Below are 72,089 nucleotides of genomic sequence, written 5' to 3'. Positions count from 1 at the left end.
GTAAAACTAGGTAAATATCTAGATAAAGTTGATATACCTCTGGAAGACCTCTGCATACCCTAGTGGTACACATAATCCCTGGCTGAGAGCCACTGATCTAAACCAATTGTGGATGGGTGGCAAGGACCAGATGGTATCAGTAAAGTACTGAGAAACAGGTATGTTAGCCCAGGCTAAACAAATCCCCTAGGACCCTGGTAACCAAAGGAGTTGCTCCAGTTAAATCAGGCACCTGGAGCCAAATTAAGACTTCTAAGAAGGCAAGTGGAGATAGCTATTTAATTGACATCTGCCAATCAGGGCAGGCTAAATCAGGGCACCTGGGTTTAAAGGAGCTCAACCCACCTCAGGCAGGGTGAAGCCAGAGGAGAAGAATGTGAGTGAGGAGCTGGGAGCAAGAAGGCAAGGAGCTGAGAGTGTGAGTGTGAGTGTGTAAATGCTGAGGATTTAGGAGACAGCATTATCAGACATCAGGAAGGAAGATCCTGTGGGTAGGAATAAAGAAGGTGTTTTGGAGGAGGCCATGGGGAAGTAGCCAGGGAAGTTGTAGCTGTCATGCAGCTGTTAACGGAGGTACTTACAGCTGCAATCCACAGGGCCCTGGGCTGGAACCTGGAGTAGAGGGTGGGCCCGGGTTCCCCCCAAACCTCCCAACTCCTGATCAGACACAGAAGGAGTTGACCCAGACTGTGGGGAAGATCACTGAGGTGAGCAAAATCTGCCAAGAAGCGCAGGACCCACCAAGGTAGAGGAGGAACTTTGTCACACAATCAAATTAAAATCAACCCCATCATTACTATTTTTCTTGATATGCTGATTTTAAAAAGTTATGGCATCTTCATACTAAAATATATATGTATTTGTTCTCAACAATAACACAAAGTTTAACAGACTTAAAAGTGGCAATTCTTGAACAAAAGAAGTTCAAAAACAGATTTCAACGAGAAACTGCAGAACTGGAATTAATCTGCAAACTTGACACCATCAAATTAGGCCTAAATAAAGACTGGGAGTGGCTGGGATACACAGAACTGATAGAGCTGCAAATATTTGAACAAAAGAGAACATATTAGCGATATACGTTACAGATATTGCTATCAGATTTCTGAGACTATCAGTAAGATTTAAGAACAACCCAATGAGTTTTCAATCACGTACATTGTTTTTAAATCGAAACCTTTTCTGGAAGGTTTCTTTATCCATGTTAGCCACTTTCAACGCCCATGTAAGATACCTCAGCCCAGCACCCCTACCATTCTCTGCCCTTTCACTCCATGCCAATTCTTGGCTAGTTTGTTTTTCAGTATTTTGAGGGGTGTTGGTTTTTAGTGTATAATTTTTTTAATTGTGTCTTTTAACTATTGCATAGATGCGTGAGAAGGGGAGTTTGGTGCTTTTTAAAGGTAATGATCCTGAAAGTTGTTCAGTTTATCCATAGAACTAGCATGGCGCAGGCAGTGGCAATGCAGGCTTCCTTCACGCCTCTATTCATGTGCCAAACCTCATCCTGGAGGGAACACTTTCAACTATTCATTATGGCTAAGTGGTGCCGGGCAAACATTAACAAATACATTCACAGGGCATGAATCTGAAAGATCATCCTTGTGGTGCTTACTAATGTAAGTAGCCCCATCAACTTCGAGGGGACTGCTTATGTGCATGAGGCCCTGTGATTGTTTTCTTAATTGTTTGCCTAGAAGCAGAGGGGAGGAGAAATACCTTAACATTTGGAAGCATAACCTCCAGTTGAGGTTTCAGGCAAACAGAGGAAGAAGTGAGGGAACCTGCATTGCCATTGCCTCTTCTGTGGGTAGGTAGGACAATTTCCAAGACCACTATGGCACCTTTCAAGAGCAAGACATATGCACTCTTATCAATTAGATTATTTATTTATCAACAGTTTAGGAATTCTCAATCAATATATGGTACTCACGCTGAATGTTAAATACTATATGTATCTTCTTGCTTAATTTTATACAGAATTATAAATACTTTAAAAATAGTGAATGTAACAATTTTTAAAAATACTTGAACAGCTGCAGATATTCTGCGCTGTGTCAGGACCACATGCTGCATGCTTTGTTCATTCTCACAAACCCATTGATCTGTGGAGTATGACTTATGGGAGCAAAGCAGTGCTTAATTTGTAATGGAAGAGCTGCTGGGGCTCAGACAATTAGATGCTAGGGCTCAAGCAGTTTTTTTACTTTCATAACTGACATGGCAATCCCAGAGCTGCCGGGGCCATGAACAGCCAAGACTAGAAGTGCTTCAGCTCAGCCCCCAAAAGCCCTGACACAAATAAAACACTGGAGCAAGGCAAGCTGAATTTCGGTCCTGTCCTGCTCTCACTGAAGCAAGTTTTCACTGACTTAGGCAGGAGCAAGATCAGACCTGTGTCAACTTATTTCGTTCCCTGACAGAAGGGTTCTATATGCTAGAGTTAGTTACCCTCCCTTCCAAAAGTTGTCTACTATAGCAGTTTCTTAGGGGACAAAATAATGTGGATGCATATGAAATAAAAAGAATCCAGATACCCTTACCTCACATTCTCCACAGCACCCTCTGCAGTGGGCTAAAATCTCTATCACAAGAAGCAGATTAGGTCTTTTACGTCTTCACTGGTGAGTGATCCTGATGCAAATGAGCCCAAACAAGATGAGAAATTATAATCTCCTTTAGAAGTGGGAGTGGGAGAAAATATAAATGCAGCAATGGAACCCTGATCTCTGTGCAGGGGAGTGTTTCTCTCCCTTCTGCTGCCTCATTCCCTCTCTCTGGTAGGTAACAGATTAACAATACCACTGCAATATGATTGGCAGGAAAAGGAAAGCAAATGTTCTTATTTCCTACTTGGAGGAGGGTGAAAAAATACTCGTACATACACCTTAAATCACAATCATGAAGATAAATCCTAGCAGATCTAAGAAAATTGTGTTCTAACAGAATTAGCCCTTTGTTGAGGAGCACGGAGAAAGCCCTGGCTCTACTCTCATAATGGAAAGTGACATTGCCTTGAGTCTCACAGCAGGAAAGAAATCATCCTCTGCCAAAGAGGCAATCTTGAAGCATTCCCCAAATTACTGACAAATCACAACACAGTGAAAGGGGGTAATGGGGCACATATGCTCCCATAAGATTATCACTGACATAACTTGGCCCACACCCTTTCCTAATCTCTGTTTCCCCTTCTTTTCCTCCTATACATTCCTTGCTTGATGATTGTTTTTATTTCTTTGACAATTTATTATTTCCATTCTATTATTTCAGGCCCTGATTCAGGAAAGCAGTCCTACTCAGGAGAGCTCTGAAACACATGCTCAGTTAAGCATGTGCGTAAATTCTGTCCTGAACAGAAATGGATTTAAGCTTATGCTGACATGCTGTCCTGAGTTGGGGCCTTACATGCTAGAGCTATGTACAAAGATATGAATTTTTTTCCGTGGTAGGCTTTTTTCCTACTGTTGACAATCTGAGATGTTTAGGGCCCTTCAGTTATTGTTTATGGGGTATTTTATTCTGTTTTTTACTTTGCATATGCTTCTACCTTGTCAATGATGTATCCACAAATAATTACTGATTTAGTATTGTCTAGATTTCTGCAGAACATGTTTTAGGAAAGAAAATGTAGTATAGGCAGCAATCCTCTCAAAGAGAGCCTTAAATCCTTGAAGTTATGCACATATTTAACGGCTTTCCTGAATGAGGGCACAGGCCTCATTCCTGTAAGGTACAGCACACAAGTGAATGAGTGGACCTGAGTGGAACTGTACTGGGGCTCTATGTGGGTGCAGCAGTCCCCCTACATGCTACACATTGCAGGATCAAGGCCATGCCTGGGGTACTTGATTCATTCACACAGAAGAGTTCATTTCCTTTCTAATTCAATTCTTTGGGGATAGATTCTACATTCCTTCCACAGAATAAGGGTGAGAGTTGCAGTATCTGGCCTTCCTCTATATGTATTTCTTCCATAAATGTCTTCCCCTCACCACCACCACCACCACCACCACCCCGGTATCTGTTCCAAAAAAGTTCACACAAAACCCCCACCAATCCACAGTTTCTCCTAAACAGGAGAAATTTGCTCAACTTCCCTTGAATCATTTCCCAGAGTGCCTTGCATACAAAATAAAAAGTTAAAGTGAGTTTCTAGATCCCAACCCCACACTTCTTTTTTTGGCAAAGTTAACCCTCAAAGTGTAGTTGACAGAACAAGGTTTAAGTGCTGATTCCCTAAAGAAAATCAAATGTTTTTGTTGACAGTCCCCACTACAGCAATTTGCAAGCCCGGCCTTTGGGTTGCTGTAGCCCATGGCAATGGGGCCCACCATGTTCAGATGGTCATCTGGACCAATTCATTATTGTAAGCGGAGCATTTGGTGTTCTAGGACTGATGTGAACTGCCTCCAGACTTCTGGCTGCCTGCCTGCAGCTTGTACAGTTCATGAGCTGCCTATGTGGCCCTTAGGCCCTGCAAAACTGCATGTATGTGGTTAACTTTAAGCATGTAATTGAACTCAATGAGGGCATTAAGTTCAATAGGACTACTCCCACACCCAGAATGAGGCATATGCATAAGTCTCAGCAGGGTCAAGGCCTTAGTCATAGTTAGTTTTGAATTATATTCAGAACTTATTGATTTAAACACAACCCTTTCATTAACTTAGGTAGCTGTAGGAGAGAATGCAGGCAGAAGCCCAGCAGCAGAGTGGGGGCTATCCAGCTTATTGCACCGAGTGCAGCATGTATGATTACCTGCTCTGTGGGTGAGTGGCGTATGTGTGCATTTGGTGCAAGGAGTTCCTGGCCCTCAGAGACCGCGTACGGGCTTTGGAGGCCAGGGTGGCGGAACTGGAGGCGCTAAGGGAGGCAGAGAGGTATGTTGATGAGGCTTTTCGGGACACGAGGCAGACAGCCCCTGTGCTGTTGAGGAGGATGAAAGGCCCAGGGAAGCAGAGCAGTCAACGGGAGCAGAGAGAAACCTTCCCATAGTTGGGACCCTCCTTCCAGATGGTGCTGGGGTTGCCTCTCGCACTGAGGTTACCTCTCCGGGGGAAGGAACTCCAGCCACTAGGAAAAGTCAGGTGTTAATAATGGGAGATTTGATCATTAGAAAAATAGATAGCTGGGTTTGTGATGACCAGGAAAACCATATGGTGACTTGCCTGCCTGGTGTGAAGGTTGCAGATCTCTTGAGGCATCTAGAGAGACTTATGTGTAGTGCTGGGGAGAAGCCAGTGGTCATGGTCCATGTTAGGTACCAATGACATAGGGAAGGGTAGGAGAGACGTCCTGGAGGCCAAATTTAGGCTGCTAGGGAAGAAACTGAAATTCAGGACCTCTATGGTGGCATTCTCAGAAATGCTCCCAATTCCACGCACAGGGCCAGGTAGGCAGGCAGAGCTTCAGAGTCTCTATGCATGGATGAGATAATAGTATAGAGAGGAGGGGTTTAGATTCATTAGGAACTGGGGAAACTTTTCGGATAGGGGGAGCCTATACAGGAGAGATGGGCTCCACCTAAACCAAAGTGGAACCAGACTGCTGGCACTTAACTTTAAAAAGGTTGCATAACTGGAGTTGGGGAATTTGCATTAACATCTCCCAAGGGATTCCGCAGGAAATCCACTTAATGCTCATTGTCACCAAAGTCCATACTTCTCTGGCACATTTTCAGTATAGGCTTTTTAACTCCCAGGTCTTACATCTGTCACCATAGAGAGGTTACATATGATCCTAGCCCACAATAATACATACACTTGATGCAATAAGTTCTTTCAAGTATATTGCTGGAAATTGCCAAACCTGTCACAGCAGGACATAGGCTCATGTGGAAGCCACAGAAGAGTATTTGCCAGCAGCTGGCAGTGGGCAGTAGGGGATGGATCACTTGATGATTACCTGTTCTGTTCATTTCCTCTGGGCATCTGGCACTGGCCACTGTCAGAAGACAGGATACTGGGCTAGATAGACCTTTGGTCTGACCCAGTATGGCTTTTCTTATTTATAAGTGCTAAGTTTACAAAAAGTATCATCATCATTAAGGGAGAGATGATCAGAGAGAGAGAGCGAGAGAGAGAGAGAGGAAATCACAAAATAGCACTTCTGGTGTGAATAATAATATGCAATTTGTAATTGCCTGCCCTACCTTAATTGACTGGAACTCTATCTACAACCTGGGAAAATTCTATCTATAGAATGTTCACAGACAAATTAAGGTTCATTGACCAGGCAGGTGTAGTAATATACAGTAGTTATAAGCCACAAAATGTACATTAGCATTGTTACAGGCCTCAGGTACGTTGGGAGACTCAAGGCTGAAGCCAGAGTGCCTTCAGCCACTCAAGAGAGCAACCAATAGCACACTAATGCATATCTTAGTATGTGTTTCTAAATTTATGAGAGATGGCCTTATCTCACCAGTATAAATTAAAATAGCACCTTAATACTAATTAAGTCACACAGACATAATTGAAATCAAAATCAGGCATAGACAGCTTAGAGAATTAATCAGATTCATAAATAGGTTGCGATTCTCTTTTCCTGCCAAAAAAGTTCAACAAAAATGAAATCTTTTTCATTTAAAAATAAAAATAAAATTCAATTCAATTAAAATAAAATAAAAAAGGGGTTTAGTTTAAAAAGCTAAAACCCCAAAAGTTATATGTTCTCTTTTAGGTAACAACTGATAAAGATACATATATTTAATATGGCTATTTATTTGGGAAGCTTTAACAGGTTTCCAATCCATTGCCAAGTAAACATCAGAACTAAAACATTGAACATTACAACACTGAGTTGGTCTTTTTGTTTAGAGAAACATTATGCAGTAATATAATTCTGAAATCTCTCTATTTAGCAGGGTGTTACTGTATTACAGAGTAAGCCTCTGTAACCACCCAGGACATGTTGGCTCTGGTGACTTCATTAAACTGAGAGAAGCTAATAACTTTATTCATATTTATCAAATGACTTAGGTATGCCATTTTCATAGGTGACTGTACTTTGCGTATTGAATAAATGGTAAGCAAATATCTAAGTATCTCTTTGTCTCTTGTCTATTTTTGGGTGTCCATAATTGATATGTTAATTTTCTTATAACAGCCCCCTCCTTTCAAAAAAACATTTATCTAATATTGGGCTATTACTAGCAAAGAGAATATGTCTTCATTACTTTGAGTGTGACCATTTACAGTAGGGGTATATTTACACAACAAAGAAAAATCCATGGCTTGCCCATGCCAGCCAATTTAGGCTTGCGGGGCTCCATCTGTGGGGCTGTTTCATTTCTGTGTAGACTTCCAGGCTCAGGCTGGAGCCCAGATTTAGGACTCTGCAGAATCTAACCCAAGCCTGGAAGTCTACACAGCAGTGGAACAGCTCCCCAGCTCCCAAGTCAGCTAGCATTGTCCAGTTGTGGGTTTTTCTTTGCTGTGTAGACATACCCTAGAGAAACCCCAGGAGGATTAACAAAGGATCAATTGATAATAGCTAGCTAATAGTGTGCAGCATTTGGTTATGAGTCACATCCCAATATTCTTTAACAATTGGACCTGTCTACCATATATGCATTAAATCTTCTCTTCCGTCACAATTTGGCCAACATTATCCCCATTCAATCTATATGTTGTATATATTTTAACCTGACTGCTGTGAAATACCATTGAAACAACATCTTAAAGACATTTTCTTTTATCATACCACTGAGTCCTCTTTTCCAGATCAAAGCCAATTCCTCTGGGGTAATCCATGTATTCAAATCCTTTTCCCACCATGTCATATATGGACATTTCTTTTTTAGGAAAGTTGTCTGCAAAGATTAAGATATTAGATATAATTTTTTGTTTCCTAGTTGACCAGAAGCCATCATTTCTATTAAATTAGTTTCTGTATAAAAATTTTCTAGGAGGCTAAGTAATATAATGCCTAAGATACTGGTACCATGAGAGAGTGGGTCAACTGATTATTATTATTATCATTATTATTTTATTTCTGGTTGTTCATTTACTGAAAACTCGGTTTTTGGACAAAAAAATGGACATTTAATGAAAAAAATCTAATATAAAAAATGCAGTTTCTGTCCAAACACATTTTGACTGACAATTTTTTACCGGCTCTATTTATAAGTTATTGACAACTTTTTACCAGCCTTAACTTAACTTTAATTTATACTGTTTTCAGTGATCAGCTATGGAGTGTGGAGTTCTTAAGGGAAGCCCTTGGGGTTCTGTGCCTCTCCATATAGAGGAAGCAGCCCCTTTGCTCCCCCAAACTCCAGTTGTGACAGGCCTTTGTACAGGTCAAGCAAAGGCCGGAAGGCTCCCTATGCATTCCCACCCTTCCTCCCACACCACACTGGAGCTCTGAGGTAGGTAAGTATGTTGCTGTTAGCACAATAGAACAAAATACTGTATTAAAAAGAATCCCTCCCCCTTGTAATTCTCTTGCCTTTGAGCATGTAAGCACCTGCTTTTAGCTTTCAAATGGAGTTCCAGTTTAGAAAAATAAGGCAATTTTATTTTTGTTTTGGAAACATACTGCTCAGCTAAGAAATGTTAAGAAAATACTGCATAATATATGCACAACAAATTATTGTTGCTTCATTTATATAGCAGCCGCCTCAGAGCCAATTCAGCAAAATAAGTAGACAAACATTTTGATTCATAACTACATCTAACAGGAACCTTCAGATATAGTCAGATATTAAAATAAACTCTTTTGTTATATGAACTACTTTTTGCTAATGTAAATCCCCAGAGTTTGAGAGTAATTAAGTATGTCAAGACTCACATTTTCCCTTCAGGTCTTCAGGCTCAAGATGTGCCCGTGCTAATATTGCAATCAGATTCTTTTCTGTACCCACTTGAATATAGAAAAGCCTTTGGTGCACTGATTAAAATCCCAGGACTGAGGCCTCTTGGACTGTGAGAACCATTTCAAGTATGTCAATGCAGTAACCATGGTAACCAAGCTACTCATGCATACTTGGTATATATGAAGTCATGGCATAATGGTACGGGAAAATTTAAAATAATAAAATGGTTACAATCAAAATTATATTGCGGTTTAAAACTGTACTGTTAGAGAATTAAAGGTAATACTAATTGTATGTGTTTACTTATATCTGGTTAGATGTTTATCATGTAAACAGATGGTCCCTGTCTATCACTATATTCTGTTAATTCAGAGATTAAAAGGAAATATTAACATTTAGATAAACCTTGAGTGTAATAATGTCATTGTCTATATTTCTCTGAAGTTTATAGCAAACTGTCTATGAACTGGGTAATGGATAATTACCTTATGCAGAGGAATGCAGATAGTTACTTATGCGTACATGGGAAATAGTTAATTCTACTTCAAAGACACTACTCTTCACTCAAGAAACATCCGCTATGAAGAAGCTAGCATAGCCTGCAAAAAATCTCTATAAAAACTCTTGGGACCTGATCCTTTCATCTCAAATCTGCTTAAGCTTCATCAGGGGAAGTGTAAGCCAAAAGACTGAGGTATCCAGTTTCATTCTGGATCAGCCTCGTGTTGGACATTGGACTGCAATCCATGGACTAATTCTAAAAGAACTGTTTGCAGTGCTAAAGCTCACCATCTCTACTATAAAAGCAGCAGAGAATTCTGTGGCACCTTATAGACTAACAGACGTTTTGGATCATGAGCTTTCGTGGGTGAATACCCACTTTGTCAGATGAATGTCAAGTGGGTATTCACCCACGAAAGCTCATGATCCAAAACGTCTGTTAGTCTATACGGTGCCACAGGATTCTCTGCTGCTTTTACAGATTCAGACTAACACGGCTACCCCTCTGATACTTGACATCTCTACTATGAATCTGACCTAAGAACCCTGTTTTTACCTGTATGTATAATGATCCTTTAATACTCTCCCTCTCTTTTCTTTTTTTTAATAAATCTTATTTATTTAATAAGAATTGGCTGTAAGTGTGTATTTGGGTAAGATCCGAAATATTCATTGATCTGGGAGGTAATGTGTCCAATCCCTTGGGATTGGTAGAACTTTTTATATGCTGAATAAGATATTCAGTAATCCTCATCACATTTGACTTGTCTATCTGGAAGGAAGCCCAAGGCTGGGTTGCTTTAACGGAACTGTGTTTTTGGTTTCTAGGTGGAAGCTATTTTATTGCTGGCTTGCTGAATCCAAGTATTAGAATAAAAAGCAGTTTGGGGAATTTTCTCCCCTATTCTTTGCAGTTTGCCCTACTTAAGCAATCTCATTGTGCCCCCTCCCCCCAGGATCTGGGTAGCATACTCCTTTGCTCCACAGAATGTGCCAAAAGTTCTATTTGAGAGGCAGTCTAAGCCATCAGTCTCTGAAAGATGCCTTCCTCAGTCCCATCTACACCTGTCCTCCAGTGCTGCTGCTACTCAGGGTCCTAAACAAAATCAAGCCGGACACCAACTTGACCAACCTGACCAAGACAAATTTGGTACCCCTACCTGATATGCCTCACATCTAGTCTATCCCTACAGCTACCGACTTTTCCCAGCCTGCTAATTCAGGACTCGGGACACATTCTTCAACATGAACAAACTACAGGTGGCTATCATCTCCACTCAGTGAATCAATGAGCTGGGCCTTTAATGACTGATACTCCCTACACAGTTTTCTATAAGAAGAATGACCTGATTGAGATGAAAGTCTGAGGACATCTTAGGTAAAAACTGGGGATGTGGACAGAAGGATACATTCTCTTTATCCACCATAGTCTTTCATCCTAAACCTCATCTGACCAGGGAGGAAGCCTCTCAGGAGAGATCTCAGAAATGAACTCCCTACTTTGGGGTAAGTAAGATGGCAAACGGTTGGATGCAGTGGGTTGTTGGCAACCCAGCATAGACACTGAAACCCTTAATTTGGTATGAGATTTTATTGTGGCAGAGACTCTGATCAAGGGACATGAATTGGGACTGATATCCTGCTGAAGTATGGAATTTACCCTGAGGGATAAAATATGCACTGAAATTGGAACTCACATTGTTGTAATTTGCCAGAATGATGCCACTGATGTATGAAGGGTAACCACTGATTGCAGTCATTTATGCCTGTACAAAACTGAATGCAATGTGAATGGAGCCAGTCAGAAAATAGGAAGGAGGGGGCTATCCACAATGGAAAATGTTGATGAAATCAGAGAGTCATTTTCATTGAAATTTTACATGGAATATTTTGCATTTTTGATAAAACAAAAATTTAAGAATGAAAATATGTCAGTTCCGAAATGCCACCATGGTAATGCATGCTACCACTCTTCCCTATGGCCTGGTGTTCTCACTCAGATTAAATCTCTCATGAGACATCTCAGTCTTTCCTCTTGATGCAGGGAGGTGGCATACCATGGCACTTCCATGGCTACAGTGCATCATGAGATATGAATTCCAGCTGGGTCCATAGAGGAGAATGGGAGCATGTGGCCCTGGAACTACAACTCCTGTGAAGCAGCAGCAGCATTTCGAATGAGATTTGGACTTTTGGTTTTTGACAAAAAAAATCAAAATTTTCTGCAAAAATGTTTCCAAAAATCAGTTTTAATGGAAATTTTTCAGCCAGTCCTAAGTGCAGCGTATAAAACACTACTGGCCCAGAATCCTCCACTCACTGACAATGAATGAACTCTAACAGAACTCTGTGAAAGGTCTGAATTCTTCAAGGCTGATAGGTAATCAACTTGAAGGGAAGAATTCACATAGCACTGGACCTTGAATAGTTTTTACACTCCTATGAAATGGATGTAAATCATTACTATTCTGATTTGTTACCATTTTACACCTATTTAGCGCTGACTTTGCATTGGTGTAAATGACCACATAAGGTGCAAGGCAGTAAAGTATCAGGCCACAGGAGCCAAAGAAATGGGCCTGTTTTTCTTTTCTTCCTTCCTTTATAGTCAGTTGAGGGCATTGTTGTGGGGGAGGTTTTCCACTGAGATATAAATGCACTGTCAATATTTGCCTGTCAGGTTTTCTGGCTCTTCGGATAAAAAGTAGCTTTGCCATGTCTTATACAGACTTTTATAATATGGCTGTCATAGGGTGGCTGGCCCTTTAAGAGGAAATGGGTCTCAGTCCCTCTTGTGACACCCATACCTTGCCTTCCCTGGTGGGGAAAATGGGTTAATGACCCAATCAGGCCTCTGGGATAGATAAGGAGAGGTGTGGATAATGGGAAAGAGAAAGAATGACTCTAGAGAAGGAACCAAGACCTACGAGCTGCTTCTTACTGAAAAGTAGTGGTGGGGGGAGGCTACTGCTCCCTGCACTGGAAATATTATGGGGGCTGACCTATGTTTCTGCCCCTGAATATTTCCTCTATACCTGGGAAGGGTATGATATGGGGCATATGGAGGTGGGGGCTGGATCCAGGCTGGATGGGAAAGGGTTGGCTGGGTGGAGTCACATCATTCAGGTCAGGGTGAGGGCTGTTTCCCCTCCAGGTCAAGAGCCACTTCCAGTTATATAAAAGCAGCAGCTGAGACAGGGAGCTGGGTTATGGCTGCTCTGGGCACCAGGGATGGGAGGGCAGGGACACCATGCTGCTGCAGCCACCCTGACCACACTGCTTCCTCAACCTGCCATGCATCTTCAAGGCCAAGGTGAGTGCCTGCCCGCCCTGCCACTGCCTGAGTCCCTGGCACTGCCTGAGTGCCCTCTGCACCCCAGACTTCTCGGTGCACACCCCCAGCCCCAAACTTCAGCCAAATTGAGCTTCTGTCAGGGAGCACCCCAAATACCACTGGAGGAGCTGCAGGGGAGAGACTGAAAAGGTCCCAGAAAAGGATGAAAGCCATACAGACCCAGGACATCTGTCACATTCTTTTCCACTTCTAGTTTTAATTCTTTTGGCTTGTATTCTCCTACAGCCTGAGTAGTCAACTACTTTTTGTCAAGATCCAAATTTCTTGGTCAAGGTATAGTCAAGGTCCAGACTCCAAAGGAAACTTCCAAAGGGAATGCTAAGCCAATTGAGAATGCTGGGGGCTAGAAAAGGCTGGGGATTGAGTGCCAGGGGGTGCCCCAGGATAGCAGCAAAAACTGACAGTCTGGCAAGGCAACATACAGAGAGGAAAAGGCTGATGTGATCAGGACAGTCTTTTTCTCCCAGCCAGAGATGGGGGGTTAGCTGGTCTGAGGGGCACTAACAAAAGCTGGCAAGGAAAGATGCAGATGTACCAGGCCCAGGCATACAGTGCTTTTATTACTTCTACCCTTTGCTCTATGTGTTTTGTACCTTTGGCGGAAGGAATAAATAGTGCTTTGTTCTGAGGCACTGTCTGAGTCATTTTAATCAACAATCTGGTCACAGGTGCCCATAGCGAAAGAGCTGACAGGTGCTAAATGCAGTTGGCCTGTTGCATTAGCACAGTTGGGGAAACAGTGGGGCAGGGTGAAGTGTACGAAGCCACACCTGTCACGCAAGAGGGACTAAAAGGGAACTAAAATGCAGTTTGCCCTGTAACTGTGACATGTACTATGGTTAAATTAACACCTCTGTGGACAAACAGAAGACCTGACCTAAAATGTGTTTATTTAAACTACCGTACAGTGGAAATCACATTCATTTTAAAGGCCAGTTCAGAAAAAAGCAACACAAAGCTTGTACACAGGGATCTTCTTTGGAGTTTTCAGTGCTGAAGTTCTTTACCTCCTAATACAGTTTTGTTGCACAACTGTGGTTATTTACTGAGTGCCGATAGTGTACTTGGCAGAGTACAAACATGGAGGAAGACACGGTCCCTGCCCCAAGGAGCTTACAATCTAAAATTAGACATAGACAGTACTGTTAGAACATATAAAGCTAAGTCTGAGATCTTGTCAGCCAGAATTAAGATGACCCACTTTAACAAAAGACCAGAATACCAAATATATATATAATATAGGGCAGAGTGGTGTCTTGTGTTTTCGGGATATATTGAGGTCTATACATGTGTTGGTGTGAAAGGCAATGGTGGGTTGTTTGTGGGGAAGAGGTGGTTTTATTTTCTCTGGTGCTGCACGGACTTGTGCTTCCTGAGGAAGAAAAAGCAAATATATAAATAAAATTAGCACTATCATAGAACTTCACATACAAAGCACTGTACAACATTAGGGGACATTAATTCCCAAGCAGTGGAGGAACCCAGTGCTGGGATGGGGTTAGAGTGAAAGGTGGGAAGTCTGGCCCCTCATCCCTCACAAAGCCGCACTGAGACACTAAGTCTCCACCCTGGCATCCATGGATCTCCTGAGTTCTGTGAGTGGAAGCCCAGATACTGAAGTCACTGGGAATTCCATTAACTTCAAGGGGCTTTGGATCAGCTTCTGCCTATACTGCAAAGGAGAGAACCTGTCCCACCAGGGGACAATCTGCAAGAAACGCTGAATTTCCCATTCCCTAAACAAGTGTTTTCCCAGTTGGGAGCTGATCTGGCTCTTAACCACCCTTTCTTCTTTAAGAAGGAAAAACAAAGAAAACCTGGGGAATTAAATACAAAAACATACTTTGATGTAACACTAAATTAACAATCTTAAACACTCAGCCATCCAGTCATGGAAGGTCCTATCTCCTCTCACCTGGCAAGTGTAAGTCAGGAGTAACCCTTCGAAGTCAATGGAGTTGCAGTGATGAAGAATGGAGTGAACTCACCCACATCAGACATATTGAGTATGATGATTTATTAGTTTATACTGCTGTGTCTATATCTTAATACAGAATGGGCTCAGTCCTGGAGTTGCATATGCATTCAGAAACGCACGTACAACTCCAGTAGGAGATGTGTGGCTATTTCTAAGGGAAGAATTGAGCTCCATGTCCGCTAGGTGGGTTATCACAGAGAATCTTAACTTTTACATTTCCAGATGTCAATGTTCAAAATGGGAACTTATTAATTATTAATTTATTTATTAATTATTATTATCATTGTTATTATTATCATGGACAATTTTACTTTTTATATTAAAAAGAGCTTTGTATAGTACTGATTAGCATTTTTACAAACCATGTAAATATTCCAGTTGGGCAGGAAAGAAGGAAAGTTCAATGTACTGTGAATAGCACCTTAGTATGCAGCCACTGTAAAACAACTCTTTAGTTATAGTAGGTGACGCAAGTCTATCAGATCACTATGATTTTGATCCATTGGCAAAATATCAATGTGGGCAAAAAAAATCTGGGAAGAATCAAATCAATTGAAAAAAATTATCCAGAGCACAGTATATGGCTTTAGGTATTAAAAAAAAAAACAGATGCATGACTCTAGGGACTAGTGATAAAAGTACACTTTAAATACATCCACTTGGCCAAAAAAGAGGGTGCAATTCTCTCTGTCTTCTGCTTGTTACCAGCCAAATCAGAGCACTGATAATGGCAGTCCTGGTGGAACTGAACATCTCAGCTTTCTAGTTAGGAGACTGGTCCCCTCTGACGACATCTATACAGGGTTGAGGCCATAACAAGGGGTGAAAAGGATAAGTATTGGTCCTAGGGTGACCAGACATCCTGATAAAATTAGGACTGTCACGATATTTAGGTGTTTGTCCCGTATCCCGACCAATCTTTGGTTGGGACATAATTTGTCCCAATATTTCATTCTGCTGGCAGCACGCGCCTTTTTTATTTTATTTATTGCTGCTCTGTCAGCAGCACTCACCTTTTTTTTTTGCTCGTTCCCCTCTTTCTGCTCCGCTGGCAGGACTCAGCTTTTTTTAAATTTTTTTGCTCTGCCAGCGGACCCTTCCCCCCATGTGTCCCGATATTTTCTCCCTCTCATCTGGTCACCCTAATTGGTCCCTGAAATACTGAGTATGGACACCCCCACACCTTTTCTGTATTGTCTGTAGGGATAAGGAGAGGGTTTATGTATAAGGGCTGATGCCTGGATTCCCACCTTTCTCCTATTGCAAAAATAAATATAAAAACCAGCCATCCGCTGAAGTTAAAGGGGCACTGTCCCCTTAAAATCTAATCAAAAAGTAGTTAAAAAGTAGTTTCACACACTACACCTGTCTTTGAGGCTTCCTGATGCTCTTTTGATTTTACAAATCACTTTTCATATTTAAATATATATATTTCTCTGACCTTCAGTTGTCTAAAAGACTCACAAACAACAGGGAAAATTGACTAACTATATAGGGGTGGGAATAATAAATTGACTATATGCAAAACGCTGTCAAATATACAAAGTAAACAAACAGGAAAATATTATTTTGTCTGTAATCTCAATTCTAATCACCTGAGGTGATACTTGTAATAATATTAGGTGAAATTTCAGGCAGAATCAGGATTTTCAAGTCTATGATGTTTCCTTACACTTGTTTAAAAACTAAAGCAAGCTGACTTCATAATTACCTGAAAAACCCTTTGGAGAAAAAAAAAGCCATAAAAAAGTACTAAGATTCTTCCTCTTCCTCCTGTTCTTCTTCTTCTTTCTCCTTGTTTGTAGAACGAGGGTACAAAAGTGATCACAGGAGAGTTGAAAGAAAAATTAGCAGTCTTGAAATACAGATCCCTCAATTTGCAACTGTATCTAGATAATGTATCTAGCAGATGTCACATTCATTAGTGTAAAAAACAAAAATAGCACAGATACATTTCATGCAGGTTTTCTTTAAAAAAAGACAAACCCATACACGCAATGCTCTAGCCTTACGGTATTAGGAGGCAAGCTTTGGGGTATAAAAATGTCTTTCACAGAACAGTTGTGGGAAAGGATACATCTAAACTGTAAATAGATGCTGAAGATTAGATTTTGAATATACATGTATGCAAATATGATAAGCATCTGACGTTTTAGATGAGACTTTATTCTACAGCAATGAGAAAATCAACATGCATGCCCCATGATCTAAGCTACTGCAAAGCCTGAAGTCATTCAGAGCCAAATAATAAGCCCGTATTTCCATTCCCAACATGTTCTTTGCTTTTTGAGATATGGAATGAATTTCAGAAGTGGAGAAAAAAACAAACAAAAAAAAAAACCTTTCTGACTAAGGAACATCAGCCAGCCAAAGAAGCCATTATCTGAAAGTTGCCATTTCCATACTACAGAGGAAACAGCCTATGAGTACGTCTACAATGTAATAAAAGACCCATGGCATGGGCATCACTGGCATGGCTTAGCTGACTTGAGCTCACAGGACTCACGCTGGAGGGCTATAAAATTGCAGTGTAGACATTCAGTCTCAGGCTGGAGCCTGGACTCCAAGACCACATAAGGAAGGAAGTCCTCTAAGCATGGGTTCCAGCCCAACCCCAAGTGCCTACACTGCAATTGTATAGTCCTGTGAGCCCAAGTCAGCCAGTCTGAAACTCAGTTCCGTGGATTTTTTAATGACAGTGTAAAGTAGACAAACCCCCTGTTTGCTCTGTCTTCCTCTGCATAGCAAGTGAAGCTTTTAAAAGGCAGCTCTACTCTGAAAGTGACTAAAATGGGATTGTAATATTTTGCATTTATTGTCCTTCAGTGATTTCTGGATCAAATCTGCTCCCTTTGCAAGTAAAAAGTATTACTAACTGCCACAAAGTCCACCTACATTGTGAAAAATTAAGGTGGGTTCTGTCAGGGTTGTGAATAACTAATAATTAAAGACTGAGCAACTAGACTTCAGTTAGAAGTTCTGATGATAGTATGTGAGGCAGAATATAACCCAGAACTATGTTGACTCTGCAATTCTATAAAAAAATTGCTTGAGCCAGCAAAGTTAAGGGTTGTAACTAAATACACACGTGGGCGTGAATACGAAGGTGCCAGTTTAACATAATTGCATTAAAGAACCATTCCTGCAAAACCAAACTTTATAAAGCAAACTTTATAAAGCACTAAAATGATCTTCCCCTTAGATTAACTGAAATGGAAAATGCCCATCCAAATGGAATTTCATACTGCATCTTTGGAAGTATTTCCAGTCTATCCTTAAGAAGGATTTCTTTGGCCAGTGTTGTTGAGAACAATCCAAGAAGTCTTACAAACAACTCACACCTTTCCAGGTTTTGCATATTGGATTTGAAATTCAAATCCATTAAATTTACAACATCAAGTGTAGAGATACATTTAAAAAAAAAAAAAAAGCTCTTCATGACATCGCTGTGATGTATGAATGTTCAGTGAGATGCTGGAGCAGAACTTAGGCAGATAGCTAAAGAGCATCAATACAGCAATAAATGGATGCAGATTCCTTCCACCTTTTGCAAGGGAGTCTCACTTCTCTCGGGTTTCAGAGTAGCTGCCGTGTTAGTCTGTATCCTCAAAAAGAACAGGAGTACTTGTGGCACCTTAGAGACTAACAAATCTCTCAAGTTTAGAGTTGGAAACCATAGCAAAAGGGTTTTTACTCTTCTGAGGCACTGGCTGATAGAAGGAGTGAACAGAGAAAAGCTGGGGCATCCCTAGCTATGGGTACTTTGTAGGTCTACATGACACAACACTGACTATAGCTATGCGTATATAATAAATCTATGAGAGAACATAATGTTGTGGAGATATTTAGGACGTATTGGCTATTTTCCAGTATGAATCAGCAATTAACTCCCAAGAGTAATTAACCTTACTGAGGATATTAGCGAAACATTTAGAACATAAACCTGCAACCCTGGATAGGCTCTAAGAATCTTGGGCAGGGAAAAGTTGCCCTGTAAAGACAACACCAACTTAAGGATGGAAGGATGGTTTTTCAGGATTCAAGATATTTGTAAAGCATAATCAAGATCATTTTAAATTAATGAGTTTCAAAGGAAATGAATGTCTTGGGAACCCACAGGAAAATTTATTAAAGAGCCTTTGAAGGAAAGGTTCTTTTCATTTAGTTTCTAATTATCAAGGTCAAAGGTCTGCTGTTCAACCAGTTAGATAAGGGCACTGAACAATAATTGTCCCTCACCAGACTTTAATATCAGTATTTTGACTTTGGAAGTGGGTAGATGTCACAGAGATTTGTGAATTTGCTAACTTCTGTTGGAGTAGAGGGGGATGAGTGGGCACTGCAGGCATGCACACACCATAATTGAAAACATAGTGTCTGAACATTCTACTGCACCTTTGTCACTGGTTGTTCTTCCTCCTTTTCCTACACGAAAAGATACAGAAAAGATTTTTAAAAGGGCAGATCTAAGAAAAACTGTCAAAGGTCATAGAGGGAAAACATAGGTGAGACTAAAACCAATTTAAATTAAAGCAATTATGTGGAATTATGAGCTATATTTTGAGGTGTTGTTCCCTTGGGGCTCACTCTCCAAGAACACTTATACTGTGGTTCTACTCTGAAAAGCGACAACAAAATTATGATAATAGAGTCCTGTATCTTTTGTCACTTAATGATTTCCAGTCGATTCTTCTCAGTTTACAATCAAAGCACTGCTGTTTTTTCTCCTAATTGTCCACCCTGCAAAATCAAAGTAATACTTCCTATGGGTATGTGTATAGTGAGTTCTGAGGGAAAAGTGAGGCAGTTTGCTTATGGCCTAAGGAATCACTGAGACGTGGCAGGCACCTATGGTATAATACAATTTTGAAAACATGGTTCTAAAATAGTTTGGCCCCTACCCCACTGGCTGGCCAAACAGGATTAGAAAGTGGTTCAATTGGGATATGGTTCAAATAGGATTCCATATTGCAGCCTGAGCCTCAGACTGAGGTCTGATGTTAAAGTTCTGCAAGACAAACAGTATATTACAGTAGTAGCTAGTGACTCTAATCAGGATCAGGACCCTGTTGTGCTAGATGTTGCATAAAACACATACAAAATCACAGTACTTCCCCCAAATACCTTATGATGCGAAAGGACAACAAACAGCTAAAAGGTAGGGAAAAATTACAACATCCAAGTGAAATGGGCAGGGTAATGGTAGGCCTTCTTCATTTCATGCAAGGTGGGAAATGGGGATTAAAAAAGAGGTACCAGAAAACAGAGGGAAAGGATGACGTTGACGGAGTGAGAGGAGAAAGAAGGAAAGAAAGGGAAGGTAGGAGACTAGAGAGAAGGGAGGCAACACTTGGATCAGGCCACTGATTAGAGCAGCATTCATAGTCTACAGAAGTCAAAGTGTAACTGTTCCTTGTGACACGCAGAAGATCAAGTATATGAAGGTTGTTTCTACTGCAGCAGCTACCTAGGTGACTTTCATAGACAACCACAGGAGTTTTCCTTCCCCTGCTGTTCCTGACCACATGAGTGAATTAGGGGTGGAGCTGCTGAGGCCAAGTGGCCCAGAGCATATGTTGACAGATCTAGTGGGGAGTGTGTGGTGAGGAAGGCTGTCGGACACGGCAGGTATTGCTCCTAGTTCCTGAGGCTGCCGCTGATGTGCATGAGAGGTTTTTCCAGGACTTTGGGGTCTTTCATTGGCCTCATCAGCAGCTTAACCTCATTGGCCTTGGCCAATGTTTCTCAGATGCGGCCACCATGTGGCCACCGGGGCTTTTTGTGAGGCCATGACAGCCTCTTGGACGGTGATGGGAGGAGCTAAGCATCGGGCCCTCCCTCCTTGTGGCCCAGGCTGCACAGCAGCGAGTGCTGACTAAAGCCACACAATGGCAGGTGCTGGCTCCTAGCTCCAGCCACACAGCCCTGGGCTCCTGCACCCAGGTCCAGGCTCTGGCCGTGCAGTGGCAGGCACTGGCCCTCCATGCTGACCCACAGCTCCATCTGTGCAGCAGTGGGCTCCAATCCCTGGCTCCAGCCATGCAGTTCCTTTCCCCAGCTCTGGGTTCTGGCTGCGGGCACTGAGCCCCAGACCTGGCCGCATGGCAGCAGGCGGCAGGCCCTGGCTCTGGCCACGTGACAGTGGGGCTCATCACCCACCCTCATCTCCCCTGGCCCCCGCTGCCTCTCACAGTCTTATATCCATCCCCTCCCCCCACCCCTGGACCCCTGCTGCCTTCCTGGCCTCACATCCATTCCCCACAATGCCCCCACCCCTGCTGCCTCCCCTGGCCCCGCACCCATCCCATCACTTCTGGCCCTTGCTGCCTGCCCCTCCATCACACCCTCAACCTCCAATCTGGGGCTTAATGGGTCCTGGGGCTTGCTGAGAAAAGTGATATTAACAAACATGTTAAGTGTCACTTGTCACAGCAGACTTACCAGCTGTCTGTGAAAAGTGATACCTGTATGTTTGTTAATATCACTTATCACTTTTCATAGCCTCTCAGGTACCTACTAAGTGTGCTCTGATGTTAACAAATATACAAATATTCACAGCAAGCCCCAGCACCCATTAAGCCCTGGATGGGAGGGGGGCAAGAGGGAGGCAGCATTATTTTTGTTATTAAGTCCAAAAAACCTAAAAATATACATTACAATTCTTTGGAGATGAATGTGTGCATATTTAATTGTTTTTCCTAAAGTTAATTAAGCATTTTAGGAAAAAAGTATCGGTGCGGCCACCGGCCACACTTTGAGGCCACCAAAAATTTGTTGTGAGAACCCCTGGCCTTGGCTCCTTAGGAGTGGAGCTTTTGAGGCCCAGTATCCTGGAGCCAGCTCCCAGCAGGGTTTGGGTGGAAAGAGCTGTCAGGCCCTACATTTACCACCATTTGCGGCTAGTTCCTGATTGTGCTGTTGTAGCTTTTATTGTGGAAAGGCCTTCCAGAATCTGGGCTCTGTCATACAACTCCTCAATTGAGACAGAGCCACAGCTTATTGTATCAGCTGTCATATGTTTCTTGGCACAGATCAAGATATCTGTAACTAGCCAGGATTCCATTCGAATTTTTCTATGACATAATCACCAGCACAATTAAACAGGCTGGATTATACTCTGCACTGAGCTTTCCTTTTTAAATTGTATGAAACAAAATAGTGAATAGAGCCAAAATGTCAATACAAGGTTCAAAACTTTGTGTTGATTTAGGCATGAAAAATAAAACTACAGCACTGTAACTGTCTTATTTTGGTTTGAATGAGCAGGAGTTGGTCAACATGGTAAATTGAAACTCCAGTGGGGACCTGACTGTCGTTCAGAAGATGCTACCACATGGTTGCAAATTACAGTGGGCACTGATGGAAAGGTCACCCTTTCAGAACACGAGACACACTGATGGCTTCTAAATTAACTGTAACCAATTAGGAAAAAATCTGGGCATGGACAGCTCAGTGAAAACCTTGATGCAACGACCAGATATGGTCAAATAAGCAAACAAAATGGGTTAGGCTGTAGAATAGAGAATAAAACTGAAACTCACCTTAAAGACTGACATCTGCCTATCTTATGTACTTATATAGCCTTCATTATCATAGTACCTGAGTATCTCGCAATCTTTAACATATTTATCCACATGCCATCTCTGTAATGTAGGGAAATGCTATTGTCCTCTCTTTACAGATAGGGAACCATACAGAGTCTAAGTAATTTGTCCAGTTTTGTATAGGAAGTCCATGGGAGGGCAGGATATTTAACCTAGATCTCCTGAGTCCTGGGCTGGCACCCTAACTGCTACACCACTCTTCCTTTCTTCAGTTTTGTTTACCCACTCTTACAAAGAACATAGCAGAAATAGAAATGGTGACCTGCTAGGAGCTAGCAAAAGTTCCTGAGTTTAATAGGATTTGAAGTACTGCCTGACAGTTGTTTGGGGAGATTTTTTCCTTTATTTTGTACCCCTTGAAGGAACATTTGAACATTGATGGAGTCTGGTGGGTGAACTATGCTCTCTGAGAGAACTCATAAGAAAAATCAGGTTATACCATAACCATAAAAAGATCACTTTAAACACATTATTTCCCTCCCATACCCGGCTGTTATACTGGCCAAAAGACAATGTTTTCCACCTGGGACTCAAACTTATCCTGTAAGAAATGAAGACCAGCAAGTTGTTAGTTGTATAGAAATGGCATTGCATTATGTCATTACAAAGCCTCTCATACACAGCTGCTTGATACATTTTAAGACTTCAACAACTTGTTCCAGCATTCTGTTCTCATTTGAAAAACATTAGACTAGAACGCCAGCCTGAACAGCAAGTAACCCAATCCAGCCAAGGGATGTTCTCCAGCCTTACCCAGGGCTTCCCCCAAGGTTTGAGGAAAGAGGTATTAAATGGCCACCATGTGCAGGCTGAAAGTGAGCAAAGCTTGGAAAATGAACAGATGCAACTTAAGGATGAAATTCAGCCCTGTGCTGAGAGCTGGAACAAGGACTAGGCACCACCTAAGTCCCACTAAAGCCCTATTTTGAGGTTTAAATGAAACTTTAATGGGTTCCTGACCCTTATGCATGGAGGTGCATCTGATCCTTAATGATTTAGAATAAGTGAAGAGTGGGAGGTTATTAGTGGAGTTCCCCAGAGATCAGACTTGGGACCAATCTTATTTAACACTTTTACCACTGATCCTGGCACAAAAAGTGGGAGTGTGCTAATAAAATTTGCAGATGACATAAAGTTGGGAGGTATTGCCAATACAGAAGACCAGAATATCATACAAGAGGATCTAGATGACCTTGTAAACTGGAGTAATAGTAATAGGATGAAATTTAATAGTGTAAAGTGCAAGATCATGCTATGCACTTAGGGACTAACAACAAGAATTAGGTGTCCCTAACCTCTGTTTGCCAGAAGCTGGGAATGAGCGACAGGGGATGGATCATTTGATTATCACCTGTTCTGTTCATTTCCTCTGGGGCACCCGGCACTGGCCACTGTCGGAAGACTGGATACTGGGCTAGATGAACCTCTGGTCTGACCCAGTAGGCCCATTCTTATGTTCTTATGTAATTTTTGCTATAAGATGGGGACTTATCAGTTGAAAGCAACAGAGGAGGAGAAAGACCTGGGTAATTGGTTGAACACAGAATGACTATGAGCCATCAATTGGATGCAGTCATGAAAAAGGCTAATGCAGTCCTAGGAGTCATCAGGTGAGATATTTCCAGTAGAGATAAGGAGGTGTTAGTACCATTATACAAGGCACTGGTGAGACCTCATCTGGAATACTGTGTGCAGTTCTGGTCTCCCATGTTTTTAGAAGGATAAATTCAAACTGGATCAAGTACAGAGAAGGGCTACTAGGATGATCCAAGGAATGGAAAACCTATCTTATGAGAGGGTACTCAAAGAACTTGACTTGTTTAGCCTAACCAAAAGAAGGCTGAGGGGAGATATGACTGCTCTCTATAAATATATCAAAGGGATAAATACCAAGGAGGGAGAGGAGCTATTTAAGTTAAGCGCCAGTGTAGACACAAGAACATATGGAGATAAACTGGACATTAACAAGTTTAGGCTTGAAATTAGGTGAAGGTTTCTAACGATCAGAGGTGTGAAGTTATGGAACAGACTTCCATGGGGAGTAGTGGGGGCAAAAGACATATCTGGCTTCAAGACTGAGCTTGATAAGTATATTGAAGGAATCATAGATGATTATGGTTGGAAGAGACCTCAGAAGGTCATTTAGTCCAATCCACTGCTCAAAGCAGGACTAACCCCAACTAAATTATCCCAGACAGGGCTTTGTCAAGCCAGGCCTTAAAAACCTCTGAGGATGGAGATTCCACTACCTCCCTAGGTAACCCATTCCAGAACTTCACCACTCTCTTAGTGAAACAGTGTTTCCTAATATCCAATTTAGACCTCCCACACTGAAACTTGAGACCATTGCTCCTTGTTCTGTTATCTGCCACCACTGAAAACAGCAGAGCTGCATCCTCTTTGGAACCCCCCTTCAAGTAGTTGAAAGCTGCTATCACTCTTTTCTTCTGTAGACTAAACAAGCACACTTCCTTCAGTCTCTCCTCGTAAGTCATGTGCCCCAACCCCCTGATCATTTTCCTTGCCCTCCACTGGACTCTCTCCAATCTGTCCACATCCCTTCTGTAGTGGGAGGGCCAAATTGGACACAATACTCCAGGTGTGGCCTCATCAGTGCCGAATAGAGGGGAATAATCACTTCCTTTGATCTGTTGGCAATGCTCCTTCTAATGCAGCCCAATATGCCGTTAGCCTTCTTGGCAACAAGGGCACACTGCTGACTCATATCCAGCTTCTCATCCACTGTGATCCCCGGGTCCTGTTCTGCAGAACTGCTGCTTAGCCCGTCGGTCCCCAGCCTGTAGCAATGCATGAGATTCTTCCATTCCAAGTGCAGGACTCTGCACTTGTCCTTGTTGAACCTCATCAGATTTCTTTTGGCCCAGTGCTTCAATTTGTCTAGGTCACTCTGGACCTTAACCCTGCCCTCCAGCATATCTATGTCTCCCCCCAGATTAGTGTCATCTGCGAACTTGCTGAGGGTGCAAGCCATCCCATCATCCACATCATTAATAAAGATGTTGAACAACACCGGCCCCAGGACCGAACCCTGGGGCACTCCGCTTGATACTGGCTGCCAACTAGACGTTGAGCCGTTTATCACTACCCATTGAGCCCTACAATCTAGCCAGCTTTCTATCCACCTTATAGTCCATTTATCTAATCCATAATTTTTTAACTTGCAAGAACACTATGGTAGACTGCATCAAAAACTTTACTAAAGTTAAGATATATCACGTCCACTGCTTTCCCCATATCCACAGAGCCAGTTATCTCATTATAGCGAGCAATCATGTTGGTCAGGCATGACTTGCCCTTGGTGAGTCCATGTTGACTGTTCCCAATCACCTTTCTCTCCTCTAAGTGCTTTGAAATGTTTTACTGGTTTCCAGTGGTTTCCAAAATGGTATGATGGGCCTGCCTATGATGGCATTTGGCCTATCGGTGACTGGCAGTGGCAAAAATCCAAAGTGGTTGGTGATGGGACACTGAATTACTACAGAGAATTCTTTCCCAGGTGTCTGGCTGGTGGGTGTCCACATGCTCAGTGTCTAACTGATCACCATATTTGGGGTCAGGAAAGAATTTCCCCCCAGGTCAGATTGGCTGAGTCCCTGGGAGGTTTTCGTCTTCCTCTGGAGCATTGGGCATGGGTCACTTGCAGGTTTAAACTAGTGTAAATGGTGAATTCTCTGTAACCTGAAGTCTTTAGACCATGATTTGAGAACTGCATTACTCAGCCAGAGGTTAGGGGTCTATTACAGGAGTGAGTAATTTCTATTACAAGAGGAGTGGCCTGCAATGTGCAAGAGGTCAGACTTAATGATCATGATGGTCTCTTCTGACCTTAAAGTCTGAGAATCAATAAGGCTTGCTCCAAGGCAGTGCACTTGCAGTGGTACTGGCAATGCTTGTGCAACATTAGGAGCACTTTTGTATGGGGATAACAGGGTTTTACAAGCAGCTCCAGTGCCTGAACCATTGATGGCAACAACTCTTCTGTCTAGTATAGACAGTGATTGAGCTTCTAGTTTCCTGATTATTCCTCATACCAAGTGTTTAGTTCTAGGTTAGCTTAAAAAATGTGCATGTTTATAGCTACTGTTAGTCAAGGCCCAGAGCAAAGCTCACTCGAATTTACATATGTTTCCTATGATTTTTGCGAACTTGAAGAAGAATGCACACAAACGCTAGTTATGGCCGTTTTTAGATCAACATATAGCCAGCACCACCCTGAGATTCATGCTGAGGAATTTAAAGATTTATATGGAGATGTCTGAATTTAATGAATTTAGCCCAGATGTGGATTAAACTCGCAGAGAAGAAAAGAGAAAATTACCTGTTGCTCTTCTGATGGCAGTTCAATAGAATTAGCGACTGCATCTACATTGTCTTCTGTGTGTGCCTCATTTTCTTCAGTTACTTCAGACTTTTCAGTCTCCTGACAACAAAGGAAAAGCACAGCAGAGAGAACATCAGGCACTTACAGAGGGGGAAAGAAAGACAATAGTGGTACAAAACTAATTGCTTATATGCTCTCTCAGAAACTCACTGTTCAAAGCCACCAACTAACCACTATACAGTTGCCCTCACTTATTCAGACATTGCCCTATCTGACTTATTTCTTTCCAGGGAAATGAACAAGCAGCTAGCACAGAGTTCTTCATTTTTAGTGCTGATGCAAGTTTATGTAGGATGTGCAAGATCACATTCATCCATATACAAACCGAGGGTGCATCAGTGTACTCACTCCCTTTAAGACAAAAGGAGTCCCTTTTTTAAGTATGTGAATAGGCCCGAAGGATTTATTTGTCTGTTCCTTTTTTAAAAAAACCTCATCTCTAGCTCTGCTGTTAGGCGAAAAGACCACAATCCTTGTGAATTCAACAGAACTATTCAAATTCTTAAAGTTAAGCATGTTGCTTAAAGGTTTTGTTGGACTGGGACTCACAGGGAATAAAACATGCTGGATGATTGGAATGGGTGAAAGTGGACTTCTGAGGGTGAACAAAATACTCAGTTATTACTTCCACAACTTTGTGCTCTTCACCCGAAACTTCACCGTTTGGAAGGTTTGATGTCTCTTCAGCAGTTTTCACCTCCCGAATCAGAGAAAATGAACAATATGCGAGAATCTGAATAAATCTACAGAACAAAATTGGAGAAAGAGCAAGCAGGTGCTAAGAAAAAAAATGTTTAAAGATGTCTACCAGCTTGACACATTTTGGCAACTGACTCAGTACCACTTTATACTGATGGAATGCCCTTTTAATAATAATACTAAGAGCTATTTGCTGGCTTACTATGCCCTTTACACTTCTGGTTTTTGGCCATGCAAACTACCAAAGGAATTCTAGAATGAAAACGGTGCTCTTAGCCTTAAAAAAATAATTCTACTATTATGAGAGGTTTTATAAATTTGTTGAAATTCTCTTGCAAAATATTGCATTTATTATTTTGCTTATGTGAATGACAGTTTTCGTTAGAGAAACTTTTTTGTAGGGACTCATAAAATGAAAAGACATTGCTCTAATTGAGCATAGACTTTTGAAAAAAAAAACTTTATGCCTTTAGATTTCTTATGCCCCTATCCTCACTGGCATTAATGGGTTTTTATAAATATTTAAAACATACACAAGAAATGAGGATAAAATATCCATAAAAATATACCACCATACAAACTACCCCAGGCTAACAGGACACTTACCCAAAATACAAACTTAAAAGAGTGGTTAGGAGAATTAGAATGCTAGTAATATTTTACCACCAAATACATACACACACAGGTTCACTGAGATGTGCACATCTACTGCTAAGGGCAGAATTTAACTTCGTATGATGTGTGAAAGAAACTGACTCAAAAACATATGAATGATGAATATAGAAAGTCATACTGAAATAATGTTATTTGGAACCTAGTCATGAAACTACCACTTAAAAGCACCCCAAATAGTTTTTGTTAATTTAAAATTAAGCAATATCCCTGCAAACTGAGTCTTTTTCTTGTCAATAAAACACATCTATCAGTAAATTATACAGCTACCTTAAGAATGCACATTTTCTCTTCTTTAATTTCACATTCAGAGATGCTTTAACAGGAGAATTCTCCATTTACTAAAGTATATATGGGACTAAACCTCAAAACCAGCACAGCAAAAACAAAAAGGATTTAGAGATGAGTAACACATATACGTCCAGATTCTCATCTGTTGTAAATCAGCATCATTCCATTGAATTCCTAGAACAACTGCAGAAAGAAATAGTCTAGCAGGGCACTATCTGCTTTCTGGAGTTCTGGGAGATGTAAGCTATAATCTATTTTTGCTAAATAACAGTAGACAAGGATAACCCATTACCTCCCCATAACAAATAACCCACTGCCAGCATTCAAACCTGGCTAACTGCTCCGAAGCCATGATGGTACAATACACTGCTTGCTAACTTAATTTAATTTAAGTAGCTGTCTTCTCATTAATGGGATGTCTCTCCTGTAACATTTCAGAAAAAGATCAAGGGTTCAGTCACACTATACTTCTGAGCACACAGAGCTGTGGTTTTAAATTTGTCTCTAAATAAACATCCCCAGAAACAATCTCTTGACTTCTTTGAAAAATGGGTTCCCTTTATAAAAACATAGCTTGGATATGCAAGAAATAGAAATATTTTCAAAACCAGGAGCATATTGGGGGATAAATCTGTAAAAAGCTGTCAGCTAATCTGTACCCACTACAGATTAATCTACCAATTAGGCATTACATTGTGAGTGCTTTTCTGATTGATGGTTCCTTTTTCTTTACTTTATCTCATCTAATTATTTTGTAAGAACCCATCCAGGTTTGGGGGGCTCCAGGGGAGGTTGGTTATTTTTAAGCTTGCTCAGCACCGCATGATTATCTTTCCATGCACATTAACAAAGACTGATAAAGAATGTTGTAAACAGAAATGCCACTCCCACCTTCTCCAAATTCAGCCAGACTCCTTACATAGCCATTCAGTCTCACATTCCATATAAGTATGAAAGGGGTAGGGACATCAGGAAGATCTCTCTCCAGCCTTACCTCACCACCCTGGTGATACCAGAGACTGAGGTATGTGAGCCTAAATCATTAGAGTTACAACTTTTATTGGGCATGGCTCAGATTCATATGCCTAAACCCCACCATCTACACTGGGGGTCTGATCCAAAGCCCATTGAAGTCAGTGGAAAATCTGCCACTGACTTGTATTGACCTTTGGATCAGGCCCTAAAACTACAGCCATCCCCTGCATTCAGACCTGAAATGATACACTCTTTTTTGTTTGGAAGTTAGGATTAAAATAGACCAGGTTTATGATAAGGTGTTCTTTCAGCGCACACAAATAGATTAAAGAGCTTATAAACACACAAACTCCTTCTCTCCAAAGGGGTATAAAATTGTATTACTCATCCATGTTAAATGATACTGTAGGAGATGTAAAAACGGTTTTGGAAGACTAGAGATGTAATGACAGATTGAATTGTTCCTGCTGTAAATCAATAAGTAATTTGGCTCTTTGCAATGTCATGTAAGTTTAGGGCTAACAAACTCATTGGAAATGATAATATGCTCAGCACTTATTAAAAAACATCAAGTGCTTTGCCCTGATCTGCAAAGACTTATGCAAATCTTAATGATAAGCACAAGTGTGATCTTGTTGAGTTCAGCAGAACTCTCATATACTTAAAGGTAAGCACACATTTAAGTGCTTTGCTGGATAAGAGCCTACAAGTGCTGCAAAAACATATATCAATATTATTATTAATTCTTTGTATTGTAATAGCACCTGGGGACCCCAGTCATGGAGCAGGGCCCCACGGTGTTAGGCGCTGTACAAACACAGAACAAAAAGACTGTCCCTGCGCCAAGAAGCTTACAATCTAAGTGTAAAATGAGAGAAAACTGGTGGATACCACAGACAAGCAGGGCTCATCAGACAATACTGGTCAGCATGAAAAGCAGCATAGCATACCAGCTTCATGCTTATCGTCCTAAAGTCTCAGTGAGGAGAGATACTGTGAGGGAGAAGCACACTGACTGACCTGTTGGCTTTATAAATTTTCCGTGTCATGATTTTAATAAATAATCTCTGCGTGCTAGTAAGTTCCTGAGACAAGAAGAGATTTACTGGGAAATATTGTTTAAAGAACTGCCATTACTACCGTCACCCTTCTAAATTCACCAGGCATCTCCAAATTCATGCCACTGGCCATCGGTTTCACCATACTACTATTACATTTCACACAAGGGTTGAATTGACAGCCAAGTGAAAGAAAAGCAGCAGCAGCACAATGAAGTCATTTATATGACAAGTTATAACCACTCTGGCCTCCAATGAAGATGCTGAGAAATACTCTGCAATAAACGCTAAAAGTAGGTGTTTGTCCTGTTCTGTAGATCTCTCTCAAATTCAGATGCAGATTTTAAATGGTGCTAGATGTAAAGATAGTTCCGTGTTCTCATTTTTTTTAAAAAGTGCTGTAAGGCATTCCTGAAATCATAGAATCATAGAACATCAGGGTTGGAATGGACCTCAGGAGGTCATCTAGTCCAAACCCCTGCTCAGACCAGGACCAATTCCCAACTAAATCATCCCAGCCAGGGCTTTGTCAAGCCTGACCTTAAAAACCTCTAAGGAAGGAGATTCCACCACTTCCCTAGGTAACCCATTCCAGTGCTTCACCACCCTCCTAGCGAAAACATTTTTCCTAATATCCAACCTAAACCTCCCCTACTGAAACTTGAGACCATTACTCCTTGTTCTGTCGGCAACTCCATCTCCAGATCTGAAAGGCTAGCACCTTGATACAGCAGTTAAATCAGTAGAAACCATTCTTGCTTGTTACTAATAGCCCCAAAAGGTTGTTTTTCTGGCAACATGTCCTAAGCATATTGTTTTCAACATTTGTGATGCTATCACTGACTGGACATTTTAATAGCCTTGGATGTAGGCTAGGAATCGGTGAACTCTTGAATGGGAAGAATAAAGTACTTTTTTCCACAGAAAAAAGGCAAGGAACTGGACTCGATGACCTTTCAAGGTCCCTTCCAGTTCTATGAGGTAGGTACCTAGCTGAGCAATGCATGAAGGAATGGATGGTGTATGAAGTGAGAAAACAGGAGAAATACCATTTTCTTAATCCTATTGATTCCCAACATTTTGATGATAATGATATATAGCACATGTAGCTTCTTTAATCCCCTAAGTGCCCTATGGACATTCACTACCTTATTTCTCACAAGACTCCTCAGAGATAGACAAATAAGTGTTGATATTCCTGGGATAAAGGTGAGAAACTGAAGCAGAAAGTTTAAAGGATTGTCCCAAGATCACCCAGGGAGTCAGCAGCAAAGATAAAATTAACAGTAGTAATGCCTTTATTTTATGTATGTGACTTACATAACTTTTCATTTGTAGCTCTCAAAGCTCTTTACAAAGGAGATAAGTATCATTATCTCCATATTAACAGACATGGAAAGAGGCACAAAAAGGTGACATGGGTCACCAAGCAGAAGAAGGACTAGAATCCAGGTCTTTTGAATTCTACTTCAGTGTTTTAGCCACTAGGCCATGTTAGAACAAAGGAGTGTATTACTACCAGTCTTGTGCTTGGACTATGTCTCATCCGCTCTCTTGATTCATTATATCCATGTCTCCCATAAGAAAGATGGCAATATTTAGATCTGATCACATTTGAGCATAATCAAAGATAGAGTTATAAGCCCCGCAGAACACGACATGTTAGGGACAAGCCAGAACAGCTTCTGTAAAGGAAAAAATAGCATGTCTCTCTATTATGCTAGAATATATCAGCATGTCAACAAAATATAGTGAATGGAGGAGAACTAGTAGAGATAGTTTATATGGACTTTCCAAAAGTCTTTGATGAAATCCCTCACAAGAGGCTATTAACAAACAACAGAATTGTGAGGTGAAAGATAAAGCATTGCCATGTTTTAGAAACTGGCTAAGAGAAAGAAAAATAGAAGAGGAATACATGGCTATTGTGCATAACAGAGCAAAGATTAACAGTGGAGGAGACTCCGGGATCTGTATTAAGACCAGTCTTCTAAGACCTAGGAAATGAGTGAACAGTGAAGTGGGAAAACTTACAAAAGATACAACATTATGTAAGTTAGACAAAACTGGAGAAGATTGTGAAGAAATGTACAGGGACCCCACAGGAGAAAAGAAAAAAAGGATTCATAAAAAACAGTAATTTATATGAATACGGGGAATATCCACAATTACACTAGCTAGGATTAAAAAATAGAAGACTATAAACCCTCACGCTTCACGTTAAAAGACAACCACAAACTGATGGATTCGGAATAAATTTTCCCTGTGTACAGGTTAATTCCATAATTGTCCATTGCAAAATTTCTTGCAGCTTCCTCTGAAGCATAAGATGTCAGAGATGGGATATTGGACTAGATAACCACTGTTCTGGTCAAATCTGGAAATTCCCTTGTTATCTCTATCCCGACTATGGGTGGAGTTGGCCTATTATAACAAAAGTTAATTATGAATCAGTGTTGTGCACAAATGCCACTTGATCAACACAATCTGCACATTAGTGAAGGGGGTGGAATGCCCCCTCCAGCACCATGGAACAGCTGCAATTCAACAAACAAGGGGTGATCAGCTGTGAAACCATGTGCAGGGGGAATCAGTGCGTCCACCACAACAGAGCTGGGCTTTCAGCTTTACGTGGGACAGTGCAGAAGGGTGATTTGTGGCACACCACAGGCCTAGTTAAACGGCCTATGGTTGTAAGGACCCAATATCTACAACTCCCTCTGTCAGATTAAACAAAGTCACAGTCTTCCATTTCCTGATAGGGGCTATCCACCCAGATAGGGGAATGGATTCTGTACCCTAGCCCTGCATAGTTCTCCCATATAAAGCCTGTTCACTCAGGGCCCTGTGCAATGGAGTTTGTGTGGCTTTTATACATAATTTAATTAGGGATTGCTGTATTGTTTCAAAGTTGAATATAGCAAAATATATGTGCTTTTTTTAAAGTAGCAGAAGAGGTTGTAACAAATCCATGGTGAAAGAAAGAGGGCTGGAAGACTTTCTATTGGAAAGCCTGCACCATTTTTGTTTTTTTTTTCCTTAAAAGACTTTGCTGCAGCCCTGTGCCAGCAAACTAACTTCTTACTGCAGCACTTGTCACTGTCCATTATTTTACATGCTGAGTCAGGGCCCACCTCCATCTTTTACTAAATTAAAATGAATGGGCCTCAGCAAAGAACAGAAATTCATACCTTTGTACCTGGAGGAGGTGCCAGACCCAGGAATGAATAAATAATGTTTTCTTCCTTGGCAGAGAAGAAGGATTCAAAGTCCTAGAAAAGGAATTTAACAAAGAACAAGGAATTAGCAAGAAGCATATGCAAAAGAGAACAGATCCTACAAATCCTTCCATACATTGCCCCCAAATCACTACTCTCATGACTAAGGATTTGCAGAATCTGAGACATAGAAAGAAGCATATTTAGATCAATGTGTTTAAAGCTACTTGGCAAAACGAATACACTTCTGCATCTTCGTAAGGACTAGGCAGAATCTGGCCTTAAATTAGTCACAACATAGCAATGGATGAGAAACAAAGTAAGGGGGAAGGAAGGACAAGGGTTACAACAGGGATGGATCATAAGATGTGCTTGATATTAAATAAACACACCCTTTGGATAAAGTTGTTAAACTGTAAGTGACCCAATAATTTACTTCTACATACATGGTATCTCCAATAGATAGCCAGCCCTAGGATCACACAAAGACCAAACCACCTGAGTCATTTAAAAACAGCACCCAAGACATATAGTAAGAAATACAGCAATTTCAATGTATTCCTGGTAGCTGATAATACTTTTCACATAAGTAACCTTGTAAATGCATACTCTACCATACCCATGGTAGAGTTACCATCTACATTTCAGTAAATGAAGGACAACTGTATGAAAAATATAGTCAAAGCTTATTTTTAAACAAACAATACCCCATAAACTCATACATAAACTTATACATTTTTTATCACACTATATACAATCCTTTGCATGATTACTGCTGAAATACAAGACAAAAATGCATCATATATTGAGTATCAGCTATGCCAGCCATTAGGTACAAAAATAAGGGATTTACCTCAAAATATGGGACACTCCTTTAAAATAAGGAGCAAGTGATCAGTCTACTCTAGAGATCCAGATTACATAATGAACAGGAATTTTATTTTCAACTTCTTCCTTAGAAATTTTTCTTGTCAGGTAAAAGCAAATGCAGGAAAACAACACGAAGTACTCAGTGTATTTAGAAAGTGATGAAGACCTCTGTGTAGACACCAATAGAAGAGGCAGCTTAAGTAAGAGATTAAGTAAAGAAGATAATTGTCAACGTAGATGGTTTATAATGAAAACTAAAAACTAATGCTAGCTCCAGGCATTGAAAATACATCCAGTTATAATGTGTGAGTCTTCCAGTGGAGCCTGTCAAAAAACCTCTACCACTTCTCCCACCTGTATCGTCTGTGTGACAGATTCAGTCACAGAGACCCCCTTGTGGCTGTCACCCGATGTGCTGAAATTACCTCTGAGCCCACTTTCCCTGTGAGCTTGGGACTTCCAGAACCCTGTCTTATTGCTCCAGACATGCTAGCCTGCTGCAGAGAAAACTGAAAACAGCTCAGCTGGTACCTGACTCCAGCACCCAAACACCCAGCTCCCAATGAGATCCAAACCCTAAATAAATTTGTTTTACCCTGTATAAAGCTTTTACAGGGTAAACCCATAAATTGTCTGCCCTCTATAACACTAATAGAGAGAAGTGCACAGCTGTTTGCTCCCCCAGGTATTAATCACTTACTCTGGGTTTATTAATAAACAAAAGTGATTTTATTAAGTATAAAAAGTAGGATTTAAGTGGTTTCATGTAATAACAGACAGAACAAAGTAAGTCATTAAGCAAAATAAAGCAAAAACACACAAGTCTAAGCCTAATTAAGAAACTGATTACAGATAATATCTCACACTCAGAGATGTTCCAATAAGCTTCTTTCACAGAGTAGACTCCTTCCTAGTCTGGGCTCAATCCTTTCCCCTAGTACAGTCCTTGTTAGTTCCAGCAGACATCTCAGGTGATAAGCAGGGGTTTTCTCATGACTGGCCTCCCCTTTGTCTTTCTCCACCCCCTTTTATAACTTTGGCACAAGGCGGGAATCTTTTGTCTCTCTGGGTCCCCACCCCTCTTTCTAAATGGAAAAGTATCAGATTTAAGACGGATTTCATTATCAGGTGACATGGTCACATGTCACTGTAAGACCCCTAGTCTCCATTCCTCCTGGGCTGATCCACAGGTACACAGGAAGTCTTTCAAGTAACTAAGGACATTTACAAGTACATGTGGCACTGGGCCCCAGGCTCATGGGGCAGGGAGGGATAATAGGAAATAGAGCTCCAGCTCTTTTCTTACCTATCAGCTGCTGGGCAGCTGCTGCTCTCAGGGCAGCCTTCTTGCTCAGCCTCTCTGGGCAGTCCTGGAGCTGGGAAGCCAAGAACCCAGTTAGTCTCAAGCCACACATCCTCCCCAGGCTGAGGGGAGCTGCCTGCTAGGGAGGTGAGGAACCCCTGGCTGCCAGAGCCCTCTCCCCCTTGACTCCTCCCATAGGACAGAGCTGACTTTCCAAAGAGGATGGATCTAGACTGTTTTCAGTAGTACCAGATGACAGAACAAGCAGTGGGGGAGGTTTAGGTTGGATAATAGGAAAAACTTTTTCACTAGGAGAGTGGTGAAGCACTGGAATGGGTTACCTAGGGAGGTGCTGGACTCTTCTTCCTTAGAGGTTTTTAAGGTCAGGCTTGACAGAGCCCTGGCTGGGATGATTTAGTTGGTGTTGGTCCTGCTATGAGCAGGGGCTTGGACTAGATGACCTCCTGAGGTCTCTTCCGACCCTGATATTCTAACTGATTGTTTCTGAAGCACCCTTAATGATCTCCACTTATTATGTTTACGTCAGTGATACAAGTTTATCAGGGATGGTCTAGACAGTATTTAGTCCTGCCATGAGGGCAGGGGACTGGACTCAATGACCTCTCGAGGTCCCTTCCAGTCCTAGAGTCTATGAATCTATGAATCTATAAGTTTATATCATATTCTCCTAACTCCATATATAGAAATAAAACATGCAAACGAATAGGATGAACACACGTAGCAGATTACAAGCTTTCTAATAACACCATATAAGGAGTATTTAGTATAAAGCATATTCCAGTTATGTCATATTCATAAGCATATTTCCATAAAGCATATGGAGTGCAACATCACACTCTGAATAGTTTATTTTCACCAAAGCAGTTGTAAGGAACATCCACTTTACAGTAACTATAATACGGACAGCACCAATAAAGGGTCAGCCATGAGCTTTAAACTGTTTTACAGACCAGCACGAGAGGAAATTAATGGAGCTACAGCTGCACTCCACTGCCCATTGTGTTTAATAGTCTCTTCCACTTCAAAAATTGAGCCTCCATATCTGCACTTAACATCTCCTGCCCTTTGTGACAGGAAGGAAATCCTTCACCCAGATTCACTCCCTTCAGTCCTGCATCTCCACCCTTCCCAGGTCAAGCCTTTTCTGTGTGTACACGCACTCGCAGTCACACACGTGAGAGATATAAGGCAATCTGTGGGGAAGGTAAGAGAGGGAAAGAGGCAGCCAAAGTCCCAGGGAGGAAAAATGGACAGAAGTGAAAAATAAGGGACTCCAGTCTAGAGGGGAAAGGATACTAAGGGAAGGAAGAAAGAAAAAAAACTGGCAAAAAGGAGACTGATAGAAACAAAATGGCTGAAGACTAAGAGAAGAATCAAGACACACAACCTAAAGGATAAGCAACAAACATTAACAATCCTGGTGCACAGAGTAATGGGGCTGTGCTTTCAGCCATAAGTATGTCCAGTGGAACCCATAATCCGAACATGAGTGGATAGGACACAACTGATATGTAGCTGCGACTGTGGGGGTATGGCCAGGAATACTGACCACAAGTCACTGTATCCCATATAAGTATTTGTGGGCTAGTTCATGAACCACTGTCCATATCTTCAACCTGCCCATAATGTCTCTTCCCACTCCCTTCATATAAGTACTGCTCCAAGGTCTGATACCTACACATCCAGCGGAAATGTGCTGTTTCTGCTGCATCCTCAGGGACAGGAGGAAGGATTTGGCCTATTGCATTTATGTGTATTTCCATCCATTATTAATCCAAATAGCATTTCCGGGTCTCCAAGCAAATACTAAAATTAGGTACTGTAACAAGCCTGCTGTGCTATGCTCCTTTGGTATGAAACTTGAGTCCTGCTCACATTAAAACTTTTGTAAGGCTAATTTCAATACTAATTTAGTTTAGCTTTTAAAAATGGTTATCGTAACTGCCTTTTTTTAAAAAAAAGAACACTGCACAGCACTCTGAGATGCTCTCACAAAGGATGTTGTATAAATATAAATTTGTAATAACATGCAAATTATTTTTTCCCAATATAACTTCACACTCAGAGTCAAATATTGCACATTTATAATTTACAGGTGCTGCAGCTGGTCTGCCTGGCTTTATAAGGCGGTTGCTCTTTAATGGTATACAGTCATTATGTAACTTCTCTTGATGGAATCTCAAAAATCTTTATGGTGACACTGGTCACCAAGAAGCTGGGGGAAAGGTATACGACGGGATACCTTGCATTCGCCTATCTTAAGATAAACAGGGTCTGTTATCTCCTCCACCCACACCCTTAATATTTATATAAGAAAAGTAACCACTTCATTATTTAAACCTTCTGTGCCCTTGGAAAATGGCAATATGGAAATATACATCCTTCAAGTTGAGGGCGGTATACCAGTCTCCAGGATCCAGAGAGGGGGTAATGGAGGCCAGGGGACACTATGCAGAATTTCAACTTCTTGAGATAATTGTTGGGACATTGCAGGTCCAATATGGGGCGCAGACCCGCCTTGGCCTTCAGAATGAGAAAATACCGAGTAAAACCTTTCCCTCTTCGGTGTAAGGGGACTTCTTCTATGGCCCCAACTTGCAGGCAAGCTTGCACCTCTTTGGGGAGAAACTGATTGTGAGAAGGGTCCATGAAGAGGGATGAGGAAGAGGAGTGGAAGGGGTAGAAATAAACTGTCGGGTATACCCCACTGCCACAGTGCTGAGGACCTACTGGTCCGATGTTATAGTGGCCCAAGTGGGGAGGAAAGGAAAACAGTGGTTTGAAAACAGAGGGGTGCAGGATCCTGCCTGCCGACTGGGAGGTTGCCCTTGGGCGCACTCTCAAAATGCCTGCTTGTTACCAGGTGGGTTGTGGGAGGACCCCGAGTGGGAAGAGGGGGCTGGTTGTTGGCCTTGACAGCACTTATAGCCCTTGCCCTTCCTGATATCCCCCTTAATGTATTTTTCTTCTTTCCACCCCACATCCCTTTTAATGTTCACATCCCTTTTAATTCATGTCTCATGACATTTTTACAAGTAACATCTTAAGCTGCAAGAATGTTCCTAGACAGTGAAGTTCTCTTGGACACTTGAGGAAATGCCTTTTTGTGTCGGAACCATCTATCTATCTCAGGTTCTGAACACCTTTTCCTCCTGTTTAAGAATGCTTGTCATCAAGTCAGGGAGCAGACAGAATAACAGCTGGGCCCAGATCTTCAAAGGTATTTAGGCACCCAACACCCAGGCATTTCAATGGAAATTAGGTGCCTAAATACCCTTGAGGATCTGGGCCCATGTAACTAAGTCACGGGCCCATGTCAGACCAGTCATGACATCAATGAGGAATAGATTTCCTGACTATTTCGTTTAACAATTTTAAATGATGAGCAAGTCTGTAATAAATAAAATCAAAATCTGTTCATGGATAATTCTCAAACAGGGGTCAAAGGGATGATCTATGTGCTGTAAGTAGCCAATGGTGACTAAATGGTGCGATGAAGAAGCTGACTGAAATCAGTATGGGCACAGAACTAAAGGACCTATGGGCCTGGTTGACTGGACAAATTAAAGATTCACTTTTGGGCAGCAGCTCTTGCGGTTTTGCAGGCTGAGCAACTTCTGTCCCTCCATATCTGGCTACGCGCCCTGGCGGTTTATTGTTTTCTATTCCGCATGTGACACCTCTGCTGTTATTGTTTCCAGATGTGACCTTCATGTTCTGGAAAAATGTCTGATGATGAACCTGGTATTACAAGATGAATCTAATACCGAACAATAAAACGGAAAAGATGTAGGGCTCTGTCTAGAATAATATATAAGGGAGTTCAATCTAATTATGCAACAAGAAAACTCAGCTAACCAAAAGGATGCAGATCTGGACACCAGGGCTGGGGAAAGAGACAGTTGCTCTATAGGACCTTGCCTCCTGACTATCCAGTGGAAGTTGCAGTATCACCCGTTCAGCATCCTTTAGCCCTTTCAAGATAGGGCAGAAGTAGAGTGTGGGCGGGGAACCAACAGAAGAACAGCTCATGAATAAGCTATGCTATATCAGGGGCTGTGGTGAAGTGGGAGGGAACACAGGATTTCCAGGGAGTTCTGTAAGAGTGGCAGGCTGACACTCCATGCGCTTCACTGAACCCACAAGCCACTGTCTCTGCAGAGGATAGTTAGGAAACTCCATGTAGATTACCAAGCAGTTTTCCTAACAAGTTTTCCCTCCCTGTAGGTGTCTCTGTGAAAGGGGACAATCAGGCCCTCTATTTTCTCTTCAGGACTTAAGAAACATCTCCTAAATCTATTAACTCAAAAGAGAATCTCAAATAATTTGAAGAGCGGTAGAATTTAGGGCACTTGTGAAATGTCCTGAAGGAAGAATGTCTGCAAAGTTATGAAAATGTCAAATGACTTCTCACCCCACAGTACTGCTCCTCATTGAAGATCTGTGGAGGGAGGGGGATTCCATTTTGTGGCTTCTTTTCACCTGGGACGTTCTCTCTCATCCATTTCCTGTTGTCCTCATCACCAGCTATGTCCATTTGCTTAAAGTCAATCTTGTTGGCCTCTAAGAAGCCCACTACTTCTTGCTGTTTCTTCTTAATCTAGTTAGAAGAGGGGAGGAAAAAAGAAGAATTGTTATTTTCATGTAAGCTAAAAACCAATACAGCTATATCAAACTGGATGCTTCATCCAATACAGAACAGCTACATTTAAATTAGTCTTTACTTATGAAATTTTATTCTGCCAAGAATCTTTTCTTTTGGACCTACCCCTTAACACCTAGGCCACAGGTACAAATAAAGATGCTTGATGAAAAATGTTTCCTTAATTCCTGTATTGGAAACTTTTCCCACTCAATCTGCACTTTGCAGTTTTACAGAACATCAAGAGGCATTGTATACACAATGTTAGGACATAACTTCTGTTTGTGTATCAGATAAAATTTAAACATGTTACTTGTACATTTTAATTCTAATGTTCTGAGCAATTGGAACCCAGAAACCAATCCTGCAGCATATGCCATTAGGTTGCAGCTATAATTCTGATGTTGATTATTTTCTGTTCGTTTGGTGAGAGACCTGCACTATTATGGGACTAATGGCATGAATTTGAGCTTAAGCACCATGCATTCTTCCTCACAGAGTTCTGCAAATCACATGCACCTAATCTGTGACCAGCAACATCAGTGTTCCAGACCTGAGTCTCTCTTACTGCCACTTATACTAAACCATATGGTAATTTAATAACATATCAAAATTGTTACTAGAATGATCCCACCAAGGTAATTTTTGCTTGTGACTCATCAGATGATTTGAAAGCTGATTTGCAGAAGTGAAACATTTGAATATTGAGATCCACAATGACACCTATGTCATTCAGATTTTAGCAATCAGACAGGAAATAAGATGGCAAATTAATCTACTAACTACTCTGTGTCTATAATCTAATCAGCCTGAAAAGCTAGAAAAGAAGATGGTCAGAACATTTTATTAAAGGACTCATTTTCATTAGTGTTATTGTTAAAACTAATAAAGAAAACCGCTCTGTGCTTACTTCTACAAAGACAGAAATAAAATGACAATATGTAGAATTTTGGGACAAAAACTGAGCTTTGCAAAAAGAGCTAAAACAGACAACTTGGGATGGAAACACTAATACCACATGTTTAAAACATGCAAGTAAATATGCAATTGATCAGTCTAGGGCCATGTGTACACTCCAAAATAATGTTGACGTAAGTTATATAGGCAAAGAGCCACCACTGTTACTACATTTCTTGCGAGCGTCCACACTATGCTCCTTGTGTCGGCAGTGTGCATCCTGACCAGGAGTGCTTGTATCAATGCAGAGTACAGTGCACCATAGGCAGGGGTGAAAGTAATTTACAGGACTTACTGGTACTGTCGGAGTCCTGAGGGGGCAATGGCCTCAACCGGAAGAGGTGGTGCCTCTCAAGATTTAAAGGCCCTGGGACACCGGCTGTAGCTGGGAGCCCCAGGGCCTTTAAATCAACACGGGGCTCCCAGGCAAATTAAAGGGCTCAGGGCTCCAGCTGCCGCGGAGCCCCGAGCCCTTTAAATCCCCCCCACAGCTCCGGCTGCTGGGCTGGGGCTGGGATTCAAAGATTCAAACCCTTTGAATCCTGGCCCCAACCCAGCTGCCGGAGCTGCGGGGAGGGGGTGGGATTTAAAGGGCTCTGGGCTCCCTGCAGCCACGGGGAGCTCCAAGCCCTTTAAATCCCAGCCCCAACCCGGGCGCCGAGCTGCAGGTGAGATTTAAAGGGCTCTGGGCTCCCTGCAGCCGCAAGGAGCCCAGAACGCTTTAAATCCATGCTGCGGAAGCCAGTGCAGTCCGGCACGGCATACTGGCTCTTGCCGGTAAGCCGTACCAGCTTACTTTCACCTCTGATCATAGGTAGCTATCCCACTATGCAACTCATCACAATCCAGCGCAGCATGTTTTGGGAAGTTTTCGCAATGCTTCCTGGGGCCAAAACGAGTCTTGCAAGAGTGATTGGGAGTATAGGTTCAACTTCCCATAATGCAGTATGCTCCATCCCATAATTTTGTCTGCATCTCATAATATTTCATGCCTCTTTTCAAAATCCCAACTCTCTCATCTCTCCTTGCTGTCCACCATCTCTGGCAGAAGCATAGATCCTGCACAGCTCTGCATTATTGTGATGAGCGTAGTGAGCACAGACCATCTGATCTTGCAGTATTTGCAGAGCTGCAAGAGAAGTCATGGATAATATGACAATTCCTTGGAGGTTAGATTGCTGTAGGACACAAAAAAGAACAATTAAATGTTGTTGAAGGCATTCACAGACCAAATGTAGACAGTGGAGTGCCGGTTCTGGGCCTGAGCACTGCCTCATGGAATCTCACTGTCATGCAGGTTTGGGATGATGAGCAGAGGCTGCAGAACTTTTGGATGCACACGGCCATATTCCTGGATTGGTGTGCCAAACTCACCAAACAACTTATGCCTTCCAACACCAGGGGGGCACGATCTAAAGGAGAAGACACATGACCTCCCCACTCCACCAGAGTTACCGGTGGAGGAGGGAGGGCTCTGTCCTTCTTCCCCCCAGCCCCCCTCATGGCATGTTCAGCCCCTGTCCCTGGCTGTCTGGCTGAAGCTGGCAGCTCCAGGTCACTGTTCTGTGCAGCACAGCAGCTGTCTGAGAGAGCACCTGGCTGGAGAGGCGGTAACAGGCCACTCCCCCACCCCTGGGGGCCCGACTGCTGAGGAGAGAGGCTGAGGGAGCTGGAATTGTGCCAGGTGGAAGAGGGGACTCCAGCTCACTCAGTCCCTGTCCCCTGCAGCCAGGCCCGGGCAGAGGGGAACGGCCACCACCTCCCCAGCTAGGCTCTTGCAGGCAGCCTCCGTGCTGCACAGAACAGGAACCCAGAGTGGCTGGTGTGAAAACTGATTGGTCCCACCCCCTCTGCTCCCCACTTGAGCTTCGCTCCCAGTACAGAGGCCTAGTGTGCTGAAGAGCAGGCACAGTAGAAGGACAGAGTCCCTCTCTCTCCCTCCTGGCAGGCCAAGCAGAAACGGGGGGGGGGGGGGAATTTGACTCCCCATACCCGCCCCATGATTCGCCTATGCCTGAGCCCTCCAGCACAGGGACACCAAAATGAGAACTACATTTATAGTTGAGAAGTGGATGGCGATTGCACTATGGAAACTTGCAATGCCAGATTACTGCTGGTCAGTCGGAAATCAGTTGGAGCTGAGAAATCCACTGCAGGGGCTATTGTGATGTAAGTGTACAGGGCCATTAATCACCTGCTGCTATACAGGACTGTGACTCTGGGCAGTGTGCCAGACACAGTGAAGGGTTTTGCAGCAATGGGGTTCCTAAACTGCAGTGGGGCAATAAATGGCACGCTTATCTCTATTTTAGCACCAGATCATCTTGCCACAGAGTACAACAGAAAGAGTTACTTTTCTATGGTAATGCAAGCGCTGGTGGATCACCAGGGATGTTTTACCGACATTAGTGTGGAGTGGTCAGGGAAGGTGCATGACATATGCATCTTTAAGAACACAGGACTGTTCAGAAAGCTGCAAGCAGGGACTTCTTTCTTTCCCGGCCAGCAGATTACCATTGGGAATGTTGGAATATCAATGGTGATCCCAAGAGACCCAGCCTAGCCCTTACTCCCCTGGCTCATGAAGCCACACACCAGTCATCTCAACAGCAACAAGGAGTGTTTCAATTACAAGCTCTGCAAGTGCAGAGTGACAGTTGAATTCGCCTTTGGCCATTTGAACAGTCGCTGGCGTTGTCTACTTATGAGATTGGCCCTCAGTAGAAAAAAGTATCCCAATGGTTATAGCTTCCTGCTGTGACCTGCATAATATCTGTGAAGCAACGGGGGGGAAAGTTTCTGCCAGGGTGGCAGAACGGCTGTCTGGTGAATATGAACAGCCAGATACAAGGGCTATAAGAAGAGTTCAACACAGAGCTGTATGGTTCAGGGAGGCCTTGAACAACCATTTTAACAGTGATCCACAGTAGTGTGTCTTGCTGTAGTGTGCTCTACCTGGCCTTGCTCTTTTGCAGCCTGATATGAACCTTGCAGTGAGTGCTGTGTGTGTAGGAATATAGCATTGCCAATGGACCTATTAATATTGTCTGTGAATAATGTTATGGTATCTGTGACAAAATGAAGTAGCAGGAATAGTTGTGTATGTAGCAGCATATGTTGCAAACTAATAAAAATTAATTATGTTCTGAAAAAAATAGAATTTTATTCTGTAATCAGTAAAATAAAAAAACACATTTAGAACTTAATAAATTAAGTGAACAGAACTTATGAAGGGGAAGAACAGTCATTTCCATTTCAGGTACACACACACCAGCTGTGTCTTTCACAGGTCAGTGTGTGTGGAACTGTGATTGTCTTTAATGTCCCCCAGGTTGAAGTGGTAGAGCTAGTGCATGGCACTGACACCACATGGAATGTTGGGGTGGGGGATGTCAGGAGGTCCTGATATTGAGTTGTCTATGGGCTGGAGAGAGAGGTGAGCATGAGATTCTTGGACCTTCACATCTACCAGAGTCTACAGCATCTCTTTTTGCTGCCTCAGAAGTCCCATTATATCTGATGCACCTCCCTCTCCTTATCCTTCTTGAGCTCCCAGAGTTTTCTCCTTTCTACTCTTTCCTTCTCCACTGTCTGCAAGGGTCATCATCAAGGCCCTGGCTCATTGTCTAACATAGCATAGGCTTGTGGGGAGGGATAGCTCAGTGGTTTGAGTATTAGCCTGCTAAATTCAGGGTTGTGAGTTCAATCCTTGAGGGGGGCCACTTAGGGATATGGGGCAAAAACCAGTACTTGGTCCTGCTAGTGAAGGCAGGGGGCTGGACTTGATGACCTTTCAAGGTCCCTTCTAGTTCTAGGAGATTGGCATATCTCCAATTATATACTTTTTTTATTTTATTATTTTATCTCCTGGACCATATCATTCCAAGTCCTCTTCTTTCTCCTCCTTATCTGGCTCAGGTATTCCACAAGTGTGGAGGGAGAGACCCTCAATACCAGCAGCTGAAGATACAACACACAGACGTACCATTATCAATGTATTCACAACAGAAACTGAAACTTAGGCTACTGAACTCACTCCCCTTGATCCACACAAGTTGTAAGCACTACATTCTCACTTCTCCTTGGGATTGATACAGAACAGCCCCAGTCACACAATGAGCCACGGTGAGCCTGGGGAGCAGGAGGTCGGGTGGAGAGGTTGGTGAAATGAGGGATAGTTGGGGATAGCTCACAGGCATGAGTCTATGCATATAGGGCAATGGAACTGAACACTCACACCGTTTTCCACAGGCAATGGTAATTTTAGCTGATATCTCACTCCTGAGGGTAAGAGAGACAGAGAGAGCACAGCTGGTGTTGGCATCCCAGTGCCACCCAGGCCCATCCGCTGCTAGCCTGTGTACTGCAATGGTGTCGGATGAAGTAATGGCTGAGTGGCATGGGAAAGTATACTACCACAGCAGCAGAAATAAGGCAGCCCTCCCAAGAAACCTTTAGCAGAGGATTGCAAAATACCTCCATGAGAGTTACATCAAGAGCTCTACAGAGGATTCATGGGACACACAAAGAAACTGCTCCATGTGGCCCCTCTGCCTAACTAGAGGGGAATGAAAAGCAGATAGCAACTTACCTCTCCTGGCTGTTTCACTACCTCTCCTAGCACGAGTACAAAAGAGCAAATCAACAGATATGTCCTGTTACTTTGGGGGTTCCATCCCTGCAATTTCAAAGCAAACAGTCGCTTACCAGAGGTTCCCTCCCTTGCATCAGGCTTGTCCAGGCTCGACTGTCAGGACTGGTTGGATTGAAGTGGAGTCAAAAACATGTTCTGGCTTGCTGCATAGCTGGATCCCCTAGTCGCCTGTCCCCCATACTCCTCCTTCTCTCCCTCCTCCTCCTCACTGTTCACGGTGGGGGCTGTGACTCAGGCTCCTCTGAAGTATCCACAGGGCTCTTAGGGGTGGGAGTGGGGTCTCTGCCGAGGATGGCATCCAGCTTTTTGTAAAAGTGACAGGTCTGCGGCTCCTCACCAGATCGATTGTTGGCCTGCCTGGCCTTCTGGTAGGCCTGCCACAGCTCCTTGGCTTTCACACACCACTGCTGTTTGTCCCTGTTGAAGCCCTTTTCCTGCATCCTCTGCCCAATCTGCTCATACATGTTGACATTTCTACAGCTGGGTTAGAGCTCTGCTTGCACAGCCTCTTCTCCCCACAGAACCAGAAGATTTAACACCCCTTGGGTACTCCAGGCAGGAATGCATCTGCAGCATGGAGCCAGTGTGGTCAGCTGGGCAGTTGCACACAACAATGGAGAGTTGTTAGGTGTGTTTGCTAAGCAGGACAACCAGGAAAAGGAATTTCAAAAATTTGCAGAGCTTTAAAGGGGAGCAGTGGCTGCCTCTCCACCTGGCCCTTGGGCAGCAGAGTTCATAACAGTAACCAGACCGGTCAGGGTGGGGCATTGTGGGACAACTCCCGGAGGCCAGTAACAACCAACATAAGTAACACAATGTCTACACTGACACGGCATTGACCTAACTGCATTGACCTTGCCTCTATGCTGCTCAGGAAGGTGGTGTTAAGTCGGCGTAGTGGGACAGTTATGTCGAGGGGAGCAAGATTTAAATGTAGACACATCCACAGTTAGATCAATGAAAGCTGCCTTTCGTCAACCTAACCATGTAGTGTAGACCAGGTCTAAGAGGTTGTTTGGTTTTGTTTTTAAAAGGGAAACATTTTTTAAAAGGCCATTTAACTGCACAGTTCTTTTAAGGAAACTCTCCGATGACAGGACGGGTTGCCTTGGGCACTCACAAAGGCATCTCATCAGAAGAAATTAATAAGAGAACATCTGTATAAATCATACACAAAATAGACATTCAAACAATACTAATGCTTATACCTAATGCTACAAAAGCCACGTAAACACAGTGTTGACAGCTCTAATTCCAGCATTAGCCCATCTCATTGTGCACAGGAATTTAAGCACATATGGTACACAGGGCACAACATCACCTAGTGCTCCAAGAGCTGAGGGAGGAAGAATGACAGTTGAACTGCAACCCAGAATTCCCTAGTTTATGGCTTTAAGTATTAGACATGGATAAGCAACATTTGTCTAATTTCAGAGTCACATAGGTAGAGTGGGATAGAACATTCAGCTCAAACAATATTAGGACAGAGTATAAAACAAATACAGAGACATTTAAAAAAGGAAATCAGAGAGGGGGGAAAGACCTCAACGTTTATTACTTTTTAATCTCTGGTGATTCTTAAGCCAGTGTTGTGCTTAGTTGGGGGTGGGGGGTCTGACTCATGATTTTTGAATGCCTGGGGCTGTCAATACTGTATTATGCGTTATTTATGTACAGATAGTTGTAAAAGGGGTGACTCACACTAATGTTATCTCAGGTCAGAGGCAACTTCAGATTTTAAAAAGTATCAGTAAAAGTCTATTGTAAATGTGTTCAGAACAGTTTTGAATAAAAACCTTGGCCTGTGTTTTAGTATCAATACATGGGACTGAAAGCATATAAAGTATCATAACATCTTATACTGTACTGGTGAACAAAATATGGAAATCAGGAAATAGGAGTTCTGTTCTCATCTCTACCCCAGACCTACTATCTATTGTTTGCATTGCAGTAACATTAGACACCCTAATCAGGCATTACCCATTGTCCTAGGCATTGGGTACCTAGATAAAGTAACAATCCCTGCCCATGTAACCTTTAGCAGCTCTGTGCCTCAGCTATAAAATCACTAAGGCCCTACTTGAATCCCAGGATGATCTTCAAATAATTGTGGTTGAACTGAGGACAAGACATGGAAGAATCACAGAAAAGTAATAATGGACTCTCATTAATAGCAGCAATTTGGAAAAGCCAGAGTTGACCTATTTGTTTAAAAAAAAATTCTGGAATGATATAAACTTTAAGTATTATATTATGCCTGCTAATTTTTTTGATAACCAGACATTTTGCTGCAACTATATTACATTCATTTTTTTTAAGTGACTGGTACAATGTAAAATTCAAAAGACTAAATGTCTTAACATAACCGCTGTAGAAACTGAGTCCAGCCACTTTAGCCTTTTACGTTTTACAGGCATTGAATGTTAGTGCAGTATAAATTGGATACTCAAAATGTATGCAAAATTGTGACTGTACAAAGTAGGCTAATTAAAATCAAAATTGCAGAGGAAGACGAATATTGCAGGATCACCAATTTCTGCAATATCACTGTCAAGGTTCCTTCCCCACTCTGAACTTTAGGGTACAGATGTGGGGACCTGCAAGGACACTTCTAAGCTTAATTACAAGCTTAGATCTGGTATCACTGCCACCATCCCCAAGTACTACTTTTTCCTCTGAGTAGTCTTGAGGGACTTCACCAGTTCCCTGGTGAACTCAGATCCAAACCCCTTGGATCTTAAAACAAGGAGAAATTAACCATCCCCCCTCCTTTCTCCCACCAACTCCTGGTGGATCCAGATCCAATCCTGTTGGATCTAAAACAGGAAAAATCAATCAGGTATTAAGAAAAAGGTTTTAATTAAAGAAAGTAAAAGGTAAAAAATCTCTGGAGAGGATTATTATGCGACACCAGCTACTCTCACAGACAACAGATTCAAAACACAGAGGATGTTCCCCTGGGCACAAATTTAGTTACACAAAAAAAATACCCAAATACCCAATTTGATAATTCCCTTAATGATACCAAGACAAGTCACAAAGAAAATAAACATAAACCTATTTATCCCTTTCTAAAACTTACTACTCTGATAAGAGACTGGTTCCTTGATCTTTTTCACTCTGGTTGAAACTGAAAATCTAAACAAAGGAAAACTTCCCTCCTTCCTTTTGAAACATCTTGTTCCCCCACCCATTCCTCTGGTCAGGTGTCAGCTAGGCGAGGTGAACTTCTTAACCCTTTACAGGTAAAAGAGGCATTAACCCTTAACTATCTGTTTATGACAATCACAAATGAAGGAGGGCTTTAGTGATAACATTTATCTCTGTGGAGAGGCTTCTTAAGCAGTGACTGTGAAATTATTTGAGTCCTGAGATGATATTTTGCAACTCTACTGCATTCATCTGAGGAAGTGGGTATTCACCCACGAAAGCTCATGATCCAAAACGTCTGTTAGTCTATAAGGTGCCACAGGATTCTCTGCTGCTTCTACTGCATCTATTATTTTGAGTGCCAGTAGTAAATGTCAAAATACAGTAATAAATAATAATAATAAATGCTGCTCACACATAGCATGGCCTTTTTGCTGTCATCTGTACAGATTAAGGTAAACAATCCCCCTCCATCATCAGTGCAAGCCTGACTACACCCCTTTCCCACTTTTGCATCTCAGTAGGGACAGAGAATGGATAATCATTGATAGAACAACAGCTCCTTTCCTCCAGTCGCTTGGAGGGGATTGGATTGTGAGTTGTTCAATGGTTGGGTCCCTGCTGTCCTCTCCATTCAGGAGGTGCCTGAGGGGGAAGGAGTGTGAGATGGGGGCTTGGTGAGTTAGAAAGTGGGAGATGGGGATGTGGGGTGGAAAGAAGAAAAATACATTATGGGGGATATGATGAAATCATCATGCTCATGCTCTGTTCAGACACTGCTCTTCCATGCACTCAAAGGGTGAAATTTATGTCGTTGTGGAAGGCCCATACACACTGAAATCTCCCTCACCCTTGTGTGAGTGAGTGGATGGTACAGATAAATCAGCCATATAGGGTGCATTCTCTTTGTGCCAGAGGTGGGCTCCATGAAAGCTCTGTATAGATCAATCTGAAGGGGAACCTGAGGTGGGCCCCACAGGATCAGATCTCACACATAGCTCCCAACAGTCGTAGGTTTCATAGGACTGTCCCACTTTGACCCCCCCAGACCACCTGCCCCAGTTGAAGTGACTGGCTCCCTATTCTGTGCACTGTGACCTACCCCTGGTGCAAGGGGTCGCAGCATGATTGTTTTAGTCCAGCTCCTCTCACACGTGGGCAGCTGGCCCACATTTGAGTGAGTGGTGCTTCTGCATCCCAGCCACAGTGGTAGTTTCATCTGTTGTGGAGTAGAATATTTTCATTTATATCCCTGACACCCAAAGTTTACCCACTGACCAACTGTCCATAGGTGTCCAGCAGCAGCAGAGGGTATCTGGTCAGCAAGTTTATAGCAGCATTAAAGCTGGCAAATAAAGTTGATACAGTTCTCTGATCTGACGCTATAAAAAACAATGTTCTTGATGAGCTGACAGAGAATTATTTATGTTTATTACATTGCTGCTTCTGTTGTGGCTCAGCATAGTAAGAGGTGCTATTCTGTTTGCAATATGAGTTCAAGCCTACACATGGCCAAATTCACCCACCCCCATCCCTCCCAGATACTAGTGCTCTGGCATGTATTTCAAAGTAAAAGAATACAGTTATTCTGTATTCAGTCACAATCCTGCTGAACAGATGAGTTTTTGTAAAACTGAAGTCTAAGGGCTCAATACTTCAAATACACAGGCCTTCACTTGCCCTCAGCTGGCTAGGCGCCTGCTATATGACCTCTCTTTCCTCTCCCCTTCTTCACAACCACACACTGGACAGCTACATACACTATCCAATCCAAACATTAACACACACAACTTTTATCAAGGTCAGCAAGAATTAAAAACCTGAATATGTTGTTTACATTTTACATTTTATGAAATACATTTTATGAAAGCAGGCTCCCCCATCCCGCCAGGAGCTGGGCGGCCTTGTCAATTTCACAACTGAGCAATAAAATTGACAAGACAGCCAATGGTCCCAACCCAGCCCGGTGGGGGAGCCCCCCAGACTTCTTCCCCTGACTCCCAGCTGGGAGCAAAGTCCAGTCCCCAGATCTCCAGGGCAGTAGGGGCAGGGGAGTAGGGGCAGGGGAGAAGGGAAAGTTGGCTCTTTCTTGTCAATTAGAGGGTTCCTGCTGTGAAATTGACAAGATAGCCAACAACCAATGTAAGTAACACAGTGTCTACAGACACAGTGTCACACCCACATAAGCCTTACAATGCTACACAAACAGGTGGCTGTGATGTTATCTAATTAAAATATAATCATGCAAATCATTATTGTGACCACTGGTATTGCAACGAATATAGAGAGTGCCATACATGGCCGGAAAGAGTTAAGTATCTTGCAGGCTAACTAACCCAGAGTGGGCCAGTAGAGAGACTTTTTAGAAATGGCAATTAAGGCCATTCAAGACTAGATAAGCTAGAACTTTGAAATGCAAACCTGTATTGTTAAAGAATTAGCAGTGATGTGAGTATCTTAGATGCTAGCCATGTAAACAGATAGTTATAGTGACAGACAGGAACTATTAATTCAGAGATCAAAAGGAAATATTAACATTTAGATGAATCTTGGGTGAAATAATGTCAATGTCTTTTTGAAGTTTGTAATAGACTGCTGAATGGATTTGTGTAACTAATTACTGGTAGTGCTTACGAAACAGGTTACATCAAAAACCTATTGTTTACCCAGGACTGTGTGGTCAAGCAAAACTGTATAAAAGACCATTGGGTCCTGATCCTGACATCTCAGATCTGCTTAAGCTTCATCAGAGGAGGTTTGAGTTGCAAGACTGAGGTCCCAGTTCAGCTGCAAACACCCTGAATATTGGACTATAATCTACGGACAAAACTCTTTGCAGCTACAAAGCTCACCATCTCTTCTATGTATCTGAACCTCAAGAATTGAACTTATGTCTGTGTGTATATTGATCTTTTAACCATACTCTCTTTTCTTTTTTATAAATTTTGGTTTAGTTAATACGAATTGTAAGCATGTATTTGAGTAAGATCTGGAATATTCATTAACTTGGGAGGTAGTGTGTCCAATCCTTTGAAATTGGTAGAACCTTTTCTTTTCTATGATGAAATAAGATTTTCAGACATCTTCATCATATTTGACTTGGGTACCTGGATGGAGGCCTGAGGCCGGGTTAATTTAAGGGAACTGTGTTGCTGGTTTCTGGGCAACCAGTGAGGTATTATAGAAGCTGTTTGGTGCTTGATGGGTAAATCTAAGTATTGAAATATCCACCAGCTTTGGGGATTGTCAGCCCCATTCTTTGCAATTCACCCTAATTGAGTGACCTCAGATGGCCCCCACTGGGATTCTGGTCACAGGGGCAAACCCCTTTTTGTGTGGGATGAGGGAGATCAGCAGAGAGGAATCCCACCCCCGGCTACTCTTATTATGAAGGGAAATGATTGGACTTACTGAGAATATGCAAGATATGGGCCCAATCCTGCAAACACTCTGCATGGTGGCAGACACAAGGAGCACTTCCAGGTGCATTGATTCATCTCCTTTTATAATTACAAATTGATTCTTAGAAGGCAGGTGAGCACATAAAAAGGTCAGATATAACAAGGGTTTATAAAGTGACATAAAAAGATTTCTGAGGTGTCATAACCATGAACAGCAGTAAGGAATATTGGAGGAGATATGGTATTCTCTCTCCTTAAGAATGAAACCTCCTCTTCTGGTTTATTATACAGCAGTGTACTTCTTAAGCAAATATATCAGCTTACAGGATTTCTAAACACTTTAAGAGATAGTTAGGAAATGACTTCAATTGTTATGACTTTTTCAAGCCAACCATCTGGTAAATCTGTATGCTAAAATTAAGTCTTGATCTTTAACTTTTCTTAATGAATAGCTCTGCATAAACTAAATGATCCTATTAGGAAATCTATAATAAAAGAGAAGTTATTTAAAATACGTAAAGATTTAGTAAGGGAAAAATCTATCCAATCGATTTCACTCCAGATCTTAGCTAATTTTCACCAGCTGAGGATCTGGTCTTTGGCATCACTTTGGGAAAATATTTTACTAAATCAATAACATATTGCAAATACAGATCCATATGAGTGTAATTTTTAAAACAACTGAGATAGACAGAAAAGGCAGATGAGACGGTAAAATCTTTTATTGGATCAGCTTCTGTTGGTGTGAGAGAAACTTTTGAGCTACACAGAGCTCTTTCTCAGGTCTGGGAAAGATAAATATCACAGCTAAATACAAGAGTGAACATAAGTATTTAGCATAAGCAGTTAGCACCCATTAACACCACTTCACCTTGAATTGTCCTTTAGAATATGTGCAACTACTTACACTAACCTATCTGTTCAGCCTTGTATTAAGCTGTGATATCTTTCCCAGACCTGAGGAAGAGCTCGACTCTGTCCAGCTGGAAAGCTTGTCTCTCTCACCAACAGAAGTCCAATAAAAGATATTACCTCACCCAACTTGCCTCTCTAATATACCGGGACCAACACAGCTACAACAACATACAATGCATACAACAATTGAGTTATGCAGACTTACACCAGTTGCATTTGGGCCAATCATGTTTTTATTCTGTTTCAAAACAATAAATGTTTGAAGTAACAGTAAATAGCCAAACTGGAGGCTGCATCAGTAATACCAGTAATACCAGTACAATTTAAATTCTGAACTGATAAAATTCACAGAAGGACAAGAATGGTATAAAATACAGCTTAAGTGGGACTTAAATAACGTGTGTGCCTTGTGCTATCCCTCTGTACAAGAGGAGTTTCATGCTATATATATTTTAAGTTTATTAAAAGGGCACTTTCCACCCCTATTGCTCTATAGTAATACTACAATAAGAACACTATATGACTTCTTAGAAAATCCCTCAAGCAAAACATTTTGTTCAGGAGTAGTTAAAGTTGCACGTTCACATCAATAGTCTGAGTGTATGTTACCTTTTGAGAACGGTGGTGTTAAAAAAACGTGCACACAACATACCTGGCTACGATTAAAAATCCAGGAAATGCAGAATTAAAGTTGTACTTGTAGAACAATGTGTAAAAATGGTTCAACTAACAAACAAACAAACAAAAAAGTCAACCAAACTGTTGTCATTTCACTAGCATAATATTCATATACTGCTAACAACGACTGAAGATTGGGATCAATAAATGCAACATTTATAATGTCCATCTGGCATTGATCACCTTTCTTAGCAATGCTGAAACTGGTGCATTTGGATGATAAGCATATGTAATCCACTGCTCAGGGCACGTTATGTATCCCTTTCATTTCAGTGCCTTATCCACAGAAGAAAGGAGTCTGCTACAGCTACCAGCTAGGTGAATATAGCTTTGATTCAGAAAAGCACTGAAACGTGCAGTTTTAAGCATGAATAGTCTCATTGATGGCAATGATTTAAGCATGTGCCTAAGTGTTTTTGGGAATTGGGGCCTTAGTCCAGAGGCTCATGCTTAAAAGTCTGTAGAGTCACTTCAATCATGCTTGCAGCCTTTCATTAAGGACAGCTGATTGGGAACAAAGATAGCCAGGTATGATTCTCCTTCAATGATCAAATGTAAGAAAAGAGTAAATCTGTGCAAGGTAGATGGTAATTTATGTAGCCATTTAAATAATCTGTGCTTGACTACAGATTAGCAACCCAACAGTATGTTCCTTATTGCTGTTCTCATCCCTTACATCGTATTTTTTTCATATAAAAATAAAAAGTTGCTAAAATGGGTCTAAAAAGTCTACAATAAAAGTGTTTCAAGCTGAAAAGCTCTGTATTAAGCAAGGTTAGTAAAAACTTTGTAATTTCTTTGTTATGATGCACTTTAAGTATTAGTGGGGCTCTACTTAGTTGCAGAGACAGTGACTCTTCCAGAGAACGGTGGCTTTTTCAGTACTTTTCAACTCTTCTTCTCTGGAAGTTTCTTAAGGAATGGTGTCGGTGTAACTGTAGAGATGCAGTTACAGTTATGTGCATGCACTAGCCAGTTTGTTTACTGTGTCACCGTGACTGAGCGATTGCTAAAGCAAGGCTGTAATCTGAGCTCCTCTGGGAACTGGATATAAAAGGAAATAGTCCTTTCCCAGTTCCCACCTCCCCTGGATTTCCAGCTCTCTCTTCTCTTCACATGCCCTTCACTTCAGCCAGCATGTTGTGCTGACAACTACAGCAGCAACGTTCAAAATTGAAACCCCCAGTATAGTCTTTCAAGAGACAAAAAAATGAACGGGTGTGGGGGGAGAGGATAACTGGGAACAAGTTTACTCTGCATAATTTTGCTCTTCTCACTTTGGTTCTGGCTTTTTCCTGGAAACAATTTCCACTATGCAACAGCATTAAACCCTAGCAGAGTCACAAAGTATTTATCAAAAGTAAATATATATAATTTCTACTGCAAACAGCCTAGCTCAATATTTTTAGGGCAATGGGCAACAGAAAAGCCTATTTTGTATACACCTATTGTATATATTATTTGCAAAGAGATTTCAGTCTGTTAATTGAAATTATATTTAGATATCAATATATGAATTGCAATTAGAATTTAAATACACACAACCCATATTTATTAACTATAGTTCTCCATGTGTGGAGGAACTTTCAAGAATTAGCTATTAGACAAAAGACTAGAGACATCTCACTGTTTCCCTCACATTCAGACCCAGGCTCACCTGGTAACTAGTACATACACATTCCATACTTAGACACCAGTTAATTCACAAAAAAACTGATCCTGGTGAAGAGAGGGTATGGGTGAAACATACATTACATGAGTAACCTACCGCTGTAGACCCAGAGGATGTGGCTACAAAGACTTTGATCACCATTTTGACCGTTATAGAAGAGAACCACCAGAACAATCCTGTTATCTACAAGTCACCAGAGCCCTGAGAGTGAGCCTGACATGCAGTAGCTCCCAGGGCAGCCAGAATCCCTTCCCAAATGAATCTCCCCTCCACATAAATCTAACTAGTTTTAGCCTCTCCCACCCACTGGTATTCTGGGCTTCCCCAACTTCATTGGCTCTTTTAGGTATTTTGGGAGCCTAGAAGCTGGGAGAGGATTGGTTGGCAAAAGTATCTAGAGCAGAGGGACTTGCACCTGCCCCTAGCCTTTTCACTTTAGAATTGACCGGGTGACAGTCCATAAAAGGCAAGGGAGAGCAGTGCACCAATCACATAGGGCAAGGAAAATGCTGGTGGGGAGGGGAAAGAGTGTTGGAAGAGTTTGCAAAACTGCAGGACAAAGTTTAAAGGGATGTCAGTATTTTCATAATAATCCCCTGTATTTAAGAGCTCACACCCACTCTCTGACTAAAATAAGGAGCCTCAGGTTGAAGCTTATATGCAGCGTAACAGCCACAATCTCTACCTTTAAAATCAAAACAATCTGGAAACAACAATTCTGAGATCAGCCTGAACTAAAGCCACAGTTCCAAACATTCTGAAGCTTTGGGAAATTCAGATCAGGATCCAAACTTTATGGCTCTGTTTTCTCTTTGCAATATATATTAGGCCATTGTGGATTAATTTTGGGGTACAGGGAGATACAGGGAGGCATGTGGATGACCCCATGCCTGAGACCCTAAAAAACAAGTTTTTTGTACTCTGTGTGGCCAGTGAAGATCCCATGGCACTTTTTGCAAGAGTGGAACCAGGTTTCCTTGTGAAAATATTTTCTTCTCTCAATAGTACAGGGCACTGGTTTTCCATCTGACTGCTGCTTTCCTTCCCATGGACAGCTGTCTGTCGGTGGCTGCTGTATACACATATTGTTTAGCTTTGGGGGATCTTTCAGAATGAATGCTATTTTAGGAATGTGCAATACTATCACATAATTTTTTAATTGGAAGGGCCAAATTCACCACTCATGTAAGTAGTCTCAACTCCATTGATTTCAATGGAGTTGAGACTCCTAATGCCAGAGGCGAACTATGGCTTAAGAATTTAGGACTCAGTTTTGCAAAACATTTTTAAATGTTTAACTTTAAGATTCAAGGTTTCAGGGCTCCAATCCTGCACATTCTTAACACTGAACATAATGCTAAGTATGATTGACTCCAATAGAGTTATACTCATAGTAAGCAGTAAGAATTGCACTTGCCAAGTTACTTACTACCTATTTGGACCATTATATAATTTTAAAGATATATTGATCTGTTGTGTGAAAAATTATTTCCTTCTTTATGTAAATGGTATTCTGAAGAAATTTATTGAAAAAGACAACAGAATGGACACTTTACCAAGTTCACTATTTCACAGTCTCTGTCACTTGCTTCTCCAATAAGGAGACAAGAGGCAGTCTTGCAAGTAGTGAAGACAGGTAGTAAAAAACCTTTGCAGACAATTTTTCTAAAAAAAAAGAGAAAGAAAAAGAAACTATGGCCAAAAAATGGTGCTTTGTGCTAAAACTTGGCATATAAGCATTTACCCAGGAGACTTTTTTACTAAATTCAACACAAATTATTTTAGCAGAGAGCAATTATATGAATTCAAAGAAACTTGGACCGTGTTTTTTGATAAATTTGGATAAAGAATGCTTAGATAGCTCAAATAATGCCAGACTTCCATTGCATTGGACCTCTCTCTTTTTTCGCTCCATCCTGCCCCACTCCCTCTCCTCTCTTTCCTTTTCTTGTCTATTTGTGTATGTCTTTTTTATTATTTATTGTTACTCCTCCCCCCCACCCACACCATTTCATGTCTTTGTAATATTGTCTGATTTTATATTGTCTGGTCATGCAGCTCTGACAAGCTGTATACCGGAATAATTCTATTGGATAGCCTGCAAAATGTGCAATATCTGATAACACACACAAGCTGTGAGTCAATTACTTTTGTATTTTTATGGTTTCTTTATGAAAATTAATTTAAAAAATCACAAAATAAAAATTTTAGTCAGTTTTGAACTATTATTTTTATTGATTGATTTGTATAGCATCTTTTACAAGTCTCAAAATGTTTTGCAGAATTACAGATGAAGGGTCTGATCCTGTAATCATTTGCTACAAGTCATAGTGCCAATTATCATGAATAGCTGTGTCACTAATAATTATTAAACATACCAATATTTGCCGGATGGGGCCATTAAGCCATTTAGTACCTTGCAGGACTGTGACAAAAATGATGAACAGTGCATTACTCCTTTTTATTACCCAGCTGTCAAAGAGCAAGATCCTGTAGCCACTCTGTACCTGAAACTCCCATTGAACAGGATCTGGCCCAAATTTCTATTGATTTAAAATGTCAGGTTTCTGCTGTGGAGCACAATTCTTTTTATTCCCAGGTTTGAAAAAAATTGTTTTAATGTTTAGAATTATATTTTTCATTAATTTTTTCTTTGTCCTAAAATGCTCAGTTAATTTTATTTCAGTCCCTCCTTTCTCTGGAGCTTGTGAATAGGGCTGGGTGTGTTACCACCTCCCCTCTTTTGGGGGCTAACCTGTGAGGAGGATTTTGCTGTGTGTGTTTCAAAGAGACGTTTCACCTTCAGTCATAGGCTCCCTGCAGCCTAATAGCAGTACTGGGATTGTAGCGAGAAGAGAGCCTGGTATGTTTCTAAGGCATCAGACATTGCGGGTTATTACATGGATCTGATGCAGCGAGCAATAGGAGCGATCACTGCTGCTGTTCACTGTAAAATAGATCCGGGGTCGCCTCCCCCTTTCAGCCCCTGTCTGTGGATGGAGATTGGGGGCTCTGGGAACTGCTGTAGGGGGCAGCAAGGCAAACACAGCAAAGCGCATTTATTTCCGAAAACTAATAAAGTCAGAAGTCTGGGAGGGGGAAGAGGAGAGAGCGTGGGAGGGATCGAGCAGAAATAGGAAGGGGAAGGTGGCCGGAGCAACAACCCACCCCCCTCCGCCCCGAACACTGAACTACAAGCCCCAGGATGCACAGCGCCAGAGTGCCCCGTTCCCATAGCAACAAAGACCTGAAAACAGCTTCTCCCGCTAGGACAGCGGAGAGAGCCAGGTAAGAGGGGATGAGAGCCCCGCCCCGTGCGGGGCAGTGCGGGGAGGGGTCCTACCGGTGCCGGGGGTGGGGGAGGGGAGCTCCAGGGGACCCTCAACCAGGTTGCCCTTCCAATCCTGGCAGCATCTCCATCCCTTGCAGGGCTTGTGGTGTCCCAGGTTCTAGCTCCATCCCATTCCTGCCCTGCGCCCGTTTGTTCTTCAGACTGAGCTGGCCTGGTGGTGCCCTGGGCCTTGGACTGGCTGATTGGGGGAACCACTGAACCATATAGTAACACTCCCCTCACCCAGGCTGTGCTTTCCTGTTCTTTCTTTTGACTGTCTTCAAACCATAATTCATCTCTCCCCGCCCCCCGTGTTTCTGCTGCTTCTGGATGCCTGGGGCCAAATCATGGCTGAAACAGAGTTTGTAAACCATGCTTGAATGTAGATCCTTGCCTAATACCTAGGCTAAAGCATGATTTCTGATCCCTTATGGATCACTGTAGTGGCACAGAATCACTGGGGCAAAGTACTGCCCCTGCCACTCCTCCTAGAATATCCCATGCATTAGGGTATCCCCTGTGGGGAGAGAGGAGAGGTCCCTGCATAGGGGTGAATTCCCCTGACAGGTTTCATATGATGTTAAGAGGAGGCAGAGTGAACCCCACACAGGAAGCAGTCCTTTGAAGAATCACAATTTAAAAATGGTGCTGCTGAGAGTGTAACTTCATCTGTTGTGCTAGCTCCTAGTAAGGCTGACCAGACAGCAAGTGTGAAAAATCAGGACAGGGGGTGGGGGGTGATAGGTGCCTATGTAAGAAAAAGCTCCACAGATCGGGACTGTCCCTATAAAATCAGGACATCTGGTCACCCTAGCTCCTAGTGGCTCCAATAAGTAAAATGCAGTGAATAAGCAATTATACACTCTCTGATTTGCTGTCCCGATCTCATGTGAATAATAACTAGAAGTGTGTTTTCTATCTTGTTATTAATATGAAAATTGCCCTATTTTCTGAAAATTCACAGTTCATTTTGCTTGAAAACAAGAGGGGAAAGGACACATTTTCAAATGCAATTGAGCCTCCTTAGATATATGCCAAAAGCATATGAAAATGTACCTAAGTCATGTACTCATAAATCTGGAAATGTCTTAGTTTGATGTCATTTTCTGAATGAAACAGAGTTTATTATTTCTTTTTATCCTCACAATTTAATATGAACTCCCTGACCGGTACACTAAATTGTGTCCCTCTTCTCAGACTCCTGAGAACATATGCCTACACTGTGTTAAGCTCTTAAATAACAAAGATTATGTATAATATTCTCTCTCTAGAATCTAAAGGTTTGTCTGCACAACACAGTTAGTCCTGACTTATAACTCGAGTGTTATCCCTAACTCAACTCATCCACACACAAAAATCTCTAGCTGGAAGTAAATGGTGTTTTAAGCTTGAGCTAGCTGGACTGTCCAGGCATGTCTACACTGCATCTGGGAGTGAGCCTTCTAGCTTGGGTCCACAGACTCATGCTTGCAGGACTTATGTTAGCACTATGGAAATAGCTGTAGACATTGCTTTGACATTGTGGCTAAGTCTGGAGCTCGAGCTCTCAAACTCCCTGCCAGGCTTCACAGGCCAAGCTCCAGCCGAGCTGCAGTATCTACAAAGATATTTTTAGAGTGCTAGGTGAGCCCTGCTAGCATGAGTGTGTGGACCCGAGCTAGAAGGCTCACTCCCAGATACAGTATAGCCATGCCCTGGGAAGTTGAGGCTCCAGTGCTTCTAATGCTCCAACTAGTAATGTAGTAGGGTTACAACAGATCCAGTTACAACTCAGCAACAGCTAATCCAGTCACTCTATGCTGCTAAACAAATCAGTCTGTAACTCCAGTGCTGAGCTGGACACAATAGTGAAATGAAGACAGACAAATTGATTGATTTTAAATAGCAGGCCACACTTTTGTTAAATTATAAATACAGGGGTGAGATGCTACCTGCCCATCAGAAATTTAACTGTTTCCAGTGTGGAGGTTACAGAGCTCCAATCATATAACCCATAACTCAGGGTAGGGCTCTTTCACTGATGGCCCCATCAAGTTCCTCTACCCTTTGAGGCTGATGGATGGCATTTGTTTTGAAGTGTGGTCACTCTTGAGCTAGGCTAGCTCCACTGCATTAATCTGAGTACTAACTTGAACTAGGGTGGCCAGGTGCCTGGTTTTCGAACAGAAAGTCTGATTGAAAAGGGGACCTGACTATATCCGGTCAGATCTACTGACTGGACACCCAAAGTCCGGTTACTGTGGGTGAGGGAGGTGGGGAGGCGCCGAGTCATCACCCACAGCAGCCTCTGTTTAGCCAGGGCTGCAGCCTATGTGCATTGGGCGGCTGCAGCTCTCAGCCCTGGCTCCACAGGCAAGTACCTCCCAAGGTGGGAGAGAGGGGAAGAGCAGCGAACAACACGGGGAAGGGAAAGAGGAGCAAATGAGGGTGGGGCCTCTGGGGGAAGGGGCAGGGAAGGAGCAGGACCTTGGGGAAGAGATGGGGCAGGGATGAAGCCTGAGGGGAAGGAGTGGAGCAGGGACGGGTCTTCAGGGGGAAGGTGCGGGGCAGGGGTGAGGAAGAGGAGGTTCTGGCACTCCTGTTGGAGTGTCCATTTTTTAAATATTACAAAGTTGGCAACTCTAACTTCAACTAATTTTTGCAGTGAAGATGAGCCCTAAATTATTGCCTTATTTCAACCACACAATTGTCTGTTTCTATTAGACTTAAGGAAGAAATATACTTTTGAACAGGCAAATAAATATGTTTTTTCATGTTTATATCTATAAACTGACAAACATTCCACTCCTGATAGGTGATGGAACCCATTTACGATGTCCTCTACTAGCAACACAGTGATGGCCCTAGATGACTGTTTCCTCCGTATTATAGTGCCAGAAGATAGTAAGTCAGAAATCTACACAAGAGGCAGAGGCAGTAATGAATCTCCTAGGACCAGTAAGAGCACCAGAAGCAGCAGTAGTAGCAGAATTAATGATTATAGTAGGTGCAGCAGAGCATGTGAAAGTGGAAGTTCTCATGTTAACTATTCTGATGATTTTCTCACTGACTATTCTGAATCAGCTGGCAATAGCAATTATTTAGAACTGTCAGGAACCAAAGAGAAGAAACTACAAAAGAAGAAAAATAAGAAAAATGGTCAGCCAAAAGGTAAAAAGAAAATTGTTCTTGTTTCCCCACTAATAAATTAGATTTTTGACAATAGCCAAATAATATACACATGAAGATTGGTACTATCACCAGTTCTTGATAGTTTTTGTCTTAATATGTCACATAAAATTAAAATAAATTTTTGCTTTAGGTCTATTTCAGTCTCCTTTGTCAGCCAATATAATGTTGAATTAGCCATATTATACAAAACACTAACAATAAAGAAAATATCCCCCATCAAGCCCACATTTTTACTTTCATGTCTAGAAATGGATTTCCTTAATTCTCACCATTCAAGTGCACAGAGTGACTGTAAAACTCAGGTGCCAGCTCCCACCCCTGTCCAAGACCCTTGCAGGGTCCCAAAAACTTGTCCAGCCTGAGCCTGAACATCTACATTGCAATTTTATAGCCCTGCAGGCCTAACCCTGTGATCCTGAGTCAGCTGACATGGGTCAGCCACGGGTCTTTTATTGCAGTGTAAACATACCCTTTGGGCCTTCTTCCATGCAGCCCCGTACAACTGGAATTCCCAATTCCATGACCTCATCCATCATGTTTCTACCCACTTCACCTTCAAGCCCCTCCTTTTGAGATACTTCTTCCAAAAGGCCTGTAAAACCTAGTCTTTTCCTCAAAGAATTGTTAATAAGACAGGCTGCAAAAAATAATTAAAACTAGAAAACTCTATAGTCAAAAATCATGGAATTAACAAAACACGAGCTAACTTCACTGTGTAATCACTTGTTTGCATAATCCCATCGCCAACCTTCATCTGTAACATAATCCAGTGTCTGGAAGTTAAAGCTAGACAAATTCAGGTGGGAAACAAGGTGTATTTTTTACAGTGAGAATAATTAATCATTGGAATAATTTACCAAGGATTTTGGTGGATTTTCCACCACTGGTAATTTTAGAATCAAGACTGAATATTTTTCTAAAAGCTATGCTCTAGGAATTATTTTGGGGGAAGTTATGTGGCCTGTGCTACACAGGAGGTCAGACTAGAAGATCACAATCTTCCCTTCTGGCCTTGGAATCTACGAATCTGTGAATCTGTGTTTTCTACTTAGAGCCTGCTCTTGTAAATAGTTCATAGCCAGTGCTCCCAGAGGGAGCATTGGCCTGCTAAATACAGCATTGTGAGCTCAATCCTTGAGGGGGCCATTTAGGGATCTGGGGCAAAAATCTGCTTCAAGCAGCAGGTTGGACTGGATGATCTCCTGAGTCCCTTCCAACCCTGATATTCTTTAAAAAAGGGACCCGGCTCTAGATTACCACCTCTTTAAGGCAGGGACCCTGAATACACATTTTATCTTTAAAATGGCAAGGAGATTTTGGGTGCTATATAAATTATGATACTAATTCTCTAGCAATGTACTTCCTGGAATGCCTTAGAGCTGCTATGAAATTGAATTTATGCATAAAAGCAAGGAAAATAGTCAGACTTACAGTCCCAACACTTTAAATTTTCAGTTATACTTCGGAAAGGGACATTGATGCTTAGCAGTGGTACCCTTAGAATTTCAGGCTGTCAAGAATATTTATCAAGTATGGTATATAAAATGGAAAACTGTATATTCTAAATGCTTGATAATTTAAACAACACTACATTTGTGCTTATAAGCTATTTTTTATTTAGTTCAAATCAAAAGATGGTTTGAAAGTGATACAGTTGTATATAGAATTCCTAGATGCAGATTTGTTAGGGTGTGTACTGTTACAATCACTTTATTTTCTGAATTTTTGCAGTAAGTTATTGTTTTCTTCCTTCTTCATCATGAATTGAATTTTCCTAATCTAGGGCCTTATCCAACTCCACTGCAGTCATTGGGAGTCTTTCCATAGGGAATTGGATCAGGCTTATATCATAAGCATCTTTCCCAAATCTGGACCTTAGCGTCCAGAAATCTGGGTGCCTGCATGAAACCTCTAAGATTAATTACCAGCTTAGATCTGATATCGCTGCCACCAGACAGGAATTCCAGTGCCTGTCTCACTCTGGTCTCCCCAAAACCTTCCCTGGGGAACCCCCAAGACTCAGATGCCCTGAGTCTACAACAAAGGGAAATAACTCACTTCCCTTCCCCCTCTCTCTCCCACCCAGAATTTCCTCTCTGGGCTAACCTGAGAGTTACTGATGCAACCTCTTTACATCACAATACCAAGAAGCCTTCCATCAATTTGAGATATTCAATCATAGAGATGACTCGGCATACGGAAGACGAAGGATGGTCGAGCGTGACTCTTCCTCTCCTTGCCTTTCGCTGGTTCTCCACGCCATTTCTCGCTGCGTGCGCGGAGGGATTCCCGCTCGATCTGCTGTTCCTCACACAAGAGAATTTCCTCCCCTTCGTATCGCTATCGCAGTCACGCTCATGAGAAAGAAGATAGAAAAGACATTCTGATTGAGCTGACTCACCAGGCTTCGCGAGAAGAGGCGCGGACGTCGAGAGAATAATCTGTGCATAGTTTCGTACTCTCTGCTCTTTGCCGTCTCCCCTCCACCAGTCCTAGTGAGTATCCCATTCCCTGGGTAAAACGGGAAACAAGAAAGAAATCCACCCGTTTTAAAAGAAAGCTTATATAAAGAAAGAAAAGACTTAAAATCTCTGCTTTAGGTTGACAATTCACAGGGCTATTGCTTAAAGAAAATTGAATAACAGTCTTTTTCAAAAGAAGATCCAATTAAACATTCCAGCAAACTACACACATGTAAATACAAAAAACGCAAATCAAAACCAATAACAGCCTATTGTTTTTTCTACCTTTGTACTTACAACTTTGAAACTGAAGATTAGAAGCTTGAAGATAGAAAAGATTCCTCTCATAGCTGAGAGCCAGACAAAAGACACAGACACAAAACATTCCCTCCCTCAGCTTTGAAAAAATCCGGTTTCCTGATTGGTCCTCTGGTCAGGTGTTTGGTTCTCTTTGTTAACCCTTTACAGGTAAAAGAAACATTAACCCTTAGCTCTCTATTTATGACAGCTCATACAACCCAATCCTCTGACAAAGCACACATTGACTTCAATGAATTACTGAGAGACAAACTTTGTTTCAGGTGGCACTGGGGAGACTGTTCTGTAAGCACATCCTACCAGCCTCAGAGAAAGCCTCATTTGTCTCAGAGAAAGCTGTTGCTGGAATATTAGCACTAAGGCTATCTAGAGTGAAGATGGTTCCTGGGGGAAGATAGTGATCAATAGAATGAGGAAGTGAGGGAACCTTTGACCCTCATATGGACCTGGCTTTAGTTGTGGCCAAATACTGCCAGGAAAAATCCATGCTATAGATGTGTCAGCACAAAATATTTGAACAGTGAAATTTTAGTACAGATTTTGGACACTGCCATACATACTGCCTTTAAGTAGCTTAGGATAACTAGTTATGAGTAAAGGTATGTACTGATTTTGCTTTCTGTACCATTAAATGATATGTACGTCACTATTAGTTTCTTTTGGTCTGAATGCAGGAGGCAAGAAGTTGCCACCTAAGAAGATGCAATTCCAGAATATTTCATTTTTAAGTACTCAGAATCATATGGTTTTCCAGAAAAAAGATGCTACGGCTCAACGTATATTATCTGCAAGACTTCACAAAATTAAAGAGCTGAAAAATGAACTGTCTGACCTCCAGCATAAACTAGAAGCATCAAACTTAGAAAACCAGCTTCTGAAACAGCTTCAGTATCGGCACTTGAAAGCAATAGGTAAATATGAAAATGCGGAGAATAACTTGCCTGATCTTATAGCAAAACATTATAGTGAGGTAAGAACTCTAAGGGGACTCCTTAGGAAGTCTCAGGAACAGGAACGAAATACATCCAGGAAGCTCAGAGAAGTTGAAGCAGAGCTGTTAAAGACTAAAGATGCCTTGCAAGTGTTGCAGAAACTTTCAGAAGACACGAATCTTGCAGAGAGAGAGGAACTTACTCATAGATTATCAATCCTTACAGAAAAAATGGAAGCCAATGATAAGAGAATACAGGTAATATGGAACATGTCCTTGTATTTTTAGAACTATAATAGGAAATATTTTTGTGACAGAATAATGCAAGATTATTAATCAAAGCGTATAAAATGAATATTTATAGTGCAAGCTAACAATACAGAAATTCAGATCCATTTGTTTTAATCCAAAGCTTTCCAAAGTTTAGTGATATTACGAATGAATTACCCATAACTTTAATAAAATCTTGCAAAAATGTATCAGTGGATTAAATCTGGAAATAAAGATTAGTCAAACTGTTGCTCTATTACCTTTAAAAATATGACATACTACTGGAGAGCTGTCTCCAATCTCCCATCCACTCCTTAGTACAGGTATAGTCAAACATATTGCAGCTGTTGACTAGTGAATTAAACATGAGTCAGGAATCCTAGTCTTAGCTCTACCACTGGTTTGATATGTGACCTTGGGCAAAAGACTGAATTTATTTGATCCTTAGGTTATTCATCTGTTAAGAGGAGGGACAGTGTTAAAGGAGGGTGATGTGAGGCTTTATTAATGAATATATCTAAAGTACTTTGAAATTCTTATATGAAATGTACAATATAAGTGCTAATATTATTTATTTCAAGGTTTTTTTTGGCAAAGTTAATATTTAATTAATTTATATTGTGACCACCATTGTGATATCTAAGGGAATTTGACAAAAACTAATAAAAACAACTGTTGCCAACATTTGAATAGACAGCACTCTTGTTAAGATGCAATATTCTTCCAGAAGGAAATGAAGGGAGGAGAAGCACAAAGAAATAATAATATATTCAGTAAAATGAGAATTGGGAGCCATTGGGAAGCATACAAGAACAATTTCCTCATAAATTCATAACATTATTTCCCCCTTATTTCTGGGTGTGGCAATCCCCTAAAACCTACTTCAGAGCTAACACGATCCCATCTGTCCACCTTTGATGCCTCTACCTCTCTGCACTATAGCGACCTGTCTCCAATGGAGAAGGTTGTATACAGGGGCGGCTCCAGGCCCCAGCATGCCAAGTGCATGCTTGGGGCAGCAAGCCATGGGGGGCGCTCTGCTGGTGCCGTGAGGGCGGCAGGCAGGCTACCTTCGGCGGCTTGCCTGCGGAGGATCCACTGGTCCTGTGGCTTCAGAGGACTTCCCGCAGGCGTGCCTGCGGGAGGTCCGCTGAATCCGCGGACCGGGGACCTCCCACAGGCAAGCCACCGAAGGCAGCCTGCCTGCCGTGCTTGGGGCGGCAAAATGCCTAGAGCCGCCCCTGGTTGTATATTGTTCTTTCTGAAGCTCATTAATACTGCTCTTGTAGGAGGCTGCTAGAGAGCTATGGGTAATGTTCCTTCCTTACCCCCAAGGGTTGGGCATACTGCCTTTGCAGTGTTCCCAGGGACTTAGGGGTTGAAACAGCAAGCATCACAATGCCAACTTTTAGGCACCTAGAAAATCACAGAAAAAACACTGTGATTCACAAAGCCTGAATTTGGTGCCTAGGCTCCTATACAATGAAGAGGGAGAGATAGGCAACTTAGAAAGCCAACACACTAGGCAAGGAGCCATCTAAGCTAGCCAATGGGAGATGCTGATGAGAGGAGTGTTTGCTGCGCCCCAATCTCTCTCTGAGGTAGGCACCTAAATCTGGGCTTCAGGGAGGCACCTAGGTCTGTTTAGTGATCCACAAATGGGAACCAGGCACCTAATGTCAGTGTGACCTAGGCCCTTCTTGAAGGAATGAGTTGTGCGCCTGCTTCACACCACACAAAATGGCCACCGGAGAAGTAGAAGGTGATGATGGTACCCACCATGTAACTTTAGCTCTGTGCTTAAAACACTCACCTTGTGCTATTAACTACTGAGCCGTGGGATATTCTGATATGGGGCTCCCTCAGTCTCTCCTTTGAAGCTGTTCCACTGTGGATTAAATAATGAAAGAGTGAATGGACCTGGGGTCTCCCATATGGGTGCCCTAACACACACACGCACACACACACCACACACTGGAGCAGTCATTGGGTCAGAGAGAGAGTGAGTGAGAATGACTCTGACTCAATGTTCCTTAGGGAACTTATTGGCAGGATCCCCTGGGAAGCTAATATGAGGGAGAAAGGAGTCCAACGGAGCTGGCTGTATTTTAAAGAAGCCTTATTGAGAGCACAGGAACAAACCATCTCGATGTGCAGAAAGAATAGCAAATGTGGCGTGCAACCAGCTTGGCTTAACAGTGAAATCTTTGGTGAGCTTAAACTCAAAAAGGAATCTTACAAGAAGTGGAAATTTGGAAAGATGACTGGGGGGAGTATAAAAATATTGCTAGAGCATGCAGGGGTGTAATCAGGAAGGTCAAGGCATGATTGGAGTTGCAGCTAGTAAGGGATGTAAAGGCTAACAAGAAGGGTTTCTACAGGTATGTTAGCAACAAGACAAAGGTCAGGGAAAGTGTGGGACCCTTACTGAATGAGGGAGGCAACCTAGTGGCAGATGATATGGAAAAAGCTGAAATACTCAATGTTCTTTTTGCCTCAGTCTTCACAGACAAGGTCAGCTCCCAGACTGCTGCAGTGGGAAACACAGTATGAGGAGGAGGTGAGCAGCCCTCATTGGTGAAAGAACAGGTTAAGCACTATTTTGAAAAGCTGGACATGCACAAATCCATGGGTCCAGATCTAATGCATCCAAGGGTGCTGAGGGAGTTGGCTGATGTGATTGCAGAGCCATTGGCCATTGTCTTTGAAAATTCATGGTGATTGATGGAGGTTCCAGATGACTGGAAAAAGGCAAATAAGTACCCATATAAAAAAAGAGAAAGAGAACCGGGGAACTACATCGGTCAGCCTCACGTCGTCCTCGCATATTGGAGCAGGCTCCCAAGAAATCCTTTGACTCACTTGAGGAGTCGTAGAGGTGATCAGGAACGTCAGCATGGACTCACCAGGGCAGTCATGTCTGACCAACCTGAGCCTTCTTGATGAGCATAAGCTCTGTGGTCTCAGACAAGCAGTGGATGTGATATATCTGACTTAGCAAAGCTTTGATACTGTCTCCACTGTGTTCTTTGCGCATGTTAAGAAGTATGGGTTGGATTGCATGGACTATCAAGGTCATAGAGCGGCTAGATCGTCGGGCTCAACGAGTGTGATCAACAGCTCGATGTTAGCTGCAGCCGATATCACAGGTGCCCCAGGGGCGGTCTGGGGCCCGTTTTTGGTTAACCTTTATTATGACTGGATCATGGATATGAATTGCAGCCTCAGCAAGTCACAGATGACACTACGTGGCAGGAGAGGTAAGCTACACTGGAGGGTAGGAATGGGTCCAGAGTGCATCGCAATGGAGGACTGGGCCAAAGAAATCTGATGAGGTACCAAAGGAAGATGTCAGAATCCCTGCAATTAGGAAAAAATCCAATGCACGCACAGGCTGGGGACCCATGGCCTAAGCGCATCTGGAGAAAGATCTGGGATGACAGTGGATGAGAAGCTGGATATGAGTCAGCAGTGTGTCCTTGTTGCCAAGAAGGCCAATGGCATTTTGGGCTGCATTAGTAGGAGCATTGCCAGCAGATCGAGGGAAGTGATTATTCCCCTCTATTCAGCACTGGTGAGGCCACACCTGGAGTATTGTGTCCAGTTTTGATCCCCTCACTAGAGAAGGGATGTGGACAGATTGGAGAGAGTTCAGTGGAGGGCAACGAAAATGATTAGGGTGCTGGGGCACATGACTTACTAGGAGAAGCTGAGGGAACTTGGGTTATTTAGTCTGCAGAAGAGAAGAGTGAGGGGGGATTTGATAGCAAGGGGGTTCCAAAGAGGATGGAGCTAAGCTGTTCTCAGTGGTGGCAAATGACAGAACAAGAAGCAATGGTCTCAAGTTTCAGTCTGGGAGGTCTAGTTTGGACATTAGGAAACACTATTTCACTAAGAGGGTGGGGAAGCACTGGAATGGGTTACCAAGGGTAGTGGTAGAATCTCCATCCTTAGAAGTTTTTAAAGCCTGGTTTGACAAAACCCTAGCTGGGATTATTTAGTTGGTGTTGGTCCTGCTTTGAGCAGGGGATTGAACTAGATGACCTCCTGAGGTCTCTTCCAACCCTAATATTCTATGATTCCATGACTTTGTAGGCTGGTGGTTAGAGCACCCACATGGGAGACCCCAAGTCCAGTAACCCCTCCTCCATTCACTCCACTATTTATCCACAAAGGAACAGCTTCAGCAGGAGAGATTGAGGAAGCCCCACATAAGAATATCCTGTAGTTCAGTGGTTAGAGAACCCTCCTAAGAAATAGGAGATTCCCCTGCTCAAGTCTGTTCTCACCCTCTGTCAGAGAGTGGGGAATTGAACCTGTATTTTCCACATCCCAGGTGAGTGTTCTAACCACTGGACTAAAAGTTATAAGGTGGACACCACTCCTTCCTCTTCCAGCTGGATTTTGAATCAGACCCAATCTGGAAGGGAAGGCACCTACTGGATCAAGCCCCATTTAGGCAGCCCAATGCTTATCTTCCCCTGGTTCATTAATCACTCTGGATTTAGGTGGGAGGGAGCCATCTGGACTCCCAAAGTGGGGCAGTGGTGGGCATATCCCAGAGCCTAAAACTTAGGTGCCTAGGGAACTTTTACAGTGGAAAGTTAAGCGCTGAGTGAGTTTAGGTGCCTACAGGGTTAGGCAGCAGCCAAGCAGAAGTTTAGTGGATTGCAGTGCTGCCCCACATGGGGATTTAGGAGCCTAACTCTGGAGTTTAGGTGCCTAAAGTGCTTCATGCATATCCTTACTTTTACTCCTTCCAATTTAGATGTAGATCATTCAAACTTGAATTCATAACTGTATCAAACACAAATATTTTAGTAAAAAAGTAATGGCTTACAGAACTGTTAAAAAATAATGTCCCTGAGAGAGTGTAATATAGGCATAGGATGAGAGAAAATAAAGAAGATTCCCTGCCTTTAATGTCTCATACTTCTTGACTCTCATTGTCTTTATGGGGAAAGCCTCCATTTCTGATTTTTAATAAAATCTTATAACAGTGAGGTCTTCCGTTACCCTCCAGAAATTCATTTCTACTCTATCAAAAGAATAACTAAACTCAGCTGCCATTCTGAAAGCTGTTTATTTGTAAAACCCCCACTGAGAGTCAGTAGAAAGCCTTGCTCATGGAGACTTTGCAGGATTGGGTGCTTAGCTTATAACTTTGATACCGACACAGTGCACTGCAATTACAGTTTATCCTCTGGGTTCTAAATGATACCCGACCTGATTCTCATTTATACTGCCACAGTGGTGTAAAGGGACCTTAATGTAAATGAGAGTCAGGTCCTGATGATTCCCCCAAAAAAAGACTGTATTGGATAACACATCAGGAGTTTAGTATATTGACTTATTTTTAATTTTTGAATACTTAGATATTGATTTTTTTTGGTAAACTTTGTTTTGAAACCAGCTTTTATTAATTTTAGATGTAAATGGAGACATTGCATTTTTGTTTTATTACAAACTTCTAATTTCAGATTTTATTTACAGTAGAATATGATTATTAGAAGTTTAATTTTTCATTATGTTACTCTGCTTATTTTTTAAACCTGATGTGAATTGAAATTCTTCAGCAGTTCCAGTGAATATACCACGTGGTTAAATATATAATGTTTCTAGGGCTTAGAAAAACAGCTGAAGTTGAACAGTAGCATCTTTAGTCGTCAATTGGCAGCTGAGAATAGAAAGACTGTAGCAGCTCGGACAATCACAAAGAACTTGCAAATGGAAATTAAGTCTCTTCAACAAAAAATTAAGGTACCCAAGGTT

General features: G+C 42.1%; 2 protein-coding genes across 2 annotated transcripts in view; one reads left to right on the top strand and one right to left on the bottom strand.

Annotated features, from left to right (window-relative positions):
* Window positions 1-21,438: 21,438 nt before the first annotated feature.
* SH3BGR (SH3 domain binding glutamate rich protein) lies at window positions 21,439-56,140 on the bottom strand. Its single transcript, XM_075073857.1, has 6 exons — window positions 55,931-56,140; window positions 40,180-40,365; window positions 33,546-33,625; window positions 27,284-27,359; window positions 26,596-26,697; window positions 21,439-22,295 (listed from the first exon to the last, which is right to left on the bottom strand). Exons 1-6 carry the CDS (start codon window positions 55,973-55,975, stop codon window positions 22,218-22,220), a joined length of 567 nt encoding a protein of 188 aa, XP_074929958.1. The 5' UTR covers window positions 55,976-56,140; the 3' UTR covers window positions 21,439-22,217.
* Window positions 56,141-59,037: 2,897 nt separating this feature from the next.
* The window catches only part of LCA5L (lebercilin LCA5 like), a 36,762-nt gene continuing 23,710 nt past the window's right edge, over window positions 59,038-72,089 (top strand). Inside the window, exons 1-4 of the mRNA XM_032790671.2 lie at window positions 59,038-59,122; window positions 61,960-62,315; window positions 65,791-66,305; window positions 71,940-72,077. Coding sequence (XP_032646562.1) covers window positions 61,979-62,315; window positions 65,791-66,305; window positions 71,940-72,077 — 990 coding nt within the window. The 5' untranslated portion in view covers window positions 59,038-59,122; window positions 61,960-61,978. The remainder of the gene's footprint in view (window positions 59,123-61,959; window positions 62,316-65,790; window positions 66,306-71,939; window positions 72,078-72,089) is intronic.

Source organism: Chelonoidis abingdonii, chromosome 1, assembly GCF_003597395.2.
Source record: "Chelonoidis abingdonii isolate Lonesome George chromosome 1, CheloAbing_2.0, whole genome shotgun sequence".
Taxonomy (NCBI): domain Eukaryota; kingdom Metazoa; phylum Chordata; order Testudines; family Testudinidae; genus Chelonoidis; species Chelonoidis abingdonii.
This window is presented reverse-complemented; position numbering and strand designations above follow the sequence as displayed.

Coding starts and splice junctions, on each gene's coding strand:
- SH3BGR (XM_075073857.1), bottom strand. CDS start 55,975: ATGGTGATCAAAGTCTTTGTAGCCACATCCTCTGGGTCTACAGCG. Junction 40,366..55,930: donor CATCCTCTGGGTCTACAGCG/GTAGGTTACTCA, acceptor TCTTCTAACTAG/ATTAAGAAGAAACAGCAAGA. Junction 22,296..26,595: donor TGCCATCAGAAGAGCAACAG/GTAATTTTCTCT, acceptor CCTACATTACAG/AGATGGCATGTGGATAAATA.